The following is a 61,152-nucleotide window of genomic DNA, read 5'->3' as shown; positions in this document are numbered from 1 at the left end:
GGAAAATGCTGTTGAAAGATGGGAGGAACACCTTCAGTGTTTCTGTTTGTGGTTCTGAGGAGCTGAGCTTTGGCTAAAAGCTGGAGGCTCAAAACTGACGATTAAAAAACAAAATAAATAAAAACATAGAAAGTTAAACCCCTGCTCAGTGAGTCCAGCCCCTGCTGACCGGTGCTGCTTGGCCTGTGCCTTCCATTGGAGCTAGTCCTGAACTCAGACTCAATGACTCTGCTGTGGATTGTAACACTTGCAGAGTTTGGTGTTTCACCTTCAGAGCAGCGCTACTGTCTTAGAAAGTGGACTACGTACAGATGCTCACCAAAACCCTTCAGTTGTTGAAGTCTTATACTAGTCTTAATGGAATCAACTCTGCAAATGGGACTGTGCGAGTTTGTGTTATATATTTTTTCTTTGCCTTCTGATTGGTTTGAAAGTAATCATTTCTGAATGAGTTAAAGGAGAGAAGAATAAATCATCACTTCCCCAAACACACTTCTTGTCTTTTAGCTGAGCCTGTTCAACTACTCTCTTTCTACCTTATTCTTCATGGGATACTGAACCTCTTTGCAAAGTGGCTTTACTGTCCTTGTCCTTTAAATCGTTTAAATCTGAAGTTAAGATTGTTCAGGGCTCCTGTATCACATGTGAAATGGCAGAAACCTAAATAATCTGATAAAAGTCCATGTGTTTCTTCCTGTTCTTTTGCAAAGGTCATTTTATTTGCTTATTTACTTTTACTTCCTTAACATAATATGCTGTGTCAGGTTAGTTGCTGAGCTTCACAGCCCATCTCAATTCCACTCTGTGCTTCCCCAGCACTACAGAAGCTTTGCACATCTTTGACAGATTTTCTTTTGAGGACTCTGTGATTCTCAGCCTCTGCAATTCAGGCTTTGGCTCAGGAATCCCTGTTGGTGTTTCAGTGTGCTCATGTGCTTCTGGTGCTTAAGGTGAACGTTGCAGAAATCACATTCTGTCCTTTTGCACAAAGAGCTGCTGTGGTTTCTCTCCAAGAGCTTGAGTGCCTTTCCTAATTAAAATAAACCAATACACAATAACCCTGCTCCACCCAGCTATACTGTTCACTTATGCTTTCACTGAGAAACAGAAATGGGTACGAGCACAGCCCTGTTGTGCTGCACAGGTGTGGGACTCCGAGAACTCACATTCTGGGCTTTAAGCCACAGCTCAGGAAACAATACAGATCTTGTTCAAATAAAATCCAGTAGAGGGATGTGGGCACAGTTAGCATCTGAGCTCTGCACTTTCTGAGGAGTGAAGTTTCACTGCAGGTTTTAGAAACTGGCAGTTTTGCAAGGTCCATGGCACTGGTGATGTGAACCCTTCTGTGTTACATGTGGCTTTATGTTAACTAGCAGAGCCAAGGCCAGGTTGGATGGGGCTTGGAGCAAGCTGCTCTAGTGGAAGGTGTCCCTGCCCATGGCAGGGGGTTGGAGCTGGAGGAGCTTTAAGGTGTCTTCAACACAAACCAGTCTGGGATTCTGATTAGTGAGGATGTAGTTCCACTAACAAAGTGTTTTTCTCTGGGGACCAGAGTTTGACTAACCAGGTCTTCCCTGCATTGTCTTTCATTTGTACACACCTGAAAGATCTGATGAATGGACTTCATCCATTCCTGCTCTTCCCTCCCCCTGCACTCAGCAGTGCTGATGTGAACAGAACCTTTGGTCTTTTGTAAGAAGAGGGAAGAGATAAACAGGTTTTATGCAAAAAGGCTTTTTGTCAGCACCCGAATATTGTGAAACACCAGTGACTGTCACTGTAGCTCAGAACAGTCACACTGTGATGGACCCAGCAGTGCAAATACTGCACACAAAGCCTTGTGTTTGAGCAGTGGAAGAGAAGCTGAGGCAATGCTGTGAGTGCCAGTGTAAGTAATGTAAACCTTTGGGGATCTGGAAGGCTCCTCCCCTAAGCCATAAAATCATTGCAAATGGATCAACTGAGGCAGCCAATTGATTACATGATTTAATACTCCTACACTTAAGCTAGTATTTATTGGTGCATAGTAATTCCAGTAGGTAAGAACCCACCTGCTGATGTGCACGGATGAGTTTGTTCCACCTGCACAGTTTTATCTTCTCTGGCATACTACCAAGCCATGAAATCATATCACACATTTTAACAGCCTTGTAATTTATTTTAAAGAGATCTGAAGATGTCTGGAGCAGACTGCTCTACTGGTCACTAATGCGCAGCTCTCGAGTGACAGCAGTACAACAGGATGACTGCTAGGTGTAAACCTCCAGCTCAAGAACTAAAGAGCAAGTTAAAAACAAACCAAAAACCCACCCAAACCCCCAGCACTGGATGATGCTAATGGAGTCTTTTTGTATGTAACTGGTTTCTGGTGGAGTCCTGTGAACCTGTGTAAGTAATGACCCTACCCCTGTTTCAACTAGTCACCTAATCTTCACCTTTTGCCTAAAATAACTCAGCTTCAACCTTAAGGTGCCTCATGCAACCAGACTTTTCAGGCTTGTGGTGGTTCTTGGGCCTCCCAGGGCCCTCTCACTGCAAGCAGGTCAGCATGAGAACTGGACAACACGCTTTGGGCTTCTGTCATAGACTTGGCATTTTGCTTTTCTTTTGGTGCTTGATGAGGGGCAGGTAAGACACTTCAGAAGGGTGAATTTTCACCAGCATGGATAACACTTCCTCAAATGGCACAGGCATAGCTCAGCAGGCTTCTGTCTTCTATTGTAGTGGCAGCCTCACCTGCAGGCCTGAGGCTGTGGGGATGGACATACTCACACCTGAAGCCCCTGGGTGCTTCTCCTGTGCTCTTTCCATCCTTGCAGCTTTCACCCAGCTGTTGATGATGCTTGCTTCAAGCTTGCGCACTTGTGTGACTGATGGGGGGTCAGCTGCATTGTGTCCTCTAGAGAAAGCAAAGCACAGTGAGCTGGTCAGTGGGGGCAGCTCTTTGCCTCTCCCACAGGGAAAGCGAACCCAGGGAAGTGAAGGACAGAGATTATCTGTTTTGTACTGGATATTTATGCCCTGGAAATAACTTACAGCGTGGTGTCCACAAAGAGGTTGGGAGGCAGGCTGGAGAGCCCCAAGCTCTCCCTTGCATTGGTGGCTGGTGTCCTCTGTTCTGGGGCTGAAGGCTGATGGCTAATGCCAAGAGACACTGGACTATTTCACGTGACTGACAGCTACAGGCTATTGCACACTTGTGCCAATCCCTGTACAAGAACACGTTCCAATAGGAGTATGTGAGCTTAGTGCTGAGTTCTGCACTGCCTGGCTTCCCTGGAGGCTGAACGAGCCCTGTACTAGGGAAGAAGATTGCTCTTGTACAGTTAGACTGTGACAGTCTGTGTCCAGCCCCTTTTAAAGGATCTCCTGGATCTTTGGACTGTGGCTAAGATCTAACACTCAGGCAGGAGGATTTTGCCAGCCAAAGGAGAACTCACTACCTACCGCAGGTCCAGGTGATGAGCGCCTCCTCTAACAGTCAGTGCAATCAGTGAAGGGCTGAGGCTGCTGTTTATCTGCAAGAAGAAGGAGCAGAGAGAAACTCTCACCAAGTGACCAGGCGGAACTGGGCATCTTCTGAATACTGCAAGGTGAGCTGGTCAGGACTGAGGACAGGCACGGGAAGAGCCCCCGGTATGCCTGACATTGTGTGCAGAGCTGACAGTCCCAATAAGCCCAATGCCTCATCTCAAATGAAGTGAGTCTATGATCATTAATGTCCTGGGGCGCCTTAGTGGCTCAGTGTAAAACAGCCGCCAGCAGAAACTCACATGTAGCCACTGCTGCTCTGAAAGGGGAGTGTGTGTGTGTGTGTGTGTGTATCACCTGGAGAGGCTGCTCTCTGTGCTGCGGGGTGCAGGACTCCACATGCTTACCCCTCCTCCAGCCCAAGGATCCAAGTCTCCATTTGAAAAAATGATGTTGCTTGCACTTTTCAGGTCTGAAATGCAGAGAGGTGACATGTGACAGCGCTTCCTGCCCAGTTACCCAAACCTATTTGCCTACTGCAGCAAACATGGCCAAGAACAGAAAACACAGGAGAATAAACCAAATTCTTGGCAGTTTTTAGGTATACCATTTTTGTCTTGAGGAGATACAGATACATCTGTTTGGCTCAGGTCACCACAAGGCTGTGAATGTCTGCCAGGACCTGTTAGTGAGTTGTGCCTGTCCCCACAGGCAGAGGCAGACAGGACAGGCAGACAACTGCAGGGCAGTGCCAAGGGATGAGCAGCCAGCACAACTCACCTCCTCCCCAAAAGTTTATCTGCAGCCAGTGTGCTCGGGGCCTCACATGCCATCTCCTCCAGCAGTACTGCTCCCGCATGGCCTCTGTGAAGGGCATCTCGGGGAACATATCGGTCACGTTGTTGCTGTTGAAAGTTAAGTTGATCTCCGTGCAAACCTAAGAGAGGTGGAAGAGCTGTCACAGGGTAGGGGGGAGAAACCAGGATAACCAGGAACCTGTTGGTGTCTCCAAAACTTTACCTGGTAGTCCCAGGCCTCAGCGTCAGGGCCGATGCCGCAGCCCGTGGGGTCAGCACAAGAGTGGTACAGCTGGTATATGTCATAGCAGTGCGCCAAGCCGGAGGAGTTGTAGAACACCCCTGCCAGGGGAACAGAACACAGTGAGCACCTCTCTGTTGCCTCACCCACCACCTTGCCCCCAAACCACACGCCCAAGGGGGAGCTGTCCCAGCTGGACAAGGGCATCAGCCTGGAGCAGGGGCTGACTATCATTAGGCTACAACCCCGACTTAATGCCAAAGCTTTCACATGGTCTCAAGCCTGGCTGTGGATACCCTTTGCTTCTGCTGTACCCACAGGGAGAAAAGAGACTACAGGTGCTCTCTGCTTGTGCCAAAAGACTGGTTCACTAGGTGCTGGGAAAACCCTAGGCTCCATCTCCAACACCAGCAAGAGCAGGCTGCACACAGGATGTTAGCTGACTGCTTCAAGCTGAACAGGACGCAAGTGCTGAGACCTTCCCACCCCCTCCTTGAAAGCAGCTGTTGCCTGAAGTGATGAAATCTAGTCAGAGGGCCAAGGGTGGCCTGTCACAGACAGGATTTTGTTTGTTGTTCAAGGAGGAAAGGCGGCGTGTGCAGGCTTGCCCAGATGAAAGAGCACCTAAACAGGCGCCCAACAAAGCATCGCTGGGGAGCTGCCGAAGAATGAGCTGCTCTTTGTGCAGATGGGTAGTTACCAGATAGCAAGGAGGAAGAATGTGGCTATGCCGGTGGCTGTCTCCTGCTGCCAGTGTCACAGCCAACAGGCACAACCCACAAACACTGGGGGGTTTGTGTGATAACCAGCACCAACCCCTCCACTTGCAAACAGCCCCAGGCAGCTCTGCAAGGCACGAGGCACACTGCGCCTGCAAAGCACTGGGCAGAAGCTGCTGAGGAAGGGACTGCTGCTGCTGCTGCTGTGTTTGGATGGCTCCGTGTGCTTGGGCAGCACTGCCTCAGCGTTCCTGAAGCAGGAAACGCCTGTCCCGGCTGCAGAAGAGTGCCCAGGGGATGCACTGACCGCATGCAGCTGAGTCCCAGGGCTGCTTCCAGAGCCATGCTGCTGCACTCACAGGCCAGCACAGCGAGCCTGGTGTCAGACACCTACCTGGCTAAACTCCTGGATGGGCTCAGCAGGCTCCGCACGCAGAGCGCGCTGTGTGATGTGACGCTGGAGGCAGAAGGGGTTTGCTTTCCAGCCCACAAGATCATTTTAGCTTCAGCAAGTAACTACTGCAAGATCCTGTTTGTTGGAAACTTGACCAGAGCGGGGAGCCCAGACAGCAACATTCAGCTGAAAACCGTCAGTGCTGCCGGGCTGAGGAATGTTCTCAACTTCATTTACTCCAACAAACTAGACCTCTCATTGCAGAATATTGAGGAGACCTTCAAAGCTGCAGAAACCCTCCTGGTTCGGGAGGTGATCAAGCTGTGCTTCCACTTCCTGGAGGGCTGCTTGAACTGTGAGAACTGCGTGGATGTTCTGAACATCGTTAACAAACTCGGCCCAGCAGACCTGAGACAGAAAGCCATGTGCTACATAGGGCAGCACTGCAAACAGATCCTGGCTGAGCCACACTGCTTGAAAGACCTAGACCGAGGAACCCTTTGTGAACTTTTGGCCAAGACCGACTCAGAGGGATGCAGCGAGCTGGAGCTGTTCAGAGCTGCCATGAGCTGGCTGCAGCACGACCGCACACGGCTGAAAGATGCAGCAGAGGTTTTAAGGCACATCAGATTCCCTCTCATTCCCTTATGGGATCTGAAGCAATGTGTCCAGGAAATGAGGCTGGATTCCGGCTGCCACAGGTACGTGCAGGAGGCTCTGAACTACCACTCCCAGCTGTATGCTCAGCCAGTCCTGCAGACCCAGAGCACAAGCCTCCGCGGTGGCTCCACGGTGCTGCTTGTAGCTGGTGGCAGAACCACCACCAACCATGTGTGCAGAGAGATGTGGGCTGCGGACCAGAGCTGCAGCTCCTGGCACAAGGTCGGGGACCTCTGCAGGCCAGTGTACAACCACTGTGTCACCATCATCAATGACTTTCTCTTTGTCATCGGGGGACAGAGCAAATTTGATCCCACTGGAAAGCAACCGTCAAATGAGGTAAGGCATAAGAAACATTTAGCCTTGGGAAAATGGCTGGGTGAGGAAGGGAGGGAGTCATTCCCCTTGCACACCACAGCTTGCTCCACACATTTCTTAGCACTCTGGGCAGTACTGAAAGCCCTTGGAAACACAGCTTCCAAACTGCCTGGGAAGGAATCAGCTCCTGCCCTGGTCTCACCTTGCTTCTACTGTAAATCATTATCCTAATCTGTACCCAACTTCCATGGTGCAGGTTCAGCCAGGTCCACATCAGTTGAGAAAGCAACCCCATGAATGCTATCCCCATCCCTACTGCTGCTGCCATGAGACCCATCCTTGCGAGGCAAAGCTGAAGTTCACCAGTTCACTTGAGACCTGCTCTTTCCTCAGGTTTGCCCTGGAGATGCAAATCTGCTTTAGGTCCCAGGCCCTTCCCCTTCTGCCTGGGGAGTAAAACTTGTGCAGGATTTTCTGTTTTCTAGATGGCTTCAGTGAGCTTGCTAGCAAACCCAGCATGTTCTCCTTTCCCAAGCTCCCAGGTGGACTTATTTCAGTACAGCCCAACAGTGCCACTGCAAACAGCGACTCCCTTCCACTGCCTCGAAGGCAGGAGGCAGCTCAGCAGCAGCAGAGCAGAGAATGCTGCAGCAGCAGGGCTACAGCCAAAGCTCAGCATCCACCCCATGTGGTTCTGCAGACACTGCCCTTGCTCAGTGACCTGGGCTTTCCAACAGGAGGGGCAAAACAAGCTTCTGAAAAAACACTGAACAAGATGCGAGTGGAGGCTCTGTGCCCCTCTGGTACTGTCACCAGGGGTAAGGGGAGGGGAAGCCACCCCTGCCTACTCCTGGACAAGAGCAGCAGGCAAGGCTGGGAGAACAACCTATTCCCAGACCCCCCAGGACCTCCAGAAAGGCCTTATCGGAGCCTCCAGCTCTGCTGGGAGGTGCTGCTGTAGCCGATGGCTGGCACTAGAAGTTGAGCCCGTTCGGGTCTGAATATAAAACCTTCCTTAGCCTAGGGAACTGCTTCTCAGCTCTTGAAGCCACACAATTCACAAGCCAGTCACATGCCACCTTCTAACCCTCAGCCTTCTGCTGTGATCCCAGGTTTTCCGATTTGATCCCCGCAACACCTCCTGGCTCCAGGTCGCCAGCATGCTGCAGAGGCGGACGCGCTTCCACGCTGACGTGCTGTCCGACCGCATCATCGCCGTGGGTGGTGGGACACTGCTGGGGACCCTCACATGCACGGTGGAACTGTACCAGCCCGCTGACAACAAGTGGGAGTTCGCAGCTCCCTTCCCCATGCCTATTGCTGATCATGCAGGCACGACCCACAAGGGAATCCTCTATGTTTCAGGTGATAAAGATGGCAGAAAGCAACATATTTTCATGTAGTTTTGTTGATTTTTGCTAGCATCTTAACATCACAGTCTAAGCCTGCACCCACTGCTCCAGGGTCCGTTTCCTGCTGTTTTACCACAACCTCACTGCCCTCCTATGTTCTTCCAGTGTCACCTTTAATGTCTTTGTTCAAGACATTAAAGGGGATACCATCTACTTGTAACCCAGATCCCTGCTCACCTTTGACCCTGCAATCCTGGCTGAATCCCAAAGCTTTGCTGTCTGAAAGGTAAACCAGGAGCAGGCTGCCATAGTGCTAGGGATGGGATTAAACCCGGATATTAATCTCAGTAGAAGATGTGGGACTAACGCTCCTGTGCTGCTTTGTCAACCTGTACAAACAGAAGCATAATGCAGGCTCTTACTGTATAAGGGATCCTTAGTCTTTAGAGGGATTTTTGGCAGATGGTGCAGGGTGTTTGACAGTAAAGCAGCACGGGTTTAAACACTTCAGGAAAGTATTGTAAGATACTTAGCTTTTGCAGCTACTAGTTTGGACTTAAAAGATAATCTTTAGTTTGTCCTAGGAAAAGCACTGTTGTTTGTGTTACTACCTCTGAGTTAGAATTCCTGGGCCAGTCTGCCATTGCTGCAGGCTCCCTGCTCCAGAAACCACTTACAGCCAGCTGGGATCACTGCACTGATCCAGTCCAGATTAACTTCAGTTGCACAGTTGCAATGAAGGACACTTCTCTGTGATGGACTGTACACCTGAGGCCCCAAGAGCAGAGAAGGTAGCACACAAGCTGTCCTGCCCCAGAACACATACCCCAGTGACAGCTAAGGCTCCTGATAAAGACTCAGGTGGGGAATGGCTGAGACTCAAGTTATTCAAGTCCCTGCTTTGAATCAGCCTGTAACCTCTGTTGGTCTCTATTCCTACCAGAAAGCAAGGACAAAATTGCTTCACAGAGCTTCAAACACACCATAGCAATCTAGCCTGGGTAACACTATACCCCTCAGGTGCAAGATCTTCCCTACAGGATTCATAAACTAGTGCAGTTAACTGCAACTTGGATCTGGCCAGTCTACAGCCCTGCCCAAGGAAACAGAACAATTAAGAGCATTACTTTAATACAGGATTTAAACCCAAGGTCCAAGCAGACAAAGTGTCTGTGTCCAGGTGAGCTGGGGTCTACAGCGAACCTGAAATACCATCTTCCTTGTTTGCAAAGGCTCTGCGGGCTGGAATTGAACAGACTGGCAACTGGAGACGTTTCTCCTCCCCACAGCAGCACTTGCCTTCTGCAAGGAGGGTTTTATAATGCACACTGAAATACACAAGTGAGAGCCTAAGAGAGAAGGTTGACCACGGCCCTGGCAGATTGGCAATGAGCTTCTGCGGAAGACCCAGGGTTTAGAGAGAGCTTTCAATGCTTTTCCTTCACATCCCCATTTTGTGACTGCTGGAAGCAGATTGCCTAATGGAATTCCCAGCTGCTCCTGGGTACATCTGAAATACCCCAAGAGCTGGAAACCCCCCAGTTTACAGAAAGAGCTGGAACTGTTTTGGTTGGATTTTTGTTCTGGTTTTGGTTTTAAAATAGGGGAGCAGCTCAGGTTGTGAATTCTGCAGCACATCAGCTGTGCAGGATGTGTGAAATTTTAAACCTGATCTGCCTAGGTATTGTAAGAAAATAATAAATCAGCTCTACTAATGCTTGCAGAAGGTTTGCTGGATGTCAGCCAGGACGAGGGACAGGTTTTCAGGACTTCTGCTCTCCTTCCAGGGGGCTTCTCTGGGGGTAAAACCTTAGGAGACACTTACAGCTACCTCCCACACCTCCGACGCTGGATATGCAATAGTGCCATGGCTTTTACCCGCTGTGATCATGGGATGGCTACAGTCAGAGACAACATCTTTTGCATTGGAGGAAGGACACTGAAAGGAGTAAGTTTATTTGCTCTTATAGTCTCGTATCTGATCCAAAATGGGGTCTCCCTCTTGACAGGCCTTGATGTTTCTATTCCATCAGGTACCAGCCTCTTAACGGACTGGTGCAGTTGCAAGTCAGGCCAATAAGCTGATGAAAATGTGCCTGCCATTACAGTCATGCACATAAGAAGCATCTCTCTTGCTACACTCTTATTTGCTGGAGTACAAAGGCTGCTAAAAGCATTTTCTTTAAGCAGAGGAAACACAGGTGGAGGTGCAGGCTGCTAATGCAGGAAAACCTGTCACGTACACACACTGACCACCAGATTTTCCTTGTTGGAACTTGGAAGGAGTGAAACACTGACAGACTAGAAGAGGAATGGGCTGCAGTGAGGACACTAGGCTAGAGTTCAGGAAAGATGGGGTCAAGTCCTGAAAACCTCGATTTCCCACCTCTTAAAGAGGAGGGAAAGCGCTGCCCATGGTGACTGAGGGGCTCACTCTAAGGGAATCCTCTTCCCTGAAGCCAAGACAACTGAGTTTTCAAAGATCATTCTGGCAATTCCCATTTGAAAGTGTAATGACTCAGGGCCTGGCCCCACTACAGCCTGAGGGGTATGGTTTCTTCTGAAGTAATGAGGGTGTCTTAGAGCACGTAGTTACTCACTGAGGAAGGGATAGAAAAGAGAAACTGTACATCAAGGCTGACATCCAATTCCTCTGGATGACACAAACTCAGTTATTGTCCACAATTCAATGCAATATAGCCACTTCAGATGATTCCCTTGGCATGTGTTAAAAGTCTGGAGAGCAGGCACGACTTGGGCTGTGTCAGTTCAAGCAGGTCCCTGTGGCCCCCTGTTCAGCTCCCTCTTCTGGTTTTCCAAGAAGAAAGCTCCTTCAAAGCCATGCCATCCCAGAACTTTGTTCAGCTCCTTTTGAGGCTCTGATTGCTAAATGTGGATAAAACATTTAGCCTCTTAAGCCCTACAGCATTTAAATCAATGTTGAGACACTGATTTTCTTTATCATGAACCAGACGAGCCTGATGTGACAGGCACGATACAAAGTGTGAGTGTTGGTATTGTTCTTTGCAGGTGGAAGAATGGATTCATGTGAATGAGATGGAGTATTATTGTCCTGGAAGCAACCAGTGGACAACGCTAAAGTCACCCCCATTCAAGTGCTGCCAGTTCAGCATCGCAGCCCATGACACTACACTCTACCTTGCAGGAGGTGGGGCCCTGCAGCACATGCAGAAAGAAGACAGTGTTTTCCTGTATGACACAGAGGGGGGTATATGGAAGAAAGCCAGTCCCCTGCCTAAGGCTCTGGTGGATCATGCCTCTTGCATGATTAAACTGTCCCAAGTGAATGCAGCTGGTGGGACGGGGAGAGGTACCAAGTGCTTCCCTGCAGGCAGGAGGAAGAAATCTGTCTTCAGCTTGTTCACCACAAAGGAACCAGAGTTCCACTCTGGCTCACAGAAGTAGGATGTGAATATGTAAAGCAGACACAACAGTTGTTTGCCAAGACATTAGTATTTTAACAACTGCTCTAGCCGCCAGTCAAGCACCCAAGCATCTTTAGCAGTGATTTGGAATTTGCACGTTTCTGACTTGGTGCTATCATGGTGACATGCATAATTTACAGAGAAAAAAAAAGAAAAAAAGGATTAGTTCCCAATCCTCCTAAGCTGCATTAAACCCGTAAGAATTCCTTAAATAACTTTTTTTTTTGTCATTCAGGACCTGGTTTTCTGAATACCAACCAAGGTAGAACTTATTTGTAATGAGCAGCTTGAGAGATTTTATGAGGAAGTCTTCAAAAGAAGATCGGCTGAGAAAGTTGGGGCTGTTCAGCCTGGAGAAGAGAAGGCTGCATGGAGACCTCATAGCAGCCTTCCAGTATCTGAAGGGAGCACACAGGGATGCTGGGGATGGACTCTTCATTAGGGACTGTAGTGGTAGGACAAGGGGTAATGGGTTAAAACTTAAACAGGGGAAGTTTAGATTGGATATAAGGAGGAAATTCTTTCCTGTTAGGGTAGTGAGGCACTGGAATAGGTTGCCCAAGGAGGTTGTGAATGCTTCATCCCTGGCAGTGTTCAAGGCTAGGTTGGACGAGGCCTTGGGTAATATGGTTTAGTGTGAGGTGTCCCTGCCCATGGCAGGGGGTTGGAACTTGATGATCTTAAGGTCCTTTCCAACCCTAACTATTCTATGATTCTATGATTCTATAAAAGAGCTTTGAATTCTCTCTCTAATAATTCCCTTACAAACACTGCTGGCTGACAAACTGAGGATTCACAGAGACATATGATGATAGATTTAAGATTGTCTTGCCACTGGGTCATAGGTCACTATGAGGACAACCTTGTCCTCAACAAGCAGACCAGAAACCTTCCATCAGTGAACATGCACTGAACCTGTGACTGCTTGAGATGGCTAAACGTTTATAAGAGAATCAAGTACCTTAGAAGTCCACATCTTACAGATGGTTCCAGGCTAAGGGGCTGCAATGCTGAAAAACCTAACAAGAATAAGTCTGGAAAGGTGAGAAGATGAACTCATGGGTCAGCACAGGGTATCCCAATAGACAATATGGGGCAAAACATCCCAGTGGGAGATGGGAATCACACAAGCTCCCACAATACATATCCTGCACAACAATGCAACAGTTCTACTTACAGGTGCTTCTAGAGAACAGGGTGTTGAAGACCATGATAATATTAACTCACCAACAAGAGCAGCCAAGCCTTGAATTGGGTCTGTGTGGGCAAGGATTTGTTCACAGCTGACCTGGATGAGACATTACAGGCAAATTGCAGACAGAATAGTTAACAGTATCTGCTTTCTGCAAGAGCTAAGCTGGAAGGGTCATTAAAATTATTGCTTACATATTTTATGGTTCAGCAGATTTCCAAGGGTCTAATACAAGAGGTAGGGGCTTGGTGGTGGTTTTAGGGTCGGGTTTTTTTTTTGGTCGGTTGGTTTGGGGGTTTTTTCCTTCCTTCTAGCAACAAAATACATAGAAACAAGGAGACAGGGCCAGGACAAACAGTTCCTTTACCAAGTTAAATAGCTGTGCAGAGGCCACAGTGATAGGCAACAGCACCTCCTAATGTCCTTCTCAAGTGGAGGTAGAATGATTACTTCCATTTTACAGATTGTTACTCAGTCCCTAGAAAGGAACTGGATGCCCAGTGGAGCCAAAGACAGCATCTCCTGAGTCCCAGTACAGTGTAGTCTGTATGTCCTCTCATGCAATGTGTATTTTGCTCCAGGCAGGGCTCAAGCCGTAAATGCCACAAGGCCAGAGACAAATAAAGTCCCATCAGTGTGGTGTGCTGTGTGCAGCAAAGAAGAGCAGCATGAGGCTGACAGCACACCAGATGAAACCAACTGCAACAGCAACTGGTGATACTTAGAAAGGAGCCTGATTTTTAGATCTCCATCTCTACCCACCAAGAAAAATACATCTACAAAAGTATGTGGGCTACAACATAGCAACTTTAGTGTTTAAAAGCTGAAGTCACCAAGCTTGCACAGGCCTTTGCATCTAAGGTAAAGGCAGAGCAGGGTAGGAATGCCTTCAGAAAATGCTCCCTGATGAGCTTTATACAGTCCGTTTCAAATGCAGCAGTCACCAACAGATACAAGTTTAAACAGCTATTGTTTAACCAGTTACTGTTAGAGTAGAAGGGCTGCAATATCCACCACAACCTCCCCCTGTCACCATCACCAATGGTGTGTGCCTGACTGTCCCAGGCTGTGCAGACCCTGCACTCACAAACCCCAACACTCTCCTGTGTCCTGGTACTCACCTTCACTGGATTGGCAGGGAGGTGACCCATGAAATCGGTTTTGTAAGGGTAGTTCATCATGGCCATCATGGTGAAGGCATTCCTAGCAAATCCAAAAAGCTGGTAAACATCCTCCTTGTTAGAGATCTTATTGCATGTGGCCATTTTACTGCTAATTTCATCATAGGCTGCAGAAGAAAGGAAAATGAAAACCACAAACTTTAACAGAGGAAAGTAATACCTGGCTTCGGCATCTTGTTTCACGCAGGAGTAAGGGGATGCTGTAACACACAGATGAGGTTTCTAGTGGGAATGACACATTATATCTTGATTTACAACATGGGGATGTTCAGGCATATTCTTTCTGTGCAGCTTCCCAGGGGAGCCCAGGCAATCAGCACCCACTGAGACAGCAGCAGTCCCAGCTGGCACAGTGAGAACAGCATCTTAGTACAAGCCTGTCCTTGCCCATGCCCTGGCCTGGCTGCCTCCTCTTTGCTCCTGCTGGCTCCCTGCCTGGGGTCTGCTGTGTCCTGCCGGGCAGTGTCCCCAGGCAAGCTCCCATGCAGGTCTGCAGCAAGAATTGCCAAGGAAGAATGGTTCTCACAAAGACACAAAGGATTCCTGAGATGTGCCTTCAAACTCCAGTCAGCTGGAGTCAGGAAATGTGTCTTTGAAGACATTCCTTCAAGATGCACTCATATACCTTTGAATTTCTGCTGGGGAAAGCTGCTCCCTTCATCTTCATCCTCCCCGTTTTTGAGTTGCAGTCCCCATCCTACCCTAGAAGCTACCCATCAGAGCTTGTCTGTCTTTACTTGGAAGCCTGGGACTTGTCTCTGGACATTTACTTGAGAGCCTAAGCCTTAAATATGACCACCTTATCCACTCAGCTACAGAAAGCATGGCCCCACGGAGGCCTTGAAGAGCTTGGCTATTTAACAGTAACATTTTTCCTGCTGTGACCCAAAGCTGAGTGGGGTTTTGGACCCCAGCTCCTCTGAACAATTCCAGGACCAGCTGCTGCTGTGAGGCACAGCCCCTGCCATGAGCACCACAGACAAAGCCAAGCCTTGAGACAGGCCAAGAACCCACCACAGCTCTCCCAACACCATGCAGGGCCCCCAAATGATGCTGCACTGGCCTGTGACACCTCATCTGGCCTACTTGGGAGACAGTGCAGGGATCTTCACCAGCCTCTGTCCTTGTCTTCACCTAACTACACAACTGGAGATGAAAGAGATTGTGATGGCTGCTTCAAGACCTAGATTGCCTTTGTCTCAGATTGTCCAGTAGCCGAGCCATGCAGTTGTCATACACACCTGAACAGTTCTCAACAGTGTGAGTGCTGAGGACAAGTATCTAACAAAACATCAGGTTTTACCATCAGAAAACGCAGGTGTTTTGCACCTGCAGGTATTTTTGCATTTTGGTGCATCAAAGACAGTTCCATTAACACTGTGCAAGCTCCTACACTGATGTTTTTATTTTTGTGTCAGTTACGAATTTCAGTGCTAACTGAAACTGTTCATTAAATCAAAAAACAAGCAGGAAGAGGAAGCCAGGTGGACATCTGCATTGATTTAGTGGAACTAACTGGAGACCTAGCTGTATCAGCTCTTTTCCACATGGCTGTGACTGTCTGCTGCCAGCCCCTGGGAAGCCATCTGCAGGGCTATCATCTCCTTACCTCCGCTCAGGAACAGATCCTTAAGCTGCTGGAAGGCTTTGCGAACAGCAGGGACACAGCCTGGGCTTGACTTCTGAAAACCCTCAGGGGACAGAAAAGACACAGAATTATGGTTGCACAGAGGAGGTACTTCTGGACATTGCAGTGGGAAGAACTGCCAGAAGTACCAAGAGATAACAGGGGTTACTGGCCCACTGCTTATAACCTCATCTGCATCTCCAGGAGTAGGGACACCAGTTCTTCTGCCTTGTTCTCGAGACAATCAGCACCTCCCAGAAGCCAACAGCCTGCCAGTCTGCACAGCTCAGACCAAGCAGCAACTGTTTCACCAGCTCTTCCTGGGTAAGCTTTTAGGCAAACACTTTGCACTTAGTGGAGCCATTAGACTGGACATGAAGCAGCGAGACACATACCTTAGCAAGGACATGGGAAGAAGATGCCAAGCTGCTAGGCACAGAAATTTAGGGGGGTTTGTTTGTGGTCTTGTTTTGTTTTCAAACACAAAATACTGCACTTTGTAAGAAGGAGTGATGGAGAAGGCAGTTACGCATGGAGGGCAGAGCACAAGTTTGGGAACCAATACCTGCTTTTTTTCCTTCACCCACCAGTGACCTGCCAGATGACCAAGAACTCCATGTCCTTTTCCTTTGGAAACACAACACTGATCCTGAAAAAGCCCTTTAAAGTATGTTTGACGAGCTGTGGCTCCTTACACTAGTGTAACAAGTTGTTTCTGTCACTGCTAGCAACTCAAACTGTTTCTCTTCTGTCAGCTTGTAAGGCAGTTTGAGATCTGCTGGCAATCAGTGCTTTGTAATAGTAAGAATTATCAGGGCTGTTTTAAGATCCCTTTACCATGCTAGAGCAAAAGTTAAGTAACAGCAAATCACTAGCTAAGTATTTTTGTTACAGAGACCCTAACCCTAACCCTAACCCTCAACTAAAAACAGATTTGGGACCTTTCTTTCATTCCTAACTCTGCCTTCGTCTGATAGTTACGCATAGGTAAATCATCATGGGGTTTTCCACAGTTTACCTGGCAACCCTTTAGGGGTTCCAAATCTTCTCCTGGGTGTGCTTATTGATCTTCATCTACTAACAGCTCTAATTGGAGTGTGAGGATGGATCAGCCTGGGACAGAGGAGCAGGTCCGCTCTGGCTGTCATGATGCTGACCTCCCCACTAGCCATGCTGGGAACTACCACCCATTCCAGTTCTCTCCTGCAGACCCTTAGGACTCAGGAATAGTTCAGCTGAGACCTCAAAGAAGCAGGGGCAGGAGTCATTACAGCCATTCCAGGGAAAGCTGTTTCCAGCTCCAGGCTGACAGCTTTGCTCTTTGGAATCACCTAATTCAGATGTCTAAACCGATTAAAGTTAATGCCCCAAACAGCCCCTGCATCAATATCCCTATAGGAAGCATGCATGCATATGGCTGTATGTGTAACATTCACACAGGGGGTTCTGCCTGGCTGTATGCAGGGCATTTGGTATATAGAACTTACTCAAAATCAGCTTTCTGCCCTTTGCTCACTTTCCCTGTGAGCTACAGGCTTATGAAGTGAGCTGGGAAAGCTTAGTAAAAGTCACAGAGAAGCTGGATTTGAGACTGACTCACAGGAAGAGAGAGCTCCTGCAATGATTCATGGAAGGTTTGTGCCTTCATTACTATTAACAGCTCTCAGGGGTGTTCACTCACCAAGAGCAGCGACTGAATTCAGATTTCAGATGCACAAATTGGTTTTAGGCAAACACACTGATGATGGAAGGAACTACTTTGAAAGCAACAAAATGTGCTCGCTTCGGATCACAGCCCAAAGGTCAGCTTACTGCTTCAGAGAGAAGAGATTTTAAACATAACGGGAGAATTTGAGGCATGGGAAGGTCAAAGCTCTCATTTCAAGGATGTGTAATGACTCAGCATATTCACAACTGAAGTAAGACACATATCAGCTGAACAGGGCTTCTGAGAAGGAATTAGCTCAACCAGGGAAGAATTCCCACTGCAGGGCCTGTTAGATGACTAAGTGGTATTGCATTTTTTGTTTTAAAATGTATAATTTAAAGATAATGTTCTTTTATTGTCTTCAACAGTTAGAGTCTTATCTTTACACTTAGTGGTTATGCTATCTATCCTGTAAGTCTCTGCATTAAAATAAGGCTTTCATGTATGTAAATAAGAGCAAAAAGACCACAAGTTTCACATACAGGTAGTTCATGCAACTCCATGTGTCACCCAGTTGTAGAAATTCATGTTGAAAAGAGGCAAAACAGACAACATCACAAGACTTCAGTACTGCCAGGTAATACATGGCTTTCCTTATAAACTAAATGTAAGTCAGTTCTAAGCAATACCACCTTCCTACGGTCCTATGTCCTCAAAATGGGAAAGCCATATTTAAATTTTGCTTTTAAGTATGCCCAGGACACCTTGAATATTTTTAGTTAGTGAAATGAAGGTTTCCAAGTGCTTCATTTAAATGCAAACATCTTCGGATTAAGGAACTGCTGGGAATCATTGATAACAATGCAAAATACAACATTTTGGGAGAGGATCTGAGGAATAAATTATCCGAAAGGAATTAAGGCAGGCGAAAAGGAGAACTTTCAGGCTGTAATATGGTCAAGTTACTAGAAATGGGAAAGTGAATCCTTAGAGGTACTGAAAGTGCTGAAACCAAACTGTGCTGCCCAGAACAGCACTTCTGGGGTGTGAGATTCCAACAGCTAAGGCAGTGCTCAGCCATCACATCTGCAGCTGCTGCTGTTCCTTGCAGGTTCTCAATTGCATTCAATGCCCAGCACTGATGCTGTGAGGACAGATGTCTGTTTAAACACATGGAAAAGGAAAAAAAAATACAATGCAGCCTTCTTAAAGGAAGAAAATAATGTTCCCCAAAAGTGGTGCTACTTACTGCTGTTACATCTCTGAAGAACTGAGTGGGATCTCCAAGCCCAGCCACAGACAGCAGAGGAGCACTAGCAGCTAATGCTCCAGCCACAATGTTGGGGTATTTCATCCTCATGTATGCGCTGAGCATTCCTCCATAGCTGCCACAGGAGAGACAAAAGAGTAATTTCCTTTAACAGGCAGCTAAGAACATAGTAACTCAACAGTTCACACCAGCATTCACAGGCTCACCTAACACAAGGCAACAAGAAGCTTGTGGTTATCTTAGTAGCTGCCATCCTCACCTAAAATGAGCAGCACACACTGTGTTCTTACTGGACTTTCCGCAGCTGCTCACCCCAGCTGGGTGGGAATGCAGCAGCCCAGTGTGCTGCTGCAGCCATACATAAATCCTGCCTTGATGCTCAAATCTGCACCATACTGCATGTGCCCTGACAACTTCATTGCTAAACTAGTAGGGGTCAAGTGAAGCTGTCACTTGTTCAGTGGAGGAAGGAGACATATTCTGCATACAGGATTATAACGATTAGCCAGGCTCTTAGCAAGGGGTGTCCCTGGACCCCACAGAATAAGCAGCACTCTCTGCTGCTGGGAAGTAGAGAGTGTTCCCTCCGGACACCCCAAATAACAGCTGCATAGATGATCAGCACAGACACAGGGAAGGGGAAACAAGCTTACAGGTGTTCAAGCCCTGTACTTGGTGGAATCCTTTTAAAGTGAAGCATCTCTACTACTAGCATGGGGAGCCATTTAAGAGGCAAAGACCTCACATCAACACAGCTGCAACAGAGCTTTGGGAATGAACTTCTGCTAGGAAGCAAGGAGCAACCAAGCAGCAGGTTGCAGAACAACTATAAAAAAGCCTAGAGTGAAACTGGCTGGATGTTGTTAAAGAGGCTATGTTTAATAAAAAGCTGGGTGGCCCCTGAAAAAAAATATTTTCCCAATTATTAGTTTTCTGTATTTCCAACATAAAATGTTCTGATCCTACAGGAGGAATTTCCCATTTTCTGCAGTTCTGGCTGTCTTACACATTGAAGCTACCTAGAAATATCTGGTCAGTGGTGCTTCTCCAAAGCAATCGGAAACTAAGACTAATTCTTGATGGAAGAACTGACTGGGGCCTAGTGATGAGATCTTAGGAGCTCAGGCACAGGCACAACTGCTCTATATCAGACAGCTTAAAGCTCTACCTTTAGAACTGGCTTGAGAGCCAAACAGATCTACGAGAACAGCACAACCGTGGCTGAGAAAGGATGCCGAAAATGGAAGGACACAACCTTTACCTGCCTCCAAAAGCAATGACAGGGCAGGCTGCAGCACCATACTGCTGCTTGATCTCAGTAATTAGCACTGCATAGTCAGCAAGGGCTTGTTCCACAGTAAGCAGACCAGTCTTCTTCGGCTGTGTTGATTCGAGTCCAAATGGGAGAGACTTCCCATAGTATCTCTGAAAGGAAAGAGATAGGCTGCAGAAATGCTGGTGTCAAGGTTCAAGTCTTCCCTGTTCTCATTATAGAACTGGGATAAGTGTGCACAAACAGGAAGCAATAATAGAGCACGTGGTGTCCTCTAACTTGTTTGTAACTCAGGAAGTGCCTTTTCTCCTACATCTGATAAACAGAGACCTTCAGGATGTATCTGCTTCACTGGGTGTCAAGTGGGACCTCAGCACGTCTCTCTCCTGAAATCCCCAGCTAGAAAAGGGAACAGTGTAATGTCTTCATGCATAAATTCCAGAATAGTAGATTTAATAGAACTGTGTTGGAAATGGTGTGGAGATTAAATATTATACAAACAAAAATAACTTTTTAGAGCAGCGTAGAGTTCAAGACCCATGGAAACTACTTACAAAAGCGCTGACCTAAGGCAAATACCCTGTGGCATAGGCTTTACTGAAACAGTAATTCTGCATCCTGGATTGCTGGTAGGCACAGTCAAAAACATTCTGAAGCCATGCTTAAGTAAAGAAGAGCTGCTACCACAAGCAGAAAGCTTACAGCAGCTTCATGGCAAGAGATGGTTTTATTTCCAGACCAGCAGAAAGCTGAATTTGGTAATACTGAACAGAATTTGGTAATACTGAACAGAATTTGGTAATACTGAACAGAATTTGGTAATACTGAACAGAATTTGGTAATACTGAACAGAATTTGGTAATACTGAACAGAAATTGGTAATACTGAACAGAACAAGACTCTGTTGCAGTAAAATACTCACATGCTCAGCAAAAATCACAAGTGCTTGCTGTTCCTCTGCTAATTCAAATATGAAGTCAGAATTCTGAGCAAAAGTCCAGATGTCGCCTTCATTGCCAGTATAGAAGAAGATGGGTCCAAATCCTTCCTTCCAGAACTTTGCTGAGAAAATGGACAGAAGCAAAGAAGCAAACAAAACCCACAAAAAACAAACTAAAGAAAAAAAGCCCCCCAAACCCAAACAAACATCATGAGCATGAAATGACACTACTATCCGTGAGTTTGGTCAGGAGCCTAACAGCCCAGGCTATAGAAATCTCCCATTTGAGCCGGGGTAAATAACAGCTTCCGTAGAACATCATGTGGGCTGGAACTGCCACTTCTATGATTCTCCCTGAAAATCCCTAAAAACCTCAAGTTCAGCAAGGCCTTTAGACACAGCTGCCTCATCCCACCCCCAAGAATTATTTCACATCTATACACCCTCTTCAGCCCAGCTCATCCCAAAACACTTGAACAGATCACTTTTCCCACAAAGTGGACATTAGGGAAGCTTTCTGCTGTGACGTATAATGTAGAGCCAAGCTGTAAATCACATAACTTAGAATGGTTTGTGTTGGAAGGGACCTTAAAGCTCATCTACTTCTCTGTCAGTTTAATGCCATTCCCCCTTGTCCTGTCCCTACAGCCCCTTCCCAAAAGCCCCCCTCCAGGTTTTTTGTGGGCCCCTTTAGGCACTGGAAGATACTGTAAGGTCTCCCCAGAGCCTTCTCTTCTCAGTTCTCCCAGCCTGTCTTCATGTATGTACCAGATATATATATATCTCATATGACATATCATATACATATATATATGATGCTATGTTAAGACGATGTGCCTCATCCTCTGATTTGTTTAGAACTGGAGGCAAATTGAGACTGGGAGGACAAGCTGATCCATGATGCCAGTACTTGCTTATCTAACAAACAGTTGCTTTAATGCTTGAAAGCATTTTATTTTAGCTTAGTCTTAAATAGCATAAGAATTAAGAGGGATAATAGAGAGCTTTCTTCAACAACAGACCTCGGATTGTCAATTAAGTGTGGATTTTGACACATAGCCTCATATCTGGACTTGAGCAAAGCGTTTGACACTGTCCCACATGACATCCTTGTCTCTAAATTGGAGAGACATCAATTGGATGGATGGACCACTCAGTGGATAAAGAACTGGCTGGATGGCCACACACAGAGACTTGTGGTCAATGGCTCAGTGTCCAGCTGGAGACCAGTAACGAGTGGTGTCCCTCAGGGATTGGTGTTGGGACCGGTCTTGTTTAACATCTTTGTTGCTGCCATGGACAGTGGGATTGAGTGCGCCCTCAGCAAGTTTGCCGATGACACCAAGCTGTGTGGTTCGGTTGATCCGCTGGAGGGAAGTAATGCCATCCAGAGGGACCTTGACACGCTGGTGAGGTGGGCTGATGCCAACCTCATGAAGTTTAACCATGCCAAGTGCAAGGTCCTACACCTGGGTCGGAGCAATCCCAGGCACAGCTACAGGCTGGGCAGAGAAGAGATTCAGAGCAGCCCAAGGAGAAGGACTTGGGGGTGCTGGTCGATGAGAAAATGAACATGAGCCGGCTTCAGTGTGCGCTTGCAGCCCAGAAACCATCCGTATCCTGGGCTGCATCAAAAGGAGTGTGACCAGCAGGTCGAAGGAGGTGATCCTGCCCCTTTATTCTGCTCTCGTGAGACCTCACTTGCAGTACTGTGTGCAGTTCTGGTGTCCTCAACATAAGAAGGACATGGAACTGTTGGAATAAGCCCAGAGAAGGCCATGAGGATGATCAGGGGACTGGAGCACCTCCTGTATGAAGATATGCTGAGAAAGTTGGGGCTGTTCAGCCTGGAGAAGAGAAGGCTGCGTGGAGACCTCCTAGCAGCCTTCCAGTATCTGAAGGGGGCCTATAGGGATGCTGGGGATGGACTCCTCATTAGGGACTGTAGTGACAGGACAAGGGGTAATGGGTTCAAACTTAAACAGGGGAAGTTTAGATTGGATATAAGGAGGAAATTCTTTACTGTTAGGGTGGTGAGGCACTGGAATGGGCTGCCCAGGGAAGTTGTGAATGCTCCATCCCTGGCAGTGTTCAAGGCCAGGTTGGACAGAGCCTTGGGTGACATTGTTTAGTGGGAGTTGTCCCTGCCCATGGCAGGGGAGTTGGAACAGGATGATCTTAAGGTCCTTTCCAACCCTAACTATGCTATGATTCTATGATTACAATACATTTTTTTATAACACATTACTAACCAAGAGACAGAGAAGATTTTCTGATGCACAGTCAGACCTCCTAATGTTCAGATTAAATGTAATTCACCTTACTCAACACTATTCTCAGTCTGTTATCATCACAGGGATCTTCCAGCAGTGGTTGTCCTACAGATGCCACTACAGCACATCACAGGAGCCCTGAATTTAATTCTTGGCATTCTCAAGACAGACTTGCCAAAGCAGGATTTGGCTTGGAAATGGGTGTGAAACCTTTCATTAGGGAAACTGATGCTGTTTGTTAATGAAGAGGCTGATTGGCTCTGTGTTGCATTTGCTTTGGGTTATCAGGTAGGAAAACAAAGTACTATTTTTACTGTGGTTTTTCTTCTGATATGCTTCCTGGCTCCTGGAGTAAACAACCAGTCACAGGAGCCAAAACCAAACCAGACGGATTGCTTAAAAGGTATCTGCTTTTAGACTAAAATCCTGGGAATCTGCCAGCTAACCTCAAGAGTGTCAGATGCCTGGTTGTGAAACACCGGTTTCCAAGTTCTCACTGATAATCTGTGAAGTCTTCTATTGCAGAAGCAGCAGCAAAGGGGAATGAAACTCCTCAGAAGCATTTTGCATCCAAAAATATTTGTAAACTAGCAGAACTGCAATGTTAATGTTTTGTTTCTCACAAATATTATTCAGCTATGCCCAGGACACACAGATCAAATGTAACACTTTCAAAACAAAAGAACTAGAGGTTAAGCAATGCTTTAAACCAGGTGATCCCAAATTTCTGTCCAAAAAGGGCCACTTAGTAAAATTTGAGCCTTGGGTGCACTATCTGGCAATTCCCATGTATTTGGACTGAACTGATCCATGGATTCACACTTGGTGAAACACACGATTGGGTGCAGGCGCTGAGCAAGCTGCAGAGTAACAAATCCTGTAACGAAGGTGAGGTGCTGCATCCAAAGCCCCAGACATGGACAGTCTGTGAAGCAGCAGCAGGTAGGTGCTGGGCTGGTGCTATTCACAGCTCCACCTTTGCTCCCTGCAAATCTCTCCTTGATTCCTCCAAGCAGGCAGGATTGAACGCCACATGATGCTGGTTATTGAAGTTGCTGCCTTTTTAGTTACACACTGTTTAGAAAATCTTTCTTACTGCCTGTGGCACAGAAGATAACTCTGCATTTGGCTAGAGAGGAAGACACTGTCAGCTCCTTGCTGGAATCCCTTACTGTTCAGCATGGCTTAAGCTATATATAAAGCTGCAGGGTTTTAAATAATGCAAAACACTGACCCAGAGTTATCTTCATGCTTAAGAACAATGCAATATTTCAGTCACTATTTAATTTTCCTGCTGCATTCACAGGATTCCAGATTGATTTAGGTTGGAAGGGAGCTTTAAAGCTCCTCCAGCTCCAACCCCTGCCACGGGCAGGGACACCTTCCACTAGAGCAGCTTGCTCCAAGCCCCTGTGTCCAACCTGGCCTTGAACACTGCCAGGGATGGGGCAGCCACAGCTTCTCTGGGCACCCTGTGCCAGCGCCTCAGCACCCTCATAGGGTTAGAAGGGATCTTAAATCTCACCTAGTTCTATGTCAGGTTAAAGCCATCCCCCCTTGTCCTGTCCTTACAGGTGTCCAAAGCCCCTCTCAAGCTTTCTTTCATGCTCCATTCAGAGCACTTAGTTGCCCTTGCAAGAGATGCTGTGACCAGCTGAAGACTTATATGCACAGAGCCACCCCTGGCACAAGCCTAAAGCTACTTCTGGTCTCTCTTGCTCCAGAGAGATCAACCCCAAACCTGCGCTCCACAGCCCACGGCCGTAACAATAAATTGAAGGTAAGGAGAGGAGACTATGGATAACGGTGTGGATTGCAGGAACGAGTGGCTCAGGTAGGGCTCAAGCTGACTCCTGGCTGCCCAGCACAGCTCTGTGAGTACTGAAAGCAAGGGCTCTCTGCCTCAGGGCAGGAGTGGCTAGAGCTTAAGCAGACAGAAATTCAGCCTGAGCTATCGCAAGGCCCCGCACGGCCATGCCGGGGTGAGAGCAGCTCGGCCACAGCACACCCCCGGGACCCACCTGTGACCAGGTACCGCTGAGGAAAGGTCTCGTTGCCACAGCTCTCGAAAGTGAAGTGGTCCCGCACCTGCTGGAAGAGCCGCTCCTCCAGGCCGGACCGCGCTGCCCGGGCACCTGGAGGAGGTGAACCGTCATCGCCGGAGAAAGTGGCAACCGGCGCCACCACCCGGTACCGCTCAGGCCGTACCGCCCAGCCTAGCCCAGCCCTGCTAACCGGGGCCCGGCAGAGGCTGGCTGGAGGGGCTCCACCGGTGGCAGGACCGGAGAAGAGGGGCGCGGGGAAGCGGGCGGGGGCTCGACCCGGTCACCCACCGGGATCGGCGGAGGCGGCCAGCGGCAAGAGGAGCAGGAGCAGCGCTTCCATAACAACCAAGCACTCCCACCGAAGACAGCTCTGCCGCGTGGGGATCCTGGTAGCCTGTCACATGATCCCAGCGCTCTCGCATCACGTGATGACCCACCGGTCTATCACGTGGCCGTGCCTTACAGGGAAGCGCCATGTTGGCCGAGGCGGTTGGGTTCGGGGGTGCTGCTGGAGGGTTCAGGCTGGGCGACGCCTCTTGGGCCCCGGGTTGCGTGTAGGGAGCGGTGCAGGACCCTCAGCATGGGCCTGGGAGTGCTGAGGCAGGGCAGTGAGGGGCCTCTGTGCCTCCTCTGCGGGACCAGGCAGTGTGTTTTCACAGCTCCCTGGTGTGCCGGCTGTTGCACCAGCGGTGTCCTTGTGTGCTGACTGACCCTTAATGGCTGCAGGCTCGGTGTCGCGACCCCAGCTTGCAGGGCTGGAACAAGGATGCTGTAGCATATAGTTAAAAAAATGGGTCTTACATAGGCATATAGTTAAAAAATTGGGACTTGTGTTACTATAGAAAAGACTCCTTTTCCAGAGTAGCACATACAAGGGCCTCCTGAAAGGTCCTGATCTGATGACCTGACAACGACATTAACTGATTTAAGAGAATTGATAGCCTAGCAGAAGGTTTTGGCCTTGCATAGCTGGATTAAGAAACGGCTAATGAATGTCTTAATTGGGGCAAAACTATCCTTGGAGGCTGGTACATCCTGAAAACATGGATATCATCAAGATAGGGCTTTGACATGTCAGCACAACATGAGCAGGGTGTCCTTTATATGAACCATACTCAAGATACTAAATACCACACCTACAGGTCAAAAAGACCCACTGAGCATCCGCAGTAAGGAATCAGTGGTGGTGATACATGTAAAAATGCTCCTACAATACTCAAATTGTTTAAGTGCCTCGAGGATTGCAAACTCAGCTAAAAGTAGCCCATTCATACTATGGAAACATTACAATGTATACATGTGGTTCACAGGTAAGGGGCTCTTGCAGGCAGTCAAGAAGGACATCTGACACATCTGACACTGTGTTGCGGAGGATTGCTACTGCGGAAAAGATGAAGTATCACACCATCATCATCCTCTGTGTGACCTGTGAATAACCCGAGGAAGAGAACAGCGATGAGGTAACGACCCCCAGGACTACCAGCGAGAGTTAGCAGGCATGCTCTAGTAGGTAGTAACCTATGTCAGTTAATTCTGGGAAGAAATTATATATAAGATTCCTGGGAATTATAATGTATATGTATGAGATAAATCCTTATAAGCAAGAAACCCATAGGAATCAACATAAACATTTGGTGGAGCAATTCCCCTGTGCATCCAGTGCCATAATAAATAATTCCTGCTTCTTAATGCTACATTGTATGGGAGATCAGTCTGGTTCAGGTGGTCACAAGATAAATGCAGGTGGAAGTGAGATCTAGCCTTGTCTTGGCCTGATGAAAAACAGCACCAGGCTCCAACCATGGGTGAGCTCTGGCCAGGGCTTCTCTAGGGCTCAGTTTGTCCTCAGGTTCCCACCTGAGGAGGTACAGAGGTAGTGCCTACTTAACTTAATCAGTGCCTACTTAACTTAAATCAGTTTAACATGAGAACTGATACAAAGAAACTAAACACATTAGCAGGCAAGTATTTGCTTTTTCAGTGGAGAGGAAAGGCTGGAACTGGTCCTTGGAGCAGGTCCTACTTGGGCTCAGAGTGAAAGCTGTGCTACATGCAGCAGGATTAAGATCTTATTTTCAGACTACTATTTGTCTAAATTCTGTCCCAAAAAGTTTTGCAGAGTTAGGCTACAAGAAACGCCTCTGAGGTGTGCATTCCATGGCTTTAAGGGAAGAAGGAAGGATTTGTAGTCATTGCCAAGCTTTATGAAGGGGTTAGGGAAATCCTCGAGATTTCCTCATGCAAATGGTGGATGAGCCAACCAGGAGAGGTGCGCTGCTGGATCTCATCCTCACTAACAAGGAGGGTCTGGTTGAAGGAGTGAAGGTTGAGGGCTGCCTTGGTTGCAGCGACCACGAGATGGTAGAATTCAGGATCTTGTGTGGTAGGGTCAGTAGAATAGCAAGTAGAATCGCAACCCTGGACTTTAGCAGGGCAAACTTTGGCCTCTTCAAGCGATTGCTAGGGGAAATACAGTGGGCTAGGCTGCTTGAAGGGAAAGGGGCCCAAGATAGTTGGTTGACGTTCAAGGACTGCTTTTTCCGAGCTCAAGATCGGAGCATCCCGACACGTGGGAAGTCGAGGAAGAGGGTCAGGAGACCTGCGTGGTTAAATAGGGAATTGCTCGGTATGCTCAAGTGGAAGAGGAGAGTTTACAGGTCATGGAAAGAAGGGCTGGCCACTTGGGAAGAATATAAGGCTGCTGCTAGAGGATGTAGGAAAGCTGCTAGGATGGCTAAGGCCTCCTTGGAATTAAAGCTGGCGAGAGGGGTCAAGGACAGCAGAAAGAGCTTTTTCAAATACATGGCAGGTAAAACTAACACCAGAGGCAATGTAGGCCCGCTGATGAACGGGACGGGTGCCCTGGTGACAGAAGATACAGAGATGGCAGAGTTACTGAATGACTTCTTTGTCTCTGTCTACTCTGCTGGAGGCAGTCCTGAAGAGCCCTGTACCGCTGAGACCCCGGATGAAGATAGGTCAACGGAGCGGTCTGCCTTAGTCGATGAGGAATGGGTTAAAGACCAGTTGAGCAATCTGGATATCCATAAATCCATGGGTCCAGATGGGATGCACCCGCGGGTGCTGAGGGAACTGGCTGAGGTCATTGCCAGACCGCTCTCCATCATCTTTACCAAGTCTTGGGAAACGGGAGAGGTGCCTGAGGACTGGAGGAAAGCAAATGTCACTCCTGTCTTCAAAAAGGGCAAGAAGGAGGACCCGGGTAACTATAGACCGGTTAGCCTCACCTCCGTTCCTGGGAAAGTGATGGAACACCTTATCCTTGGTGCCATCTTAAGGCATATCAAGGATAAGAGGGTTATGAGGGGCAGTCAACATGGCTTCACCAAGGGGAAGTCGTGCTTGACCAATCTCGTAGCCTTTTATGAGGAAATAACACAGTGGATGGATGATGGTAGAGCGGTGGATGTGGTCTACCTCGACTTCAGCAAAGCGTTTGACACGGTCTCCCACAGCATCCTTGCGGCTAAATTGAGGAAGTGTGGTCTGGATGATCGGGTAGTGAGGTGGACTGTGAACTGGCTGAAGGAGAGAAGCCAGAGAGTTGTAGTCTATGGGGCGGAGTCTAGTTGGAGGCCTGTATCTAGTGGAGTGCCTCAAGGGTCGGTACTGGGACCAGTATTATTTAATATATTCATTAACGATTTAGATGAGGGAATTGAGTGTACTATCAGCAAGTTTGCTGATGACACTAAGCTGGGAGGGGTGGCCGACACGCCAGAAGGCTGTGCTGCCATCCAGAGGGACCTGGACAGGCTGGAGAGCTGGGCGGGGAATAACTTGATGAAATATAACAAGGGAAAGTGTAGAGTCCTGCATCTGGGCAGGAACAACCCCAGGTTCCAGTATAGGCTGGGGAACGACCTGTTAGAGAGCAGTGTAGGGGAGAGGGACCTGGGGGTCCTGGTGGACGACAGGGTGACCATGAGCCGACACTGTGCCCTTGTGGCCAAGAAGGCCAATGGCATCCTGGGGTGTATTAGAAGGGGGGTGGTTAGTAGGTCGAGAGAGGTCCTCCTTCCCCTCTACTCTGCCCTGGTGAGACCTCATCTGGAATATTGTGTCCAGTTCTGGGGCCCTCAGTTTAAAAAGGACAGGGACCTGCTGGAGAGAGTCCAGCGCAGGGCAACTAAGATGATTAAGGGAGTGGAGCATCTCCCTTATGAGGAAAGACTGAGGGAGCTGGGTCTCTACAGTTTGGAGAAGAGGAGATTGAGGGGTGACCTTATTAGTGTATATAAATATATAAAGGGGAGTGTCACGAGGATGGAGCCAGGCTCTTCTCAGTGGCAAACAATGAAAGGACAAGGGGTAATGGATACAAATTGGAGCACAAGAGGTTCCACTTAAACCTGAGAAGAAACTTCTTCTCAGTGAGGGTGACGGAACACTGGAACAGGCTGCCCAGGGAGGTTGTGGAATCTCCTTCTTTGGAGACATTCAAGACCCGCCTGGACACGTTCCTGTGTAACCTTATCTAGGTGTTCCTGCTCCGGCAGGGGGATTGGACTAGATGATCTTTTGAGGTCCCTTCCAATCTCTAACCTACTGTGATACTGTGATACTGTGTGACATGGACCAAGATATTCACCCTGGGGTAAGGAAAATATTCTTCACCAAAGCCTTTTGTATAAACCAATCCTAATAATATAATGCCTTTAAAAAGGCTCTTAGTATCTTCAGAAATGAAAATACTTGCTGGTGGGTGGGACAAAGAGCCAAAGGCTTTCAAGATCTGAAAAGAGAAAGAAATGTCTCTCCCCTATCAACAATACTAAAACTCCTCCAAAGATACTAATGGAGAAGGCAAGTCCCCCTCTGGTGGTACTTTAAGACTGTCAGCTGTGGGCAGCTCCAGCTGGACAAGCTCCTTGCAATCTCCCTTGGTAAGATCCTTGGCCTTGGTGGGATAAAAGAGCAGGGGGTGCTTGGAGTGGCCTCTGGACACAAACAGTGCATCCTGTATTTCTAGATGGTGGCATATGTGATATGTCGTTATTTAAAATGATGTAAACCTTTCTGATGTCTGCCCCAGGTTAAGAGCTTCTAAGTTCCTATTCTGTGAAAGTGGAGAGATTGAACACTTGTCCTGTCTGAACTGAGCAGCTTGTCTTGCTCTAATAATCTATGGCACTGTGCGGCCTTCCCATAGATAATGTTTTGTTGTCTGTGTCAGCTAAAGTACATCAGTGTAACAGCCCCTTGGTCCTAGCTGTCAGGATGGAAATGGGGCATTCAAATGTATTGAAAGTAGGAAGATGGGTTAAGCATATAGTCAGCTATAAACAGTCTTGCACACAGTAATTGCGTAACTTCAGTTTCTCTCTTTGGAAGAAGTAGGATCTATGTATCTAGCCCTCCCCCCAACAAAGGGGGATGACAATAAACCTGGAGAGGGGCTTGGGACAAGGGCCTGTAGGGACAGGCCAAGGGGAATGGCTTGAACCTGCCCGAGGGGAGACTGAGCTGAGCTCTTAGGCAGAAGCTCTTCCCTGTGAGGGTGCTGAGGCGCTGGCACAGGGTGCCCAGAGAAGCTGTGGCTGCCCCATCCCTGGCAGTGCTCAAGGCCAGGTTGGACACAGGGGCTTGGAGCAAGCTGCTCTAGGGGAAGGTGTCCCTGCTCGTGGAAGGGGGTTGGAGCTGGAGGAGCTTTAAGCTCCCTTCCAACAGAAACCAGCCTGGTATTCTATGATCTTCATTTACAAACATTTCTAGAACACCTTTGAGATCAAGCAATATCTATAACATGCTCAGAGGTGTCCACAGCAGGCTTTCATTGCTGCTCAGCTCAGGGGCTCTGTGGGTGGAAAATTATCTCCTTGATGAGCCGTGGCTGAGACCGTGATCTGCCAGTATTCACCCATGTAACTCCTCAGGGGTGGCCACACCAGACGCAGCTTCTGCGACTCCTCTGCCTGCTGCCATGGTTCCTGGCAGAGCTGGTTGGCTTCCTTTCCCTGTGCTCCTTGGCTGCTTGCTGTGGTAGTGCAGGGGGAAGGCAAAGGCAGCTGAAGCAGGGGAAGATGCAGACATGCCTTTGAGTGGCAGCTGGATTTCCTCTGGATTGCAGAAACAGCCTAGCCCAGGAAAATTGTTGTGGGGCAGGTCCCAGCTCATATAGGATGCATGTGGAAGGTTGAAGTGTCTGCTTGGGAGAAAGCCTCCGTGCAGAGGGTGGGTTACCCTAACTTTTTTTGGCCTGGTGGTTGTCAGATGAAAGGTGTCTTCTCCCTATAAAGCACTGGGTGGATGTTCCCAGAGCTGTGCTGGCTGCTGCTCTGAGCCAGAGCTCACCATGGTGGCACTGGGGGTACAAAGAACCCATGTCCCTGAGGAGCGCAGTGAGCTAGGAGTGGTGCAATGCTGAGCCTTGGATGCAGGAGGCATCATGTGCTTTGTGCCAGCTGGGTGGCCAAGTGATAATGTCAATCCTGTGCAGGCTTGCCAAAGCAGAACATGTGTGCACTGTGCAAAGTGGTGTTACAGCACCAGCTTCCTGATAGGCTTCTTCAGGTCTGGTTTAGTGGCACTGTGACCTTCACGAGGTGGTTAGCTGAGGAGTGATGCGGCTGTGCTGCTGCACTGGCACAGGCTGCTGTGGGAGAGTAGGGTCTGGGCCTTGCAGAATGTTGTTGGCCACCTTTTCTGCCTGCACCAGCACTGTGCAGGGGTAGCCAGCCATGATCTGGTCACCAGAGCCTCAGGAGATGGCATGATGGGTGCTCTGTGGTACACCAAATATGCTGGTAGCACGTGGTGGCAGGCTGCTGCAGGGAAGAGTGGGCACACACTAGAGGGACCACCTGGCTGCTGTTCAGCCTGGGGAGGGTCAGTGAGAGTGAGCTCTGCCCATGGAAGTTGCACTTTCACCATTGGCTTCTCTTAATTTGAGCAGTCCCTATGATGGATGAAAGAACAGCACCACTTGTCTTCTGCCAGTGATGCTCTCAAATTCACTGGGGAGTGGGGCATGGTTGGGCCTTGTGTGACAGATTCAGTGTCACTGTGCTGTTGTGGTTTGCAGGAGTCCATCTCTAAGTAAGGTTCAGGGATGCCAAAAGCTAAGAGTGATTTTTGTAAGCTGGAAAATGGAAACTTGCCTGCAGGCAGGAGAGGTGAGGCCGGGGGTTTCCCTGTACATGCCTCTTCTTCCCAAGTCCAAGTATCTCCTGTTTCTGCACCGGGTGCAGTAGATCCCACAGCTTGGGAGCATGCCAAGGGAGCACACATCTGCCCTGCTCAAGCTATCACCAGGACTGTTATCAGTCCTTCAGGATGCTCAAGGACAGGGTCCTGGAGGCAGCTGCTAGTGGGTATGCATGGCCAGCACATCTGTGCAGCAGTCTGTTGGTGCGGGATGGGGCTCAGCAGCAACCTCAGGATTGTTTAGAGGACCAAAACAAGCCACAGTCAATTTTCTGGTTGTTCAGTGTTGGCCATGGTATATTCATTGGGTAGTCCCTGTGTGACTAGGACCGTCTTCAGCTGTTTCTTCCACTTGGGTATGCTGCTATGCTGTTGTTGGTGTCTAAGAAGGTGCAAGCTCCCACCAGAGCCTCTCCCACTGCTGGATCTTGAGGTAGTTGCTCTGGGGTGGGGATTCTGCCATGTCTGCTGAAAGCTGCAGCACCTCCTCTTGGAGTGCAAACAGGGTCTCACTTCCCCATGTGCTGCCTGTTTTCACAAAACCAGGCACCTCTGAAGTCTTGGCCCTTCTGTCAAATGTAGCAGAAATGATGAATAAGTCCTAAAATTGTCCAAGGCAGGACAAACCGGAGGCAGTGTGATCGCACAAGTCTTCTCTAGGCAATACTTCCCAAGGAGCACAAAGGAAACAAATATCATTGAGTGACATCAGGCTGTCCTATGGGGGATGTGGCGTTTCCACAAGTTTGTGTTTGAAAAGGGGAGATTCTGTTCCTCTCTTTGTGGCTTTTGTCTGCAGGCCAAGCTGGGGGTTCCAGGGGTACTTTACCCAGGGGCAGAGTGGCTCTCCCAAGATCAGGGTATTCACTGAAATGCATCGTGGCTCCCATCCCTCCTCAGCAGAAGGATTTTCCATATGCTGCACCTTTTCTGCTTGGCTCTTCTGCACCCAGAGGCTCCTCTTCAGGCTGATGCTTTGAGAATAAATCCTGGCTGTGGCTGTCATATCTGTGGTTCTGTTGGTGTTCTTTCTACCTGTCTGTTTGGAATAGACAGCCGTCACCCCACAAGTTCCAGATGGGGCAGTATGGCCACTGGCTGCTTAGATATGCCGAGAACCATGTGGGATCCTCAGCTGGGCTTCAGATGAGAGGTTCAGCTGGCTGGTGAGCTCCTCCAGGAACACCCTTTGACCTTTGTTTAATTACTTCAGTGACAACAAGCAAATAGAAGAGAACGTTCTTGACAACCTCTTATGGCCGGTGATAATCCTGATGTTATTGAAAGCAGGGATGGAGGAAGGTGTTGCAAGCCTCCATCAGAGCAGAGTTGCTGCCTGATAGTGCTCCTGCAAAGATGCTGGAACTCCTGTTTGAGGACCATGGGCATGATGGTCTGCAGGGAGCTGGGGGCACCAAGGTAAGGTGGGGGCGTTGCTGGGGGCAGTCCTTCCATATGGGAAGGATTGTAGCATCTTATAAGGTCTTGCCAGAGGCACTGGAATAGGTTGCCCAAGGAGGTTGTGAATGCTCCATCCCTGGTGGTGTTCAAGGCCAGGTTGGACGAGGCCTTGGGTGAGATGGTTTAGTGCGAGGTGTCCCTGCCCATGGCAGGGGGGTTGGAACTTGATGATCTTAAGGTCCTTTCCAACCCGAACTATTCTGTGATTTTATGATTCTCTGTCTGGAGTTTGAGCTGGTTTTGCTCTGTGCAGCCCCCATCATTTCCCGGGAGCCAGTGTGCCCAGGGTGTGGATGGATGCGGCTCAGCCGGCCATGGCCCCCGACGTGACCCACCGTGGGGTATGGTGCGGCGGGGGGGGGGAACAGTCGTGGGCGTGGGGAGCTGCACACAACCAGTGCCGTGTGCCGGGAGGGGGTGCGCGGGGGGTGATGCCTTCCTTGGGGAGGGCGGTGCAAGGCGTGGGGAGTGGCGCATTGCCGTGGGGCGGGAGGGGCCGAGCCGAGCCGAGCCGAGCCGAGCGGGCTCACGCCGGGCGGGCGGCGGGTGCACAGTGCGGAGCCGAGCGGAGCGGAGCGGAGGAGAGCGCGTCCTGCAGGACCGGGGCCCAGCGGCGCCGAGCCCGCCGCAGGTGAGTCTGCGCTGGGGCCGAGCCGTGTCCCGCCGGGACCGCGCTGGCTCGGTCTGCGCCCGCCGCTGGCAGTCTCCGGAGCGGGCGGGCAGGACCCTGCAGGACGGGCACCGCCTCCCTGAAGCTCCGAGCGCCCATGGGTGCTCCGCTCCCTCTTCTCTAGGAGCAGGGGTGCCCCGGCTGGCCGGTACCCCCGGTACCGAGACCCTGCTGTGTGCAGGGTGCTTGAACGCGCTGACAGAGACACTGCGATGGGGCAAGCCCAGCTGGGCGACCCGCTCCTGCCTTCCGGAGATGGAGACCGAGCTGGGAGCCCGCTTTGTGTTTTGTCCCAATGGGAGCAGCTGAGCAGACCAGTTCATGGGGCAGAGCTGCCCCCGGGAGTGATGGCGTGGAGGAGCCGCTCATGGAAGCAGCTCTTCTGGCCTGGTTCTCAGGGGAGCTGTGGCTGGTTTCCCATCTGCTGTCCTCAGGACCTGCTCGGTGGTCTGCAGCCTGTAGCACTGTCCCTAGTCTTGATTCAGAGAAGGGCTCTGGGCTTTTTGGAGGGCTGCGAGAAAATGTAGATCCCAAGGGGAGGGAAGTAGACTACTGGCTTGGCCGGGAGTTCCTTGGCAGCTGCTGTGTTACCTTTCCTCATGTCCAAGCAAGTAGTTTGCCTTTGATGCTGTTCTGATGCTGCTTGCACATTCTGTGCACACAGTGGCTCAGGTTGGTTTGCTGAAGGAAAGATGGTTTTTCAGCCTGGTCTCTGCTTTGCAGGAAAGGTCCCTCTTTCCCTGCCCTTTCTTGGTGCACGTGGCTTGAAGAGATGGATCTGCCTCAGGAGGTGACCCTGCCAAGGGAAGGAATGGCTCCAGGTGGATCAGGCAGGATTCATAGAATCATGAAATGGTTTGGTTTAGAAAGGACCTTAAAAGCTCATCCAGTTCTACCCCTGCCACAGGCAGGGACCCCTTCCACTGGAGCAGCTTGCTCCAAGCCCCTGTGTCCAACCTGGCCTTGAGCACTGCCAGGGATGGGGCAGCCACAGCTTCTCTGGGCACCCTGTGCCAGCGCCTCAGCACCCTCACAGGGAAGAGCTTCTGCCTAAGAGCTCAGCTCAGTCTCCCCTCTGTCTAAATCTGCCTCCCCCATCTGTAGCCTAGCAGCTCGAGGTCTCCTTCAGTTTCCCTGCCAAGTTCAGAATCTCCACTGCTGAAACAGCAGCTTCCAGGAGAAAGCACGCTCCAGCTGCCTTCAGCAGATCTCAAGTGTATTATGTTTTTCTGTTTGAAAATCCCCAAACACTCAGGTAAGAGGGAAGACTGAATTGGAGCCTATGTAAAACCTGCTGCACAGCGTAGGTAAAGCTGTGGGGTAAACAAAGGGTGAAAAGCCAGTACTGTGCAGTGAAAAGATTGCTGTTACCATGCAGGGTGAGTCACAGCATGGCACAAGCTTACAGGTGGCCAGCTGGAGCTGAAGTGCTCAAAGTGGAACTACCTGCATGCGGATGGTTCTGAATCATCAGGCAAGAGTTGCAGTGATCCTATCCCTGAGCAAAAACAGAATATAAACCCAAGCTGGACCCGAGCAGTGAGGCTGAGGGATGCGCCATGCTGCGGAGCTGGGATGTCAGCTCATGATGGGATATCAGCATTGGGAAGGCCGAGGCTTCTGCAGGGACCTTGCTAGAGAGTCCTTCCCTGGGTCCCTCCACAGGGAGGAATGAGGGCTGAGTCACTCGGGGTACCTGGCACATATTTCCTTGTCCTTTTCCCATTCAGTCCTGCTCTTTCAGGAGCGCAGCTACTCATACATAGTGGGGAGGTTGTGGGGGCTGAGATGCAGCTGTGTCTCTCTCTTGTGCTGGTCCATCAGGCAAGGTCCCCTTTGCATAGTAAGTCCTCAGCAGCCCCCACTGCTGATGATTGCTGTAGACACACTTGTTATTTTCTGTATAAATTATTATTGCTATGATCATTAGGTTTGGTGCTTTCTGGTGACATTTCAGAGGATCTAAAGCACTCTAAGCTCATGGGCTGAAACTGAAGCCCGTGTCACTACTAAAGCTCTCCTCTACACCAGTTGGCAAAGTTTTTGGGAGTAAGTCCCGCACCTTCAGGCTGCAGCCAAATGTACCTGCACCTGGAGAGCGGCACCGGATTTCTCTGGAGAGCATGGGGCGTTAAGGGGGCAAGCCAATTTATGGCAGAAGTTGTGATCTTCTGCCATGTCCCTGCTTCTTTCTCTATTGAGAAAGCTGCTGCTTGTCTGCTTTGTGAGCACAGGAGCTGGTTTTCTTCTGCTGGCGACTGGAAGCCTGGCAGCTTCCTGTAGTCAGAGCTTAAAGCATCAGGGCTTTTAAAGAAAACACTTCAGGGTTAATCCTACTGTTCAGATTAAGTTTTACATAATCTTCTTCCCTAAGGGCAGATTTTGCAATGAAAACTTCATGTAAAGCAGCACCCTGGCTTTACATAAAGCAAAGCCATGGGGTTTTGACTTGAAGCGCAGTTTCTGAGGCAACTTTCAACTTTGAGCATTGATGGCAAATGCTTTGGCTCCTATGCCATATGATTTCAACATGAGTGCTTAAGGCTAGAGGTATGCATCTCTAGCCACCAAATACGAAATACCCTGTTGCTGCTATTTAGCAAGTAGTTGGCTGGTGCTCTGCTCCTCTTGTGTTCTGGGTGACAGATGTAATTAGGTAAATCATTGAACCATAGAAACACAACATGGTTTGGGTTGGAAGGGAGCTTAAAGCTCACCCAGCTCCAACCCCTGCCACAGGCAGGGACCCCTTCCACTAGAGCAGCTTGCTCCAAGCCCCTGTGTCCAACCTGGCCTTGAGCACTGCCAGGGATGGGGCAGCCACAGCTTCTCTGGGCACCCTGTGCCAGCGCCTCAGCACCCTCACAGGGAAGAGCTTCTGCCTAAGAGCTCAGCTCAGTCTCCCCTCGGGCAGGTTCAAGCCATTCCCCTTGGCCTGTCCCTACAGGCCCTTGTCCCAAGCCCCTCTCCAGCTTTCCTGCAGCCCCTTTAGGCACTGGAGCTGCTCTAAGGTCTCCTCTTCAGGAGCCTTCTCTTCTCCAGGCTGCCCCAGCCCAGCTCTCTCAGCCTGGCTCCAGAGCAGAGCTGCTCCAGCCCTCACAGCATCTCCATGGCCTCCTCTGGCCTCACTCCAACAGCTCCACGTCCCTCTTGTGCTGCTGCCCCAGAGCTGGATCAGGGCTGCAGGGGGGCATCTCCCCAGAGCACAGCAGAGGGGGAGAATTCCCTCTCTCGACCTGCATGTATTATGGGTCAGCTTCATTTTCTACAATCGTATTGAAGCCACTGAAGTCACAGTGGTGTGGGCATGGGCTTTGATGTCCTAGGAGAGGTAAGCTGCGTGAACTGCTTCTTCACTTCTGCTCCTCAATTGCTCAGTTGCTGCCAGGGTTCCTCTCTGCTGCCCTCCCTCCTTGGTGTGGAAGTAGGCAGTGTGCAAATGCCATATCCAGACCTGCTGTGGGCATGATCCTGGCTGCTGGGGAGCCTGCTCACCCCGTTGATGCTTTTCCAGGTTAAGGGTTCTGGAGCTGCATTAGGGGATGTGAAGAGCCACTGCAGTGGGCAGTGCTGATAGGGGTGCAGCCAGGATGGGTGTTCAGGCTCAGCAGGTCTGATTCTTGCTCCCCATGCAGCAGGCCATGCTGCTGAGCTGTGCAGCTTATGGCCAAATCGTGTTCTGTGGCTAAAACCTGTGTAGTTTCAAAAGCTTTACTGAGCACATTCATAGAACGAAATCATCCATTGAGAGCTATTCAGTACAAATCCCTGTATCAGCATCTTCTGTGGGGAGCCCAGCAGGCAAATGAGCAGGCAGGTCTGAGCCAAAGGGTGAGGGGTGCCCTTGTCACCTCTCACAGCTCATACTTGACACCCCACCTTAACACTGGCTCCTCACATGGCCTTCAGCAACTCACTTAACTTGCCTTGCTTACATTTTAGCTTTAGTTTTCCCATTTGTCAGTGCTAGCCAAGTCTTCCTGCTTTGTAACAGTGGACTGGTAAGAGATAACAAGTGTAAGGAGCTGGGATTGCCTTAGGGGCTCAGTCTGCTGTGCTAGATTGATAAGAAAATGGTTATCTCAGGTGCAGATCTATTTTTCTCCTTAGCAGTTAGGGAGCTGTTGAGTGTGATACCCTGGAGAGAGACTTGACTGCATTCAGTGTCCCCAGCATTGAAGAGCTTCTTGGAATCTGTGTTGTCATGCAAGTACTGCTTGTTTACATAGCATTATCCGGAGAAATGGATTTAATGGGAGTGATTGATTTCCCTGCTGGGGCTAAGCTGATACTTGTAAGTCAGCTGAAGTTCAACTTCTCACCAGTCATAGGGTTTTTCATAAGCCAGTGGTGGATGGGATACAGCAGGCATGGCCAGAGGAAGGGTTGGAGTAGAAAGAGGGGAGAGCAGGGTGTTAAGGGACAGTAGCCCTGGATGCTTGAGGCAAACTCAGCTTGAGGTGGGGAGACAAGCCCTGCCCTGACATAGCGGGATTTGAGCTCTCATTCCTTCACTCCCCTGGGAAGGACTCACGTCTAGCAGGATGCATCCTGGAGGCTGTTGGAGCAGGGAACATTTTCCCTTGCATCTGCACAGCCTAGCTGCAGGGGGTCAGGGCAAGGGGTGTATGAAGAGCAGGGACATGGTGCCCACAAGTGCTGTGGGGATGTGGAACTTGTGAGAATGCACTCGCCTGCTGTGTCGAGCTGGGTCTGGTTTCCTCCATCTCAAAGCATGACCTTTAACATTATCTTTTACCTACTTTTCTTATGCAGCCTCTGGCAGGTAGATTACTGTGGTTTTAATCCCCATGTGCAGATGGAATGGAGGAGCCCAGCTCCCATGGAGTACTCCCTTGCTGGTGTCCCACCATCAGCAGCTGGTTCTTGAAGTGCCTTTGTTTTTGGAGCAGGAATCTGTTGCAGGGAGGGAGGCAAAAGTCAGTGAATATACCTGTGTTTGCAGTTCAGAATCCTCTGCCACTGCTGGGACGTGGAGCCTCAGTCACATTTCTTTACAACACAAAGTCTTGAAGCCACTCTGTTTCCCTTGCTTGCCTGTTGGTGCAGCAGGGTAGCAGAGGTGCACAGCAGGCCATCACGCTAGCACTGGCTGTCACATCAGCTCCTGGGAAGATTTGTGTGGCAGAGGCCTGGCTGAAATGAACCTGCTTCAGTGCTGGTGAATCTTAAGAGGATTCATCACTTCCTGACTTTGTGCAGTGTGAGAGGGGGTGGTTTGTTTCTGTGCACAAGCTGCAGAACGCAATGAAAGCAGGGCTGAAAATGTATTTTTCCAGTGTTGAAAAAGCTTCAAAGTGCAGCAGTCCCTGCTGAAATAATTTTGCTCTAGCTTTTTGCAGGAAGAGGGCTAAGAAGCCCCTTATCCATAAAAGGTTGAGAAAATTTGCTACAGATCTTTTGTGTTTTATCAATGTGTTTGAAGCTGCCTGGGAAGATCAGTCCTTTGGCTGATGGAGACCATAGCTCCAGCGTTGGGGGCAGCCAGCTGAAGTCAGTGGAACTGCTGTGATTCATTTTCCAGTGCTGGGAGAAAAGATGTCTGAAATGCTCTAACTGGATTTCAGCTTTATCTGTTGGGTATTTACTACAGTTTTGATGGAGAGTGGATAGTGTGCCAGGAGAAATATGTGCTGCGGGCTTCTTAAGCTCCCAAACGGGCAGGATCTCTCCCAGGATGACCTCTGCGAATCGGCAAGGCTCCACACCAGTTTTGCCACTGTGTCTGTGTCCTCTGTTGGGTTCAGGTCTGCTGCCAAGGTGCCTCTCGCTGGGGGACCCACCACGACCTCATCCGCGTTGCACTGTGCTGCCCAGCACTGGGGTGGCTTGGTCTGAGGTGGTACATCTGCAAAGGTGCTGGAGTGAATGTATTGGTTTGAAGGCTGAGGCTTTTCCTCCTCTTTGTGCAGACTGGGAATTGAGGCACAGATATTATGGGGAATGCAATATTACTCTGTGAATTATTTGAATAGTGCCCCAGAGGCTGCTGTAAATGATGGAGGCAGAGAAACATGGCCAGAGGGCAGTCTGGGGCATGTGAAGTCTGCTGAGTGACTGCCTCTTCACTCTGGAGGCAGTCAAGCTGGAAGGGATGGAGAATACGGATATTCAGCATGCCTCAGCCCAGGGGAAGCTTTGCCCTTCCTCTTATGGTGAATCAAGAGTTAAAGTTACACTGAGGCCATCCCCTCAAGGATGCACTTGCATCTTGCTCTGGAGGCAGGGTTAGGAAGCATGAGTCAAATTCACTGCTGAATTATGCAGGCTTCACAGTTGAGACAGCTAGAGGCTGCCTGCTCATGCCCCTGCTGTGAGGAGGAGGCTGGGGGCTGTTTTCTCCGTCCTCTCAGCAGCACTTTGGCTTATCTTTATCCTTGCACTGTGACCTCCAGATATGGAGAGGGGAAAAGCAGTCTCTTTAGGAAGAGAAGAGGATGAATGATTTCTGCTTAATGGAAGGATAATGCTTTGGCTTTGCTGTAGGTTTCACAGAGCTGAGAAAACAAAGCAGAGCTCAAGCATTGCTGTATGGGAAGGGAATCATGGCAAGGGTGGGAAACTGCAATGGTGAAGTAAGGGAGGGATGCACAGCAAGGCTGTTTAATATACCTCTGCTGTGACCAGATCCAGTGGGTTGTTCATTGGTGTGAGCCTGAGTTAAAAAAGCATTGCCACTGTTCTCTGGCTTTCCCTGCATGCTGATGCTTGCTGCGTATGACTGATGTGCCTGCTGAGACTGTGGGCAGCAAGTACAGGCTCCCTCAGCTGGGGAATCATCCTTTGCCATAATGGGGATGGCCTTTCAATTAAAGACCACAGAATCAACCAGGCTGGAAAAGCCCTTTAAGTTCATCCAGTTCAACCCTTACCCCAGCACTGCCAAGGCCACCCCTAACCCATGGCACTGAGGCCTCGTCTCCACGCTGTGTGAACACTTGCAGGGACGGTGCCTGCAGCCCTGCCCTGGGCAGCCTGTTCCAATGCCTGAGCACCCTCTGGGGCAGGAATTGTTCCTCAGCTCCATCTAACCCTGCCCTGGTGCAGCTTGAGGCCGGTTCCTCTTGTCCCATCCCTTGTTCCTTGGGAGCAGAGCCCAGCCCCTCCTGGCTCCATCCTCCTGTCAGGCAGTTGGAGGCAGCGATAGTGTTTGCCTTGGTTTAGTCCCCATGTTGCTTCCCTCAGATGTTTCTCAGCTGCTGTTCCTCTCCACTCAAATGGCTGCTGTCAGAGAAAGGGTAAACTAAGGTCTGGAGCCTTGAGGGTATTTGGGGCCTAGGGTCGCCTCTCACCAGGTTTAGTTCTCTGAAAGTGGGGTGCCTGGCCTGAGTGGGTCTCTGCTGGTTTTAACAGTTGCTGGAGAAAGACCAACACTTCCAAAAGAAGACGGATGCCACCTCCTGGGGTACCCTTCTGTGGTATTATTCTCACTGCCCAGAGATGGGGTGCATTCCACCTTGTCCCATTAACCCACAAACTCTGTGTGGGTTAAGATCTGATCCCTGTCCTGAAGGACTGGGAAGAGCCAGGAAGAGGAAGGAGGAAAAAAGGTGATGCCAAGGAGACGCTGACTGAGGCTGCAGCCCAAGTGTCCTGAGTCTGCTCCTTACTTATTGGGCTGTGCCACTTCTGCAGGATTTTTCCGTGCCGTACATGGATAATCTTGTGGAGCAGCATGGTCACACTGGTGACTCTGGTGTCTGCCCACCTACAGATTTCAAAGACCTCAAAGTGTTTTAATTCAGTTTATATCATGATTAGTGTTTTCCTAGGAGCAGCGTCAGCAGAGCAAGGTTTTGTGGTCTTTCCAGGCTATCCCTGTGCACAACAGCAGCCAGGACCACAGTGTTGGAGGATGCTACAAAGACCCTCTAGGCTATTTTATCCATGGTTCATGGGAGTCTCTAGATGCAGTGATCAACAGGAGGTGAGGCCCCATTAGCTATTATCTTCACCCAGCTCATCCCCTTGTCTCTGAGGGATGGAGATACGGCTGGAACATGGGTCTCAGGTCCACTGGGTGCTCTCTGAAATGGAGAGGCTCATTCACAGTGGGGTGATTTGCCTGCAATGCTTGGCAGATAGCCTGAGCCTTTATTCAAATTTAGGACTCTAACCCTCTGCACCAAGAACAATCCCTGAGCTAAAAATAATGTCAGCTTCTGGGAACAATACAGACTGGTTGAGATTTGAGATGTATTTTGTGGGTTTTGGTTGGAAATCCCAAAAACAAAGGCCATGGCCTTTACCTGCTGTGGAGCACATTTGGGTTTGCAAAGAGCCCACCCCTTGATGGACTGTTTGACAGTGCAGCTCCCACCTCCTTCCTGCCTTTGTCTGTGGGCTGTAAGAAGAAGCAAGTTAGAGTAATTGCTATTAGATGATGCCTCAGACATTTCAGCAATAAGGTCACAGTATCTTTTCTCATCCTGATGCATATCTCTTGATGGAGAGGGTGGGCTGAAGATGTTCGAGCCAGCTGAAATGCTTGACAGTTCCTACACACCGAGCTTCCTTTTAAACACCCACATGCCCTGCTCTGCTTTTCATTCGTATAGAGTCAATTAAATATCAGGGGGAAATGAGGTTTAGATATGCTGATGAAATAAGTGCCATATGACATCAATGGAGGGGTCTTGTAGCATGAGTCTTCAGAATTAAAAATCCCAGAAATGCATGAAGAGTGTGGCAAAGGGAGCAGGGACAGACAGTCAATGTGTGGGACAGTCAGTGTGTGGGATCAGGCTTGTGACTGCTGAGTTGGTTATGACTGTTTTTCTTCTACTCTCTTGTGCACCTTTTCATCTCAAATGAATCCATGTGCCTTGTCCATCATCTGTTTTGCAGGGTGAGCCAGCGTGAAGCCTCTGATGACTGCCTTGGAGAGTGTTTTCACTTGTCTTGTTTCTCTTCCTTCGAAACACCCCCTAATTTCGCACCAGGCAGGCAGTGCTGTGGCACTTTCTGTGCATGGGGAGTGTTACAGGAAGGACACTGCACAGACCTTTGTAGATGGTTTGGTTAAACCTGCGCCAAACTCAGATCAGAACAGCAAGGTTGTTCTTGGAAAACTCAGGTGCCTGACTATCCTTAACCCTGCTAGGGGCCAAACTGCATCTTAGCTGCGGAAATGTCTTTATGCATCCTCGCCTCATGAGTCTTAAACAGTTTTATGAAAGCCATTTCATATGGGACTCAGTTCTCTGGATGTGGGCACACAGGAGCTCCTTGGAGGAGGGGCCACCTGTGTCTTGGTTCCCTTGTAGACTTGTTTTGTGGGGTGGAGGTAAGTCAGTTCTGGAGGAGCAAGTCTCTCTCCACTTACCTTCAGAAACGTTCATTGGTAAAGCCAGAGTCACAGGCAGTTAATCTCTCCCTTGAAAACCTTAGGGTAATACTGATTTTTAGGGCCAGAAGATCTTCAAAGCTTGTTTCCCCCTTGTAGGTAGCATCAGCCTTTTGGTTAGATCAAAACTGTGTCCTGATCAGGTTTTCCAACACTTAGGTCCTCCCTGAGTATAACGTGTGTGGAGCCTTTTAACTAAGTCCAGAGAAGGACAACAAAGCTGGTGAAGGGTGTAGAAAACAAGTCCCATGAGGAATGGCTGAGGGAACTGAGGTCTGGACAAGAGAAGGCTCAGGGGGGACCCTATTTCTCTCTACAACTACATGAAAGGAGTATGCAGCCAAGAGGGAGCTGGTCTCTTCTCCCAAGGAATAAACATTAGGATAAGATGAAACAGCCGCAAGCTGCACCATGGGGGGTTTAAACTCAATATTAAGAGCAATGTCTTCAGATAAAGGGGGTTGTCAAGCATTGGAATGGGCTGCCCAGGGAAGTGGTTGAATCACCATCCCGGGGGTTATTTAAAACACATGTAGATGTGACACTGAGGGCTATGGTTTAGTCGTGGACCTGGCAGTGTTAGGTTTACAGTTGGACTCAGTGATCTTGAAGGTCTGTTCCAACCTATATGATTCTATGCTTCTATTTCAGATTTCAGAGGGTATTTATGTCACATGGTGACCAGTTACAGTAAAGATCTATACTTACCTGTGCCAAGAGCCTCCTATCCTTAGATCATCTGAGTTCCCATTTGCTGGGTCTTACAATGCCCTTATCCCTGTTACTTGGCATTTCCCCTTCAGCAAAAGTATACTTCAGGTACCAGTTCTCTCGTAACTTTCCCTTGTGTTTAAATCTCTGGGGGAAGCAGATTTCCCAGATTTTTGATTTTTCCTAAGGATTCTTTCTTACCTGGCAAGGGATAGGTTTGAAATCTGAGCAACTAAATCAAAGCTGGAATTTCAGTCCGGGGTGTGATTCCAGCCCCGTGAGCATGAAGCCATCCTTGGAGGGCAGGATTTCATCCAAGTCTGTGGCTTGCAGATGTCCTTGTTGACAGCAGCAAAATAAGCACTTGGATTTGCAAAGTGAAAATGATTTATCCTGTCAGTAACTTACCCTGAGCTTTTAAAGTCTTACTTTCCAGGCTGTATTTATTTATTCCATTTAATGAGAATGTGTTTGTGCTCAAATGAAATGCAAGTGTCCCTTTATTCCTGCTGCGTAATTTACTTTAATTTGCCTCCTGATTCATTTTGTTGGGTTTTTCTTCCCCCCTCCCCAAATATAATTGTCTTTTTGACTGGAGAGGTCACATATTTTGGGTTAGCTTGAGGGGAAACAGCCAAGCTTAGACTAGGTGTTCTCACATAAGTGAGGATGTCTACCAAAAGCTAACTGCTAACTTGGCATCCAGGGAAAGGGAGCTGATCTCCATTGATGCTGGGAGCTGTTGGCTGCAGGGCTGTTCCTCACATCCTTGCACTAGTGAATGTCACTGTTTTACCTGTGGGAAACCACTGTCTTGCTGGACAGCAGGAGTTGTGCTTTAGCCTCCTCCCCAGGCTGGGGGTATTTGGTAACTTCTTTTTCTGTGGGTCAAGAACTCAAATATACTGATAACATATTCTTAGGGTTCAGCAGCGTAGTATTGGTCAGCAAATCCACTTTGGTTTTGCTTGACTTACTACATTGTTCTTATACTACGAGGTTTGTTGATGTCTGTTATAAAAAGCCAGAACGGAAGAAAGTCCATTTCTAGTGACAGTGGTAAAGGCTGAGTAACTCTACTGAGGTATTCTGTTCATCTGGCTTAGATAGATGATCTCATCTCATGTTATCACTGGTTTCTGGAGGAGCTGAGGAGCGCTCATCTCCATCTGGGTGAGCCAAGCACAGAGAGGGCAGGATGGAGAGGGCTGCAGGAATGTTTCCCATGCACCTCATGATCACCTGTGCTGCAAGAGAAGGCCACTCAACTCCTGTGGTTTAAAACATGTGGGGACTGAAGTGATTTACTTGATTTATTGATAAGATGTAATCAGCTGGCCATCAGTGAAGCATCAGGATCATTATCAGCAACTCATCAGCTAAACCCCAGTGCTAGGTGCTTAAAAAATGTTGATGAGCATCTACAGATTTCTAAACAGTCTTCTGTATATGATCCCCTCAAGGCCAAATCGTGCACAAGTGTGCGTGCATGCCTACATAAACAGCCAGAGCACCCCCCCCTGCCCACCAGGAAGGGTGGGTTCCCCTGTATTACACCCCAGTGCTGGCACCCTGCTGTCCTGGCAAAGGTATTTTGTTGACAGTGATCTCTGATCACAGAAGGTTCTTGTGTGGCCTGTTAGTAAGCACTAGATAAGCTGTTACGTGCTGAAATCTCCAGCCATCTGACACTGGGCTTCCTGGTCCAGGGAGGTCTCTGAGCCCAGTCCGACATCCAACATACTGGCAGAGGAGGCTGGTGAGAATCTTTCTGCTGGGAAGAAAGATGGGAAGAAAAGTCCTGGCAAGAGTGTCCAGGGAGGCAGATTGGCTATCCAGTGAGTGAGGGGAGGAAAAGTATGTTCTTCCTTTTCTTTTCTTCAGGAAAACAGGCTGTCTAGAGGAGGGGTTTGAAACCTGGGCTTTGTACCCTCACAGCAGGGCCTGGGCAGGTGCTCGGGGCTGTCTGGGGTTACTGGTCTGTTGGGAGGTGGTTTACTTGAGAGCAGTGGGTGCTGCACTGCTGAAGAGACAGAACAACCCACCCCTGGTGCCTGCCTGCTCCTGCCAGGCCCTTCCCTGGCTGTAGCCAGCAGTGGTGATGAGGCTGGAGCCACACTTTTGGCTGTGGTTGCCCTCTCAGGGTACATTCCCTGGTTTGTTGAGGGTCTCTGTCAGCCCTGGCAGTGCTGGAGCTTTGCTGTGATGGGGCAGTGAGCCCAGCTGGGGAGCCAGACCAGGGGAGGAAATTCCCTGCAGCAGGTACCTCTGGTGTTTGCAATGAGGAAAGACCAGAATAAGAAGGTGTCCTAGGGCTGCTTTTCTAAGTGACTGCTAATGTGATGTTTTCAGTCTGTCAAGGAGTGTGTTCCTACAGTGACAGCTCGCAGCATCCAGCCATTTCCAGCTGCCTGTGAGCTGCTTCCTTGGTGCTTCTTGCCACCCTGGGGAGCTGGGAGGTGCATGTTGGCTGCTGTGTACAGAGGCAGCAGCTGAAAGCTCCAGAACATGAGCACATTCCCCAGAGGGTGGTGAAACCCAGTGGCTCTGTTTCGCCTCTCCCTTAAGGCAAGGCAGCCTCAAAGGGATGAGCATCCTCCTGTGCTTCAGCCTGTGTCGTCCCCGCCGATGGAGTTTGATCTGGGAGCACTGGAGATATGGGCAGCTGCCCCAGTGCTTTGCCTGCTCAGATAAAGGCAGGGCTTTGGGTGCTCTAACCCTTGCTGGTGACATGAGGATGTGCCCTGCCTGCTGTCCAGGGCTGTGGCTGTCCCCCAAGACTGCCCTTCCTGCTCCCTGTCCTCCACAGCCCCTAGGAAGCCTTCAAATAAATCTAGGCATTTTGAAAGGCCATTTTTCCCCCCCAGCCTACGTGTCAGCACTAATCTGGGGACAAACAGCCACATTTATAAGCAAAACAACCAAAGACTCTGCTCCCACTCAGCAGCATAATGTGAGGGGCCATTCCTGGCATGCTGGGGATGCTGCAGGGATTCTTTACTGGACAAAGAAGGCAATTGAGGAGCTAGGTCCTGGAGGGAAGAGATGGTACATGGGAAAAGCACTGAACAGAGAGGCCTCTGAAAAGGAAACCATTCCCTGTGGAAGAGGCAGCCTCAAGCAGCCTGCCTTGCCCAAGGGAACCTGTGGTCACCCTGCAGGCAAGAGGGGCTCCAGGGTGGCTGGGGTCAGGTCTGCTGCTCTGGTGGGAGCAGCTCCTTTTTCCTTTGTGACTGAAGGGTGCTAAAGGGGAGGGAGAAGCTTTCAGAGCCTGCTGGGTAAATGTGCCTCTGGTACCTAAAGCAGCAGTTGGGGGTGCTCACCACAGCTTTGCCAGTGAGTGACCGCCACTCTGGAGTGACGCTGTGGGTCACTGTGTTGCTCTTTTGCCATCCACACAACAGGAGAGGGCAAACCTGTGTCTCAGGATTGGGTACAGGAATGGGTAAATGCTGAGAGTGCATCCTCATTGGTGGCTTGGGGTCAGAGGGATCACTTAGACCCTGTCAGCATTATGGCCTGGCCAGTTGTGCAGGATACGAAGGAGCTTCCCTGTGTCTTGCCGACTCAGCATGAGCACCACTTGCTTGGCCTGGAGCTGCAGCACCTCCTGTGTCTGCCCTGCTGTGCCATGACCCTGCATGCTGAGCATGCCATTGAGCAATAAGAGCCCTTTGCTGCACCCTGCCACCAGCTCGTGCACCCAGTGCCTTGCCCTGCTGCATCCATCCCACAAGCTCTGCTAGAGCTGGGCCATTTTGTGCACCGGAGAGAGATCTTTGCAGAATCTGGATGAATCATCCTTGTCAGAACGTAATGCCTTTGGTGCAGTGCTGAGTGTGTTTCGTGAGTCCTGTCTCCTGCTTCTACATGAGCCTCTCCCCTGGTACCAGTACATGGTGCCTGGGTGCAGGCTGGATGGGAAAGGGATGGGCACGGCCTCGTTTCAGTGGTGCTGGCTGTAAGGAGCAGTTACCATCCCAAGGCAAAACCTCCAGGCAGGCCCCTGCAGCTGTGTCCTGTCATGGGATGTTCCTTAGTTGCCTGTCCTTGAGTCATAGCAGGGGTAAAACTGTGGCCCTGTAATCTTTCATGTGCCCTTTTTGATCTGAGTGATCTCCACTCATCATGGCCACAGGTTCCCTGGATCATGAGCTTTGGTCCTGCAGGTGTTTGCCAGGCGGTCAGGTAGGAGTCCATGGATCATGTTGATTTTGCTGGAACTGGATTCCTGCAGTCTGTGTGTGACTGTCTTGGCTGCTTTGAGAAGTTTGTGCTGTTGTTCCCCTTCACTGCGTTTCCCTGAATCCCAGCCTGGAGCTTGCCTGCTGTTTGTGTCAGGGACCCTTGCCCTGCTTGGTGCCAGCTGTCTGCCTGCCCCATGTCCCAGCCCTTGGCTCTTCCTAAATTCCTGCCCTGTGTAGCCCTGTCTGTTCCTGTTTGGCAGCTCTCTGGATCTTGGTGGGACTGTGGGGGGATGAGGTGGCTGGTGCAAATATTTTATGCATGTCTCAATGGAAATCAATATTATTGATATTGACATCAATGTCATTAATATTATTAGTGCAAATTAGTAACTAAAAAACCCCAACCCCTGACGTGTTGCCCAGAACTTCAGGAGATCTATGTCCAAGGTACGTAAGGCCAGGTTGGACACAGGGGCTTGGAGCAAGCTGCTCTAGTGGAAGGTGTCCCTGCCTGTGGCAGGGGTTGGAACTGGATGAGCTTTAAGGCCCCTTCCAACCCAAACTGTTGGGTTATGATTCTAGGCAATTTTGCCTTTCCCTGTAGAAGCAAAGTAGCTATGAAATAACCCACAGAGTGCTGATAGAGCTTCTTGTTTGGTGCAAGACCTAGGGCAGAAGCTTAGGGACAGCAGAGTTTACGTTTGCTTCAGCTGGAAGCACTGACAAACTGCTCTTTGTTGAGTGTGGTCTCATCTGGTCACAGTATGGTAAAGCAGCTCACCAGAGCCCCAGGAGCTGGCACATGCTGTCAGTGGGAGTTGCTCAGACAGCTTTGTAGCGGAGCGGTGGTTGGTCACAGTTATAAGGAAGTGGCACCTTATTTGACTCCCTCAGGGTGTCAGAAGCCCATTTTCTACTGGATTTGCCTCCCCTTCATTTTGGAAGTAATTAGAGGCAAGTGATGTGAGAGAAGAAGAACGGCATATGGCTTTGGAGGAGTGTGAGTCTAGTGCTATAAGAGGCAGGAAGGGGAACAGTGTGAGGGGACTGGAGAGGGAACTGTGCGAAACAGAGGGGTGTAAGAGGAAGGCAGTTCAGCAGAGGCTCTTGGAGTCAAATTCAGGACACAGACAGCAGGAGGGTTGCTGGGGCACTTCCTTGTTCTGTGATTCTTTAGGGCTTATAATGAAATGTAGGCACCTGCCAAAGTGAAGACCTTTTTAGGACAGTTTCCTGCTACCACATTCAAGTCATGACCCTGTGTTTGCAATAGTAGCTAAGTCCTGTCTAGAGCTCTGGGCTAACAGATCTGGTATTTGTATGTGGCATATGACCTATATTGAAAGGGCAGTTTAGACACAGTAGTTTTTAACCCAACATAAGCTGGCTGAGCAAGACCAAGACCCCTATACTTTTCCTGGGCTGCACCGTCATGTCTGGAAGGTGATGCATCCGACCTGCTGTAAACCTTTAGAAGGTATAAGAAGGTATATGCTGATTTAAGATCTTTAAGTCCTAATCTAAAGGAATCTGAATACAACCTGCATAAGGCAGGCCTAACTCCAGTGGGTTCTGGTGCAATATGTGCTTTAGGGTGCATCATCTCAGTGCCGCATCTTCTTTCCCTCATTTCCTCAGGCTTCATTGAGTCCTGGTCTCTAGTGCAGCTATTTGTTTGATGTCCAAATACCACTGATGGCTCACTGTGAAACACACTGTGTTTTAGCTGCTGCCCTCATGATGTGTGAAGCGGGGCTGATCGCACCAGAGCCCTCTGGCCCCATGCGGTGCTATGGTGAGTCGTCTGACACCTACTGCCCTGTGGACCGCTGGCAGAGGCTGCGCACGGCTGTCAGGAAGCTGGAGTTCTGGGAAAACTTCAACGCCGAGCTGATAGGCAGTGGCTTCTTCTCCAAGGTCTACAAGGTAAACCCACATGCAGGCAGCCCACGACCTTGTGTAAGAGCAGCTGCTGAGGCTGTGCAGATAGTGCCTTACCTGAGGAATCTGTTCCCAAATGTATTTCCTAGTCTTCATCCATCCCAGCATTCTCTAGCAGGTTGGGTGAGGTAAGGGAGGAAAGGACAACCCCTCTGCACACCAAGCACATTGTCTTTGATGCACATCTCCCCTTTCACAGTGAAAAAGGAATAGGATCACCCAGTCAGTGTTCACTGATACTGTCTTCTGGCCATACAACAATCTTGTCAGGGAGCTAACCTGGGTGCTGGATGAGATTAGGGGATATTTATGCTCTGTGTTTTGTTCCCCAAACTGTAGCAAAATATATAGAGAAAGAAAACATAAAATTAAGCTGTGTGTGTCTCCCGGAAGACCTGCCACCCACATGTGTGCAGATGCCAGCGCTGTCACCCCTCCCCACCTGCTGCCCTGGGATATGGTGATGCTGGGGAAGAGCAGGGGGCCTGGGGCAGGGTCAAGCTGGGAGAGGCTGCTGGTCCATCTGCTTCTGCCTCTGCTGCCTTAGTGTCAGGAGACTCATGGCTCCCTGAAAGCCAGTGCAGGCTGGTGTGCCACCAAAACAAAACTGCTTTTCTCACTGGGGCTGGCAAGTTCCTCCCTGCATCAAGGTCTATTTGTGTGGGAGTTTGTTTAACCCTCTCTGAGCAACACAGGATCCAGGGTGCTGCCAGCTTTGCTCCTCAGCATGGGAGTGCCACTGCTTCATTAAGAGGGAGTGGATGGGAATTGGGTCTCTTTTCCCTGCAGCCCTCGGCTTTATGAACAGCAAAGTGAAAGGAGATGTGTCACATTAGGAAGTAAGACTCAGCCTTCATCTCTGAAAGCAGATGGCATGTTGCTTTGCCAGGTCCTGGGGCAGTGCACTAAAGCTGTTCAAGGGAAATCTCCGGCCAAAGGTGTGTGGCAGCTCTTTGCACACTAGAGCAATACGTGACAAATACCCCTTCCCACTACAGCCTCCTTCTAGTATTTTCTTTCCCCACCTACACAGCATGCTGTTGCTATTGCTTTCTCTCTCCTTTCTCTAGCAGATTTTCATAGTAACAGTTGCTTTTTCCTCTGTGCGTGACATTTTCCTCCTGCCCCAGCAGTGAATGAAATTCCAGCAGTAGGCAGGCTGGAGACATGGATCTTGAATGAAAATGAGATAACTTCTTGAATCAGAAGCAGAAAAAGAAATGTAAAAAATGAAATGCTATGGGTCAAGTAGTCAAAAGACAGTGGAGGAGGATTTGGGACAAGGACAGTCCTTTGTGGAGACTTGACATTTGTCTGGGTACTCAAGTATGACCATAATCAAGTGCTCTGATGACTTGTGGTCCTCTTGGGTCAGCCACTCCCCTCTGCACTCATAGCCCTGAACACCAGAACTCCTGCTACGAAGCATCACTGGCCATGGTCCTTTGAAGCTCTTTGCCAACAGATGGTGTCTTCCAAAGTGCTCTCTCAGGAAGAACATAGATTCCCTGCGGTGCTGGCACTGCCTGTGCTGGCTGCCTATTGCTTTTGCTGTCCGTTTTCTTTTGTGTAAGCCCATTCTCAGGAGTTACATGTGGCTTGGCTGAGGAAGGAGAACTTAGTTCTATTTGGTGACTCAGACTCAAGAGGTCTTGGCAGAGCCTTCTGCTCTGTGGGTTATGTATTGCATGACCTGGGCACAAGGTACTTTCCCTTTTTCTCTGCCTTAGTTTTCAGATGTGCAATAAGGAACTGTTTCTATATGAGTATATGTGGTCTTGGAATAGGCCTTCTGAGCCCGTTACCTTTGCCTATTTCTCCCACTACTGGTTTTGGGGTGTAGGTCTACCCTTGCTTTTCAGTCTTTTCCACCCCAGGCTGGACTTTACGTTGCTCTGTGGACAGGAACCCCTCCAGTGCCCACTGACCCTACCAGCTTGGGCAGTGTAATTATGGTGTCCAGCTGGGACATGCAACCTCACCTAAAAGCTGAGTGTAGCTCAGAGTCTCCACCAGTTTGTGCAGAGCTAGGTAAGTCTCACTGAAACTCAGTATTAGCTCTTCTGAAAGTTTTTCAGATCTTCTGGATTTCAGATGCTCCTGTACTCTGTGCTGGGCATAAGGGCACTCACAGAAATGATCGATAGCATCCTTTATATTTACATCTGTGCCATTACAACCAGTTACATCTGGTTAGTGACCTACAGTCTGTGGTTATGAAGTCCCATCAGGTGAGGGGTTCAGAGCTCTGGCTTCCTTATGACCTGCTTGAGTTACTCCAATGATAACATTGACTACCAGGTTGAGTTCCTTCGGAAAGGAAGCAGCAGTTCATGTTGCTGAAGACAGTCTGCTTTGTGACCCTGATTATAATGACCCTTTCTGTCCTTTCAGCCCAGGTGAGTCTAACGTGCTGCTCATTGTTCCCCTCAACTGAGTTAATAACCTTATCTGTAAAGTAAGGTTATTATCTGATCCATAACAGAGAGCAATGGGTGACAGTCTGGGACTCAGATTGCTGTTCTTAAGCCAGCTCATGCTGTGTCTAAATATTCTTCCTTTAAAACAAACAAAACCCCACAAACATCAAAATGAGAGATTAGACACATGGCTGGATTGTAAGGTGGGGGAAAAGCATTTTGATTGCTGTTCTTTAGCTCCCAGTATTCCTGCCTGGGGGAAGCTCTAGGAGTGAAATGTCTAGTGGTATTCTATAGCAGGGCTTCAGGTTAGCATGTGGCTAGGAAGCAGACATGGGACCTCCGTCCTGGGATGTGGGGGAGAGATAAGCTGACTCTGTGCTTTCTTTGTTGGGTCTGTCTAGCAGAGCCTGGGTGGAGGGGAGCTGGCCATGGGCAGGGGTGCAGGAGGAATTGGGGTAGGGAGTGTCACCAGCAGCTGGTGCAGTGATAAGGCCCAGGTACGAAGGAATGATGGAGATATGGGAGCAGATTGTGTTTGGGAAAGGACATTGAATCAACGCCATTAAAGGGGAGAACAGATTTGTGGTAACCTGGGGTGGGCTGAGAAACTCATCCCAAGAGCCCAAGAGCCCACAGATTTTGGCAGGGAAATAGTGTTGTGATGTGTTGGGACAGGAGGGATGTAGCTGTCCACAGCCACCCAAGCAGGCATCACTGGAGTGGAGCTTATGTGGAAGGGAGAACACCTTGCACTTGTGCAAATAACCGTGCAAAAGCTCTGGGCATCAGGGAAGTGAGGTTCAAGCCTTTGGTTGGGGCTGGATGCTGTTGTCCAGAGGGGCTGGCAGACCTCTGGAAGCTATGAGGTGTCTTGCTCCAAATTTGGCTCCAGGTGACCCAGGCTGCTGCTTCTAAAGTGATGGTGGTGAAGATCTACAAGAATGATGTGGATCAAGAGGTGATTGTACGTGAGATCAGCCTGCTGCAGAAGCTGTCGCACCCCAACATCGTCAGGTGGGCACATCCTCCAGCCATGAGCAGTGGGCACTGCTTGGGGCTGGAGTTAGGTTGGTGTCTCTAAGGCAGCTCTGCAATGAGGGATTGAGCTGAACCTTGATGGCATCTTCACTTCTTCTTTTCTTTTTTTTTGGTGTGTTTTGCTTAGGTACCTTGGGATATGCGTGAAGGATGAAAAGCTGTACCCAATTCTGGAGGTAAGGATTTCTAGCTTGTGAGTGTGCTGCGAACAGGCAATGACCCTGCAATTCTTTGGCAAGGAGGATGGCAGATATTCTATAATGCATACCTACACTTCTCCAGCTCATGTGCCTGTGAATGGCTCTGGACCACCAAGATTGCCTTAGAGGAGCTTCTGGTCCTTTGTGCCCCGCAGCTGGTCATGCTCACTGCAGGGCCATGAGATTCAGGGAGGATAACCAAAACGTGTTTCAGGTTGGATTGGTACCACCGAAGGTCCAGAATGGGCCAGATGGCAGGGAGAAGAGGAGCCAGGAATGAAAGTCAAGCAGCCAGTGGCAGAACCACCAGGAATGGTGGTGTGGTCTAATGGAAAAGCCTGGGCTGGTACCAGTGAGGTCTCACATTGTTCCTATGCTGTTGGTGGCAGATGGCATTCACTGAGCTGCTGCTAGGTTTTTTGCCTCTAGTTTGCTGCCTGTGAGTGAGGACTGCATCTGGCTTGTACAGCATCCCTGTAGTGGGGCAGAGGCCAGAGATGGGTGGTGACTACTTGTGCCAGGAGGGGTATTTGCACCATGCCACACACAGGGACCCCTGCATGCAGTGGTATTCCCAACCTTCAACCTGAAGGAGGGATTCCTGGGAGCTCCAGCAGAGCTTGTGCCTGGCCACACAGCCACTGCTTTTTGTTTCTGCTCCACAGTATGTGAATGGGGGTTGCCTGGAGGAGCTCCTGGCCTGCAAAGACATTGCTTTGACATGGAAGGAAAAAGTGGACTTAGCTTCTGACATCACCAGAGGCATGATCTACCTGCACTCCAAGAACATCTACCACCGAGATCTCAACTCCAAGGTATGCACTAGAAAGGGGACATCTCTGGACTGCTGAAGTTGATTGTGTAGAGGACCCTTTATGGATGTAACCGTGAGGTCTCAGGCCTCACACTGATCCTCTGCTCTATGCTAATCCTTCTGCAGGCAAGAAAGCTTTCTTGATAAAACCCATCATTACCTTGCATTCATCACTTGGCAAGCAGGACCCCCAGATAGAGATAAAAATAATTACTCCTAGTGCAGTTGCTTTCAGCAAAGAAACAGATGGAAATGTGTGCAGGATTGCACATGGTTTCCTTTGCCTAGAGTTGCAAGAGAAGCTCCTCCAGATTTAGAGTTTTCCTTTCCTGCTCACAGAAAAGGGGAAGCTGTTGCTAACAGGAGCTGGTCATGGGCTCTAGGAATGAATGCCATGTGAGATGGTCCCCATCTGTGTGCAGAGCACCAGGAGATCTGTGTCTCCTCAAGTGCAGAGAAGTTGTTCTTTCTCGATCCAGAGGGTCCACAACACCAATTTTAGGATGGCCATCTCCATGGGTCTCGCTAACTCTGCAGTCTGGCATCTGGAGACAGGCTTTGGGTGTAACACAAAGGTACATCATGTTCATGATATATTAGCCCTGTGCCTGGGTGGCTGCTTTTCTCAGCATGGGCTCATGCTGCTTGAGGGAGGCAGGAATGAGCACTGGGATTTGCCATTGTAAGGTTTGGCCATGGTGATGGGCTTTAATGTGGCTCTTCCTCTGCCACTGGTATGGCAATAGGAACATGATGGGACAGTGCCTTGTTGATCTGTCTTGGACAAACTACCCAAACCTCAGGCAGATCTGTAGCGTATCCATGATACCACAGGGAATGTGAGCTGAGGAGCTGGCCACCAGCCTGGCCCATGTCTGTGTCAGCTGATGCTGGAGGCTGGCTTAGTGGTTCACTGAAACGGAGCCTGCAAGTCCTTGCAGTTGATGCTGAACAGCCCATGGGGTATGTCTGAGAGCTGTTCTTGTTGGTGCTCAGTGAGATATTTAAGAAGAACTTGACATACGGATGGAGGTCAGCAGTGGGGAAGCCAGTCAAGGGATACACCTTTGAGAGACATCAGCACAGCAATAAAATTCACCTATGTATTCTTAGGCTGTTTACTTGGCTCAGTTACCAGGCTGAGGACAAGGCAAGAACCTGGTTCACTCTGACCATAGATTTCTTGGCCAGTGTGCTCTGAGGTCAGGTGAGATGTAATTTCCTGTTTGGTGGTGACTGGTGAGCTCGGGAGCTTTCCAGATCTGCTTGTACAAAGTGCTAGAGGTCCCTGCCTGTCCTTTCTCTCTTGCTGTGGAGGAACCCCTGGAAGAGGTTCATCCTTCCCCAGGGAAACCTAAGAAACCTGCAGATGGTGGAATATGTGGGAGAGATGTGTGTACATGCTTACCTGAAATCTAGTTTTTGAGTGAGAGCCATCTGCAGAAAGCTAGTTCCCTGGGAGCAGATGCTGAGGAGGAAATCCTGGGAACCTGAACAGGCTGAAACTGATGGGGTTTTGGGAAACCTTATAGGAATTCCTCCAGAAAGCAGTGTTAGTGATGTGTAGCCATGGGTAGTGAGAAGTGTTGTGGCTGTGATCCTGCCACAGCTGAAGGGGGTTAACATGCACGATTTTGAGGTCTCCTTCAGAGAAAAGGATGCTCAGGGGCATATAAGGTTGCTGGGGAGGCACTCTTCATTAGGACCTGTAGTGACAGGACAAGGGGTAATGGGTTAAAACTTAAACAGGGGAAGTTTAGATTGGATATAAGGAGGAAATTCTTTCCTGTTAGGGTAGTGACCCTAACTATTTTATGATTTTATGATCATGTTCGTTGAATAGCTTCTTCCAAGTACCTTTCCTGGCTTCAGATGTGATTCGTTCATCCCATATCTGCTCCGTGCACTCCATTTTTGCTGCTGGGAGGCAGGTCTCTGGTGAGGGGAGGGCCTGCAATAGCGAGGTTGGGCCAAGGGCTAGTGAAGTGCTCCTCAGTGAAGTGCCCAGGCCCTTCCTCAGCAGGCATCTCATGCCATGTCCCACGGGCTCCTTTTAGAATTGCCTCATTCGACTGACGCCGCGGGGCCACGAGGCACTGGTGACTGACTTTGGGCTGGCCAGGGAGGTGGTGGAGCTGCCTGTGAAGGATGCAGAGAGGAAGCTTTCTCTGGTGGGCTCAGCTTTCTGGATGGCTCCTGAGATGCTGCGGGGAGAGCCCTATGACCGGAAGGTACGGCACTGCTTCCAGCTCTGTTCATTCCCTGAGCCCCCAAGTGAGCACTGGAGATTTCTCTTCTGCTTGCTGGTGACATGTCCCAGCAGCAGAAAAACCCTTCCCTGGGAAGCACTGCCTCTGCTGCCTGGACCTTTACTCAGTAACGTTTTACTTAGCAACTTGCAAGTTTCTTACGTGGCCTTGTTAAGTTAAACTTTTTGGGAAATGGACTCCTGCTTGAACAAACACATTGAAGCCTCTCTGAGGAATATGTTTGGTGAGTTACAGCCTGATGAGCCGGTTGCAGGATCTGGGGTAGAGAGCCAGAGCTGCGGTAGGAACACCAGACATATTGAACAATTGAGCATGGGACCAGGCTTTCCAAAGATGAGGTCTTCCTGGGTGGGTTCAGAAACCCAGAAGTTTAGGACTCAGCTGCCTCTGTGTCCAACATTTGTGGGTTTTGTGTTTTTTTGAGGACCTTGTTGGTATTCTTCTTTCTTACACTTTGCTTCTGTGCCTGTCCTGTCCCACCTCCCCCTCTTTCACCCCTTCTGCAGGTGGATGTGTTTTCCTTTGGCATTGTCCTCTGTGAAATCCTGGGCAGGATCCCAGCTGACCCTGAAGTGCTTCCCAGGACTCAGGTAATGATTCCTGCAGGCAATCTCAATTGTGTTGCCTCCATGGTACCAGACTGTGGTTTCACTCTGGACCACACAGCCCTGTACACATGTGTATGTGGATCACACTCAGGTTTCTCTCTAGAGGTTTTCCCATGATAAAATCTGATCTCAACATTTTCAGTGTACAAGAGTTCAGTGTATCTGTAGTTTCAAAACTTATGTTAGATCAATAATTTTAGATTAAGTACTTCCTTTTAAAGACCTTAATTCTAAATACTTCATTTTGCTTTGACATTTCAGCTTCTACATTGAAGTGGCAGGTTAAACACAACTTTCATCCCATACATTTATTTCCCAATATGCTGCAGTTAATCCGCAATTCATATGGAAACAGTGAGCTTCCCTAAAAACATGGTCTTTTTTTGTTTCAACATTTGCAGCATTTCCCTTCCATAAAGTGGGAAGGGAAATTTTATCCCGAACAGGGATGAAAAACCCAGCAGGAAAACAGCAAACTGCTGCTTTCCAAGGAGCAAATGCAAAACACCTGCAGTGAGTAGAGATTATTCCATGTTTCTGTGAGACTGAGCAGGAAATAATGCTCTATCTGTGTTCACAAGATGAAGGAGAATTATATATCATAGGAATGATGTGTAATGATGTATGGAGGGGCAAAGCTGTAGTTATGGAAACTGCTGACTGCTGGCTGGACCCCTTCAACTCTTGCTTGCTGTTGGAAGACCAAATTGTTTGCAGTTCCTGTCCTTGGCAGCCACTGGTGCTGGTTCCTCTTCTGGTTTTGCCTTTTGTGGCTCTTGTTGCCTTAGTCTGAGCTTTTCCAGGAGGACATAGACTGCCTGGACATGGATAGCACAGATCAAGCAAAAGGATGCTGCAGTCTTGACCTCTGCTAATGGTTTACTACCTGTGCAGTCCTGGCAGAGCTGATGTTGTCCTGGTACCTTTGCATAGCCATCAGTAAATTAGCTGTGATGGAGACTCTAAAAGCTTTAAACCACGAGCATTTTATGCTTTAACACTTTGAGAGGGATGAAGAGCTTTTAAAGGACATTACAGTCTTTTCTATGCACTCTTTCTCCTTCCTGACAGGATTACGGCTTGGATGTTGCTGCCTTCCAGGGGATGATCAGTGAATGTCCCAAGCAGGTGATGGACCTTGCTGCTAGATGCTGTTGGGTGAGAGTCTTGCTAGTTTGTGTTTCTTTTTCTTTCTTTGGTTTTATTGGCTTTGTATCAGACTTGTGTAACAGAGACTAAAATTGTGAGTCGTGGAGAGCTTGAACCTGCTGTTCTAGGTACAGGCACACAGGGCTCTGCTGGAAGCTGTGAAGTGATGAGATCTTCCTTTAATGCTTTAATTCACCCTGAAGTTTGCTGGTAGGAAAAGTGTATTGTTTGTGGATTAGAGCCCAGAACATCCCAAGGTCCTGCCTGTTCCCTTGTGTGTCAAATATAGAGTGGGAAGCATATTGCTGGTTTTCAGTCCCTCCCTAAGCCAGGCTGCAGGCAGAGGCACCTGGCTGATTCTCTCTGGAGAGTACTGCCTTGGGATTAGTAGCCCTGGCATTACAGATATCATCAGGGCATATTCTTCCAACCTTTCTTGCTTTAGCATAGAAGCTAATGGTGAAAGATGAGGGGTGCCTCCCTGTGCTGTCCAAAGCCTCAGGAGGTAAAGCAGAGAGAAAGTGGGGATCCAAGATCATCTCTGAGAGGAAGAGAATCACAAAGACAGTAATCAGACAGAGAGTGGATGAGCTGGGTGGTTGTAATGCACCTAAATGCTTGGAGCTCAAGGCAGCAAATGGAAGTAAATCCTTGCATGGGGCTGGGGGATGTGTGAATAACTTGCCCTGAATCACAGGAGGGATTCACATCGGGAACTAGCTTAGACATATATGTGTTCAGATCTTGTATTGCTGAGGGGCATGTTTCTAATGCAAGTTGATATAATAATGGGCTTCTGCCAGAAATGGCCTCTGAGGCTGTTCTTCTCTGCCCTTGTGTGATGTGCAGGTTTGGAGAGTTTCTGGTGCAGCTCCCCTGGCTGGCTTCATGGGGTCAGCCATAAAGGGCAGCCTGGGGGCATGGGTTGGGGTGCAGGATGGGGGTGTCCCTGGCCGTGTCCCTCACTTTGGGTACACCCAAAATACACTGGGGGATCACAGCCCACTGAGAATGAACTGCATCAGGGAGACAAGACAAATCCTGACCTTTGTGAAAAAAACTTATGGAATAATTGAACATCCCCTTCTGATACCTACCTGCAGCCTTCCCTTGCACAACACCTGCCCCTACACTGTTTGGGTGGGCATTTCCCACACCCTGTCCAGGTCACGGTATGGCAGGGGATTGGAATTAGATGATCTTTAAAGTCCCTTCCAGCCCAGACTGTTCTGTGATTCTATGATTCTACATCAGGCTGGTTTTCAGCATCTCACTGCCTCTGCTTGAGCTGTATCATACCATGGAACCTTTCCTGCACCTGCTTCTTTGCAGCAGCCCAAGCCTGGATCACCAAGTGATGGTGACAGAAAGCTCCATCAGCAGGCGTGTGACCCAGACCACTGCTGATGATGGATGGATGGATGGATGCCATTGCTCAACCCTGGGGAGCCAACAGAGGTGCTGCAGAGCAGCTGCCTGCATTCCAGGGTGGCCTCTTTAGCTTTCTCTTCTCATTCCAGGTGGAAGCATTTAAGAGACCATCATTCTCTGAAATCCTGGATAAGCTGGAGGATGTCGTGGAGAGTCTGGAGCCTGTGAGGCTTGGCAGAGAATTGCCCAAACTGTAAATTAACTGCCTGGGGGGGTCAGGATGAAGAAGAAAGGTGGGAAAGGGCAGAGCTAAGTGATGTGCTGGAATTTATTTAATCATGGTCTTGCTCTCTAATTTTTTGGATGGAAAACAGGGTTAAAAATGGAGAAGGCACTTACCAAGGGTATATTTTTGCTAGCTAAATTTTTTAACACATGTAATGAGGACACAAAGCAGCCTTTGTCTGTTTGCTTGTTAAAAGCAAATGATCTTGGAGGACCCTGAATTCCCTTAAGGATGCTTTCCAATCCATGATAGAAACATTAACCTCTCCTGCTTCCCTGTGGCCTCTGAACCCAGGGCCTTCCCCTTCATCCCCATGGCTTTGGAAGGCTGGCGTCTGGCCATGAGAAGTAGAGGGGCTTTGGGGTGCTTGGTTAGGCTTGGAGTCACCTTGTATTTCAAAGCCTTAAAGCACCCATCCAGCAGCCTTGCAGGACAGGTATGCTCTGTAAGGTCTCTGCCTGGGTCAGGGCTCACCTGGGCATGGAGGCTCTGGGCAAGGTTTTGGAGAATCAGACAAGGCCACCCATGGGGTGCCAACCTGTGGCAGCCAAGGCAATGGGGAGGGTGCGCCTTGTTAAGGTAACAACTAACATTCCTCTCCGAAAAGCTTTGTCAGACACAGCAGTCTAGATTTCTCCC

At 49.3% G+C, this 61,152-nt stretch overlaps 3 protein-coding genes across 3 annotated transcripts; 2 read left to right on the top strand and 1 right to left on the bottom strand.

The window, feature by feature from the left end:
- Positions 1–1,976: 1,976 nt before the first annotated feature.
- On the bottom strand, positions 1,977–25,234 carry DPP7 (dipeptidyl peptidase 7). Its single transcript, XM_061353045.1, has 13 exons — positions 25,139–25,234; positions 24,827–24,940; positions 20,515–20,654; positions 19,581–19,744; positions 18,299–18,434; positions 15,384–15,465; positions 13,715–13,881; positions 12,629–12,689; positions 4,495–4,613; positions 4,255–4,411; positions 3,882–3,946; positions 3,451–3,521; positions 1,977–2,902 (listed from the first exon to the last, which is right to left on the bottom strand). Exons 1-13 carry the CDS (start codon positions 25,188–25,190, stop codon positions 2,719–2,721), a joined length of 1,512 nt encoding a protein of 503 aa, XP_061209029.1. The 5' UTR covers positions 25,191–25,234; the 3' UTR covers positions 1,977–2,718.
- On the top strand, positions 7,649–11,714 carry LOC133212034 (kelch-like protein 9). The gene is made up of 3 exons (XM_061353046.1): positions 7,649–7,968; positions 9,743–9,903; positions 10,986–11,714. Exons 1-3 carry the CDS (start codon positions 7,764–7,766, stop codon positions 11,379–11,381), a joined length of 762 nt encoding a protein of 253 aa, XP_061209030.1. The 5' UTR covers positions 7,649–7,763; the 3' UTR covers positions 11,382–11,714.
- Positions 25,235–34,057: 8,823 nt separating the features above from the next.
- Positions 34,058–60,484, top strand: LOC133211752 (dual specificity testis-specific protein kinase 2-like). The gene is made up of 9 exons (XM_061352336.1): positions 34,058–34,109; positions 50,140–50,339; positions 53,670–53,791; positions 53,943–53,991; positions 54,681–54,830; positions 56,887–57,060; positions 57,606–57,689; positions 58,779–58,865; positions 60,377–60,484. The coding sequence occupies exons 2-9, from the start codon at positions 50,151–50,153 to the stop codon at positions 60,482–60,484; spliced, it is 963 nt and encodes a 320-aa protein (XP_061208320.1). The 5' UTR covers positions 34,058–34,109; positions 50,140–50,150.
- Positions 60,485–61,152: the final 668 nt, after the last annotated feature.

Source organism: Neopsephotus bourkii, unplaced genomic scaffold (assembly GCF_033783945.1).
Source record: "Neopsephotus bourkii isolate Nb327-2 ecotype Australia unplaced genomic scaffold, CSIRO-AGI_Nbou_v1 NB_659, whole genome shotgun sequence".
NCBI lineage: Eukaryota > Metazoa > Chordata > Aves > Psittaciformes > Psittacidae > Neopsephotus > Neopsephotus bourkii.
Note: the sequence above shows the minus strand (reverse complement) of the source record. Positions and strands in the feature narration are given on the sequence as shown.

Bases quoted from the DNA above. Each gene is read 5' to 3' on its own strand.
- LOC133212034 (XM_061353046.1), top strand. From the start codon at position 7,764: ATGCTGCAGAGGCGGACGCGCTTCCACGCTGACGTGCTGTCCGACCGC. The intron at 7,969-9,742 runs GTGATAAAGATG...CTCTCCTTCCAG, and splicing joins GGGAATCCTCTATGTTTCAG to GGGGCTTCTCTGGGGGTAAA. The intron at 9,904-10,985 runs GTAAGTTTATTT...TGTTCTTTGCAG, and splicing joins GAGGAAGGACACTGAAAGGA to GTGGAAGAATGGATTCATGT.
- DPP7 (XM_061353045.1), bottom strand. From the start codon at position 25,190: ATGGAAGCGCTGCTCCTGCTCCTCTTGCCGCTGGCCGCCTCCGCCGAT. The intron at 13,882-15,383 runs GTAAGGAGATGA...TTTCTTCTGCAG, and splicing joins GGATCTGTTCCTGAGCGGAG to CCTATGATGAAATTAGCAGT. The intron at 4,614-12,628 runs GTGAGTTAATAT...TTCCCCTGGCAG, and splicing joins AGGCTTGGCTGCTCTTGTTG to GGGTGTTCTACAACTCCTCC.
- LOC133211752 (XM_061352336.1), top strand. From the start codon at position 50,151: ATGATGTGTGAAGCGGGGCTGATCGCACCAGAGCCCTCTGGCCCCATG. The intron at 53,792-53,942 runs GTGGGCACATCC...TGTTTTGCTTAG, and splicing joins TCGCACCCCAACATCGTCAG to GTACCTTGGGATATGCGTGA. The intron at 57,061-57,605 runs GTACGGCACTGC...CCCCTTCTGCAG, and splicing joins GAGAGCCCTATGACCGGAAG to GTGGATGTGTTTTCCTTTGG.